The 72,089-nt window shown below is 32.3% G+C and overlaps 3 protein-coding genes across 3 annotated transcripts; 2 read left to right on the top strand and 1 right to left on the bottom strand.

The window, feature by feature from the left end:
* Positions 1-19,537: 19,537 nt before the first annotated feature.
* LOC127738878 (conserved oligomeric Golgi complex subunit 2-like) lies at positions 19,538-49,795 on the bottom strand. The gene is made up of 18 exons (XM_052250347.1): positions 49,640-49,795; positions 46,454-46,615; positions 45,287-45,352; positions 43,901-43,981; positions 43,281-43,369; positions 42,352-42,457; positions 41,790-41,969; positions 34,792-34,898; positions 30,228-30,351; positions 29,472-29,611; positions 28,574-28,635; positions 26,821-26,987; positions 26,109-26,273; positions 25,074-25,149; positions 22,863-23,008; positions 21,998-22,134; positions 20,534-20,705; positions 19,538-19,688 (listed from the first exon to the last, which is right to left on the bottom strand). The coding sequence occupies exons 1-18, from the start codon at positions 49,718-49,720 to the stop codon at positions 19,590-19,592; spliced, it is 2,160 nt and encodes a 719-aa protein (XP_052106307.1). The 5' UTR covers positions 49,721-49,795; the 3' UTR covers positions 19,538-19,589.
* LOC127738899 (complement C1q-like protein 3) lies at positions 36,338-38,343 on the top strand. The gene is made up of 3 exons (XM_052250383.1): positions 36,338-36,446; positions 36,570-36,623; positions 37,908-38,343. Exons 1-3 carry the CDS (start codon positions 36,365-36,367, stop codon positions 38,321-38,323), a joined length of 552 nt encoding a protein of 183 aa, XP_052106343.1. The 5' UTR covers positions 36,338-36,364; the 3' UTR covers positions 38,324-38,343.
* Positions 49,796-49,986: 191 nt separating the features above from the next.
* LOC127738882 (uncharacterized) lies at positions 49,987-69,015 on the top strand. The gene is made up of 10 exons (XM_052250350.1): positions 49,987-50,088; positions 55,399-55,560; positions 57,350-57,466; positions 59,135-59,302; positions 60,161-60,280; positions 61,378-61,512; positions 65,112-65,639; positions 66,165-66,223; positions 66,835-66,874; positions 68,263-69,015. The coding sequence occupies exons 2-10, from the start codon at positions 55,455-55,457 to the stop codon at positions 68,607-68,609; spliced, it is 1,620 nt and encodes a 539-aa protein (XP_052106310.1). The 5' UTR covers positions 49,987-50,088; positions 55,399-55,454; the 3' UTR covers positions 68,610-69,015.
* The last annotated feature ends 3,074 nt before the right edge of the window (positions 69,016-72,089 follow it).

Here is a 72,089-nt window from a genome sequence, read left to right as displayed (position 1 = left end):
TGGTTATTATCTTGACTATTATTGAAGATAAAGATAAACTGTAAACGGCAAAAATGTTCAGCAAAGTAAGATCGACAAAAAAGTTTACATGACCAAAATTGTCAATTGACCCCTTTGCCCTTAAAAGACAATTTTACACAATTTGTTCATCATATAGATATAAGAAGATGTGGTATGAGTGCCAATGAGACAACTCTCCATCCAAGTCAAAATTTATAAAAGTAAACCATTATAGGTCAATGTACGGTCTTCAACACGGAGTCTTGGCTCACACCGAACAGCAAGCTATAAAGGGCCCAAAAAATTACTAGTGTAAAACCATTCAAACGGGGAAACCAACGGTCTAACCTATATAAAAAACGAGAAACGAGAAACACTTATGAACCACATCAACAAACAACAACTACTGAACATCAGATTCCTGACTTAGGACAGGTGCAAACAATTGCAGCGAGTTTAAACGTTTTAATGGTACCAAACCTTCACCCTTATCTGAAACAATAGTGTAACATCACAACATAGAAAGACACACTATAAAATATCAATTGAAATGGCTTATATCAATCAAAAGACATATTAACACCAGTGAACATACACTGAACATATAAATTTGATCTATGATACAATGTAAATACAAAATAAATAAACTAAGGGAAGAATAATAAAAGTAGCATGTTATACCGCTGTGAAATGTTAAACGGTTTAAGAAAAACAATATGCTTGAACAAAAATATCAGCCATTTGCAATTACTTTAAACACAGGTAAATGAAAATAATTGTGTTGTTAGGTATACGTGTACAGTTCAAATGGAGAAAGGAAAATATTTTTACAAAATAAATAATTTTGATGTTCATAGTACGAAGAAGTGAATTTATAGTTATACCAAACACTTATCAAAGCAGGTATATAGACCAGATATAACCCTGAATAACATTAAATAACAAAAAAGTATTGCAATTAGTATCAACAGGTCAAATAAACAAGAAAGTACGATTTGAGAGTACTCGCAGTTACTGACAGCCAAAAACCATTAATAATAAAAAAAATCATGCATCAGAGACTAAAATCAACTAAAACACATCCCAGGGATTTAGTATTTTAACGTCATGGTCAGTCAAAGAAGACATGACTTGTGCAATGCCAAAAATTAATGTATCGACAGGCAGTAGGATAGTTAGGAGTCAACCTCTTTATAGATCAAAATGAACGTGGGTGTGTCTTTATACATCCCGTTTGAAAAGAATACAAATTTAGTTATGTTTTAATTTGCTGATGACAAAATCGATATTACTGACAATGTAAACTATATTCAAAGATCTAATTACAACATTGGTAAGATAACCTTTACTTATAAGTTTGTTTAAAGGTTCGATGAGTTTACACGGATCACATAGTGATTTCCGCGCTTTAAGTACAATATTACCGTAAAATTTAGGATGTGAAATACCGTTTTTAATCAGTTTTCTACAGGTGCAGCCAAATTTACTAATCAAATCTTTGTATCTATGAAAGAATTTAGTAAAAGTTTTACGTAATTTATGGTAACGAAATCCCTGACTTAATAATTTACCAGTGATGTATTGATGACGTTCGTTAAAATCTATGACATCACTACACACACGGGCATAACGAACGAGTTGGGATATATAAACAACGTAGGATGGAGCCAAAGGAACATCGCCGTCTAAAAAAGGAAAATTAACAATAGGGAATGAAAAGTCGTCTCTTTTGTCGTAAATTTTTGTATGGCGTTTTCCTTTAGAGATTGAAATGTCCAAATCGCGAAAAGGTTTATGTTAGATTTAGTAAAAGTTAGTTCTTTTGGGTAAATTTCGGTAGTATATTTAGAGAACTCTGGATTATTTAACTCTAGATAACGGAAGGTATTGTTGAATGTATCAACCAAATGTAACAATGACGTGTCTTTACTGAGTTTGGTCATAAACTGAGATTCATAGCAATACATGAATAAATCTGCTATTAAAGGGGCACAGTTAGTGCCCATAGGAATACCTACTACTTGTCGATACACTTTATCGCCGAAACGTACATATATGTTGTCCAGGAGAAAATTTAAAGCTTCAATCATATCTTCACATTTCCAGTAAGTGTATCTAGCATACTTTCCTTTTTTCGTTATAGAAAAAGGCTTTAAACGAGTTACAGCAAATAAATTAGTAATGAGATTTTTCAAAAGTCCACTTAATCAAATATTAAAACTTTTTTTTGATAAGATTGTGTGGAAGTGTAGTATAGAGAGTAGAAAAATCATAACTGTCAACAGAATTAAAAGGACCATCAAAAGCATGTATTTTATCTTAAACCTCTAAAGAATTTTTAACACTCCAAAAATAATTAATACCATTATTTTCATAAGCTTTATTACAAAAGTTAATAACAAGTTCTTTGATAGTAGCAAGGGAGGTAGTTAGAAGCACTGATAGATTGGTAGTAGAACACTTACCAGATGCGGAGATGAAACGGAATTTAAATGTTTTTTTTGTGCAATTTAGGTAACCAGTACATAGTAGGGACTTTCAAATGTTCGGAAGAGGCTTTAAGCTGGGTAGTGGCAGTGATATGCTTGTTTACAATTTGACTCTCTGTGGAGCGTACGGACCTGAATGTAGATGAATTTGTAATTTCGTTTTGGAGAACTTCCATGTAGTATCTGCGTCACACCACCACTACATTATTTGCTGCTTTGTCTGCCGGTACGAACACAAACCGCTTTGCGAGTACTTGGAGTTTATTTTTTATTCTAGAAATGGGAATATCATAGACCCTATTACTAATTTCAGAATTGTTTTCAAAATGAGATATACGAATATTAACAGTATTTATAATTTTATTCAAATACCGGTAACTGTCTAGAGATTTTTTATCAGATTTTTCACGTTTACACCAATGTTTACAGTAGACAGACAGAGCGTCTTTAATGACCTGACGACACTGTTTCCAATCTATTTTAGATGGAGGACGATATTTCGGTCCTCTCTTAAGAAAAGTTATGACCTCACGGTCTTCGACGATGTTGAGGTCTCCTGTAAGGACATGTTTGCTAACATTTAAAAATCTTCTCCTCTGAAACTACTAGGCCTAATACTTCTAAACTTTAACTGAATGTTCCTTAGGGTAACTGGTTTATAAATTGTATCCAAAGTTTTAATCCATTAACAAACATGGCCGCCATGGCTAAAAATAGAACATGGGGTCGAATGCAATTTTGGCTTTTATCTCAAAAACTATAGCACTTAGAGCAAAAGAGACAAGGAATTACATTTTCAGACCAATTGGACTACACATTGTAGGGTTACTGTCCGAAATAGTTTATTTTTCTGAAATTTTACTGTTTTTGGTTATTATCTTTAATATTATTATAGATAGAGAAAAAGTGTAAATGGCAAAAATGTTCAGCTAAGTAGGATCTACAAATAAGTCAAATGATCAAAATAGTTTATATTTCACATTTTTTCGTGCAATTCTATTACTTTTTCAAAAATCTTCTTCTCTGAAACTACTTGGCCAAATGCTTCCAAACTTTAACTGAATGTTCCTTAGGGTATCTAGTTTGTGAATTGTATCCGAAGTTTTGATCCATCAACAATATACAATGGCTATATCTAAAAAAAACTGCAGCAGTTAGAGCAAAAGTGAAAGGGAGTTAAAGTGATAAATGGGTCATGATCTATCTGTTTCAGACAAGTTTGACTACCCATTGTTGGGTTACTGTTGGAAATAGTTTATTTTTATTAAATTTTACTGTTTTTGGTTATTTTCTTTAATGTTATAATAGATAGAGAGAAAGTATAAATGACAATAAATGTTCAGCTAAGCAAGATCTACAAATAAGTCAACATGATCAAAATAGTCAATTAAGGAGTTATTGCCTTTAAAACGTTTTTTTTTAACACTTTTTGTGAAAGTCTAATTACATTTTAAAAAATCCTCTTCTCTGAAACTACTGGGCAAAATATTTAAAAACTTTAATTGAATGTTCCTCAGGGTATCTAGTATATAGATTGTATTCGGGGATTCGATCCATTCAAAATTATGGCGGCAGTTTCTAAAAATAGAACATAGGGGTCAAATGAAATTTTTGGCTTTCGTCTCAAAAACTAAAGCAGTAAGAGCAAAACTAACATAGGTGAAAGTGTTAAACAAGTTTAGATCTACCTGTCAAGTAATCTTCAAACCAGTAGGACAACTTATTGTTGGGTTACTGTCCAGAAATAGTTATATTTTGGGAAATTTTATAGTTTTGGGTTATGTATTATCTTAAATATTATTATAGAAAGAGAGAAAGTGTAAATGACAAAATTGTTCAGCAAAGTAAGATCTACAAATAAGTCAAATGCCTGAAACTGAAATTATAGGTGAGCGATATCAGGCTCTCATGAGCCTCTTGTTTACCTTATCGCAAAGTGATTCATGAGGAAACTTTTGTTTTTATGATTTAGTTGCCTTCTGGATAAATGAGAGGGGTGACATACTTTTGGGATGTGGGATATAGGGGGTAAAAAAAGTGGGATCTGGGAAAAAAGAAGGAAAAAAAAGAAGGAAGTGGGATGTGGGAAAAAAACCACAAAAAAGGGAAAAAAAGAGGCTATTTTTTAGTTACTTTTACTGTTGGACCAAATAAGTTAGGGGGAACTTTACACAGGGAAATCACTCTGAAACGTGATACACCAGTAATAGTCAGCAGCATGATGTTACACGAGGATATTCTGGTATACGTTGACATTGGTAGAAATGGAGGGATATCTAGCATCAACTTGCAGACTTTTGAAACCGATGTCATTGTTATCAAATCAGACACATGTAGTCCACATTCCATTTCACTTCGACAAGGCCGCATACATTTTATTGATACAAAGTCCAGGCAAGTAAAATGTATTGATGAAAAAAGGGAAATTTCTATGGTTGCAGGATCTGGTCAAACTGATCGGATATATGGACCCTGTTTGGCATCATCCTTTACCCAACCATCAGGTATTGCTGCAGAAGGTAAAACATTGTATATTTGTGGTTCTGGTGAATCATCAGTTTTATTTATGGTAAATAAAGGCAATAGTAGTATACCGCTGTTCAATAGTCATAAATCTATTTAACTGAAACAAATCCGGGTCACAAACCAAAACTGAGGGAAACACATCGACTATAAGAGGAAACAAAACGGAACAACAGAAACACTGAACTGCTACAAAAACAAACGCCAACATACATAAAAACGGACTATGTGATAACAATTGCCATATTCCTGACTTGGTACAGGACATTTCAAGAAAAAAATGGTGAGTTGAATGTGGTTTTATGGCTAGCCAAACCTCCCGCTTATATAGCAATGTTAAAAATACCGCTAAAATGACAACATTACGTGACAGGAATGAAGTACAAATAAATACTAGAACATTCAGGACAGAGAAATACATAAATAAATAACATGATAGTCCGTTTCAACATGTAAACCACAGAATAACAACGAACATGTAAAATTGATTTACAACAGAACACAAATACAGCTCAATAGAATTATGAACTGTGCGTCACACGAATGTACCAAATCCACCAACAAAGGGTATGGTTAAGTTTCTAACTGCAGTTGGTGATTTATATGACTGTTTTAAGGTGCATATAGAAGTGGGATGTACATTGACTGAAAGTTTGAATAAATTGAAGAATGTTGATGATTACTTTTCTAAAGCATCACAACACGTTAAGGCATCATATAAGCTTGTTTAGGGACCACAATGCTGTGTCTCGAGAGTGCTTCAGGATAACATTAAAATGCTTCTTGGTTGCTTACAGTTCTTAATTGAAGACTATCCCGTTATTGTTCCTGAAATTAAGCATGAAGTTATATCAACAAAGATGGTTGAACACTTTTTTTGCTTGATGCGAGACAGAGTCGTTACTCCACAGACACTTGAATTTGCTGTTTCGTTCTCTTCAGTGTGTAAAGAACTTATGGAAAAACCACATCTTTGCCATAACTATACTTCACTAATCCAGATTCTTACTAAGAACACCCTGAAGGATTGGTGCCTTTTAAGGCAGTTGTGAAAATGCCAAAAATCAAAGAAATTAAAATCACTCAAGCTGATAGAACACTCTTGGATGATTATAGGACGAAATATCTACAAAGCGTAAAAAAACTCTCTATTAGACAACAGAACACCAATTTCAATGCAGGAACACTTCCATTGTATGCATATCAGAAAGAGACACAAAGTGTTGATACAATTGACTTTCAAAAATTGTTGATTGATGAAAATAAACTGGTGAACAAGCCACACTTATAATGTTTGCAACTGGAAAATTGTTACTTCTGTCTGTTAACAATAAAAAAGAAAGAAGGATATGCGACTTAATCATATAAACACCTGTTGGATCGGACGATGTACGTGGGGATATGTTTGTAAATTCTCCAGGAAACCCCTTCATTTGTAAAACTATTGACGTTATGAAAATTAGCATAGACCATGCGGTGAAGGAACTATATCTGAATTCACAGATAAATGTTAAATCAAATCAAATAAGTATATCTGAACTTCTTTACGAGGAACTTATTGAAAACCCCCAAGACAAAAACAGCAGTGGGACGAACAGGATGAATACATCAACGCAGTTATGGGGATAACACAATCTTCCGGGACACGACAAAAACGGACACCAAGTTATTTAAAAGACTATTTTGCTTATAAAAATAATCAATGATCATCAAATAATGCTTTTTTAAATTTATTATTAGCAATTTCAGATCACTTTATATATTATCTTGTCCCGGAAGATTGTTATATCTCCATATCTGTGTTGTTGTCTTCATCGTGTTTGAATTTACTGCTTTTTTTTGTACAGGGGTTTTCCAATAACAGTCAATAAGTTCCTCGTAAAGAATTTTAGAAAAACTAACAGTGTTTCATTTGAATTCAAATTTAGCTTCGCATTCAGAGATAGTTCCTTCACCATATGGTCTATGCTAATTGTCATACAGTAATTATAGTGTTACAAACAGAGGGGTTTCCTGGAGAATTCACAAACTTCGTCCGATCTAAAAGGTGTTTGTTCCATGGTTTTGCATATATTTAGGTGGCATTTTCTATGTTTTTATTGTTGATTAAATTCCATACTTCAACAGACAGTAATATCAACGTACCAATTGGAATCATTTTTGGTCATGCTTGTACACCAGTAATTCTTGTTCATCAATTAACAATTGTTCATCAATTGTATCACACTTTGTGTCTGATATAAAGATTCCCTGCTTTGGGTTTTGTGTTCTGTTGGTTTTGTGTTCAGTTAAGTTTTGTGTTCTGTTAACTAAACGGGAGTTGCTTTAAGCGTTGAAGGCATTTATTTTCAGAGTCATCTAGGAGTGCTTTATCACCTTTGGTATTTTTTTTCCTATTATTTTGTTCACAAAAGCCTTAAATGACATTGTTCTTGAGGTTGTAGTAAGAATCTGGACCATTAAAGTATAGGTAAGGCAAATATGTGTTTATTCATAAGTTCTGTACATACTGAAGAACAAACAAGAAAAAAGACAGCTCTGGATGGCTCCAAATAGGGCATTACGGAAACCCAAAATCTGGGATTTGGGAGAATTGGAAAAAAGTGGGAAGTGGGAAGAATGGTCTATAAATTTGGGAAGTGGGAAAAATTTCCCCAAAAAAGAAGGATTTGGGAAATGAACACTCCTGTGTCACCCCCTCAAATGATAATCGAACATAAAAAGGTTGGCACTTAAAGCCTCTGTTTGAGATCATTTGGAATTAGTACCACGCCTATCATCGCTTTAGCTTTTTGGATTGTGATGCTCATTCTTTCTTTTCTATTTTGCCATGTTTTCTTCGATAAACAAGTCTAATCACGCAGCATTTTTGCGCCTGTCTCAAGTCAGGAACCTCTGGCTTTTGTTAGTCTTATGTGTTTTTTTTTAATTTTGGTTCATATGTTTCGGAGTTTAGTGTGACGTCCATTTTCTCTGAACTAGTATACATTTTGTTTAGGGGCCAGTTAAAGCCCACCTCCGGGTTCGGCATTTTCTCGCAGTGTTGAAGACCCTTTGGTGGCCTTGAGCTGTTGTCTGATCTTTGGTCGTGTTGCTGTCTCTTTGACATATCCCCCGTTTTAATTTTCAATTTTATTTCTTGTTATCATTTGATATCAACAGACAATTCGCGTCTGTCCGTAGAGATTAGAGCGAAGATAGATAGTTCAAATAACAACGATTAATGTTTAATTGAATGGGAGCCCAGAAAAAGCAAGAACACGATCAGGATCAGTCTAAATTAACCAGGATGCAGAAAGAAAAGCCTCGAATAATATTACTGTTTATTCTCTATGAATATCGTGTACGGAACTGTTTGAAGGGAAACCAATCTGGTATTATAGTATGGTCTTTAGAAAATAGCAAGAGACCGTTTTGGAAACAAAACCTTTCTCTTTTCTATAAATGACAAGAAGACAACGACATCCCATGACCGTTCAGAAATACTGTAAACCTAGCAACTCCTACACTTTAGGACTAAGATAATGGTCTTGCTTACAATACTACAAATCTGTAAAATTAATTATCTCACCATAAAAAGTCACGGAATATTTTTTCTTCAAATTCTGCATAAGCATTCCGGTGAAACTACAAAAATCTGCATTAAAGAATTTTATAAAACTTAGTCCTTTCATCAAACAGAGAGTTGGCATACATACCTTTACTTAATATTAGTTATTTTGACCAAATGTAAATCATACCCTTAAGTTTATGAAAACTCAATCAGATTCATAAACAAAGTCATTTATGTTTTTTCTAATGTACATTTCTTTCAATAGAAAGTTGATACTTATACTGGGTGATCTCCCGGTAGCAAAGATTGGTCGACTGTGAGTCTGAACTGGTCCGGGCAGGTTGACATTTTTTCAGGCGGACTGTTGCCTTGTGAACTACGTGTATATGAAAATAAGGAGATGTGCTATAATTGCAAATGAGACTATAAAAAAAAACAAAGGTCGAAGATCATCATACTATTGATCAATATAAAATGCGGCTCAACGTGTCGGTCTTGTAAAAAAACGGGGTTCATGCTGACATCACATTAACCTGTAATGAATTGCCTCTGGACGTTAAAAAGCAATCTATGATCATAATATGGGTACTAGTTCGTCAATATCTCAGTAAAGCAGCTATGTGGAGTATATAATAGATATATTTAACCTTTGCAAAATTTTCTGCTGGCGACCAAACCACTTTGCACAGCCTCCTTATTGAATTTATTATTTATTTGTCCTTGTTCTGAATATGCATGAACAATTTGCCACTGGACGTCACGTAACGCAAACAACAAACAATCATGGTGTGTGGTATTCGCGATAACTTGAGCAGTTCGATTACAGCCTGAATCGCTTCAGTATGTTTCATTTATTGATTATATTGATATTTTCGATCGAAGCTATGACAGTTCAGTATTTGTTTACAATAGCACTTGTCACTTAAATGCAGTGTAAGGATTTTCAGTCTTACCTTAGACCACAGGCGCTCAGCCGGGTATAGGATTTGAATTTTTTTTCACTGTTTGCACTGAATATTCAGTTTTCTATTTTTATACCACACTACTACTCTTGTCTTACCTTGTTTAAGGTAAATCTATCAACTCCGATACAATCTCTGAGGTGGTGGACAGTGGTCAGGAAATATGGGATTGAGGGGGGCGGGACCTGGGGGAAGAGGGGGATAAAAATAGGGATATTCTTGGAAAGAAAATTGACCGATTTTCGTCTTGGAGTAAGGTGGTTGGGAAATGGGAGTACGATAGGGTAAGTGGGAGTCGGGGTTAGGAAATGGGAAATTGTAACAAACCCCTGTGATTCACGCGCATGTGTCTGACACTACTATTACACTGTTTGTGTGTCATTACAATCTCAGGTTTTAATCATCTCGGAGTACAACTTTGGGCAATATGAACTCTCGTTTAATTCACTAACGGTCCGCGTTGATCTTGTAAATGTCAGTGAAGAATTAAGTGAAATAAACGTAAAAAAAGAAAAGGTATATACAAATATAGCGGGAACAGTCTTTTTTCATCGCCGGAAAGTACCTGATGGAGTTTGTTCGTAAACGAGTAATTTATCGATACTTACTTTTGTAATTTCATCAATTTGGTGGTTGTCATTAGAAGCTGCATATCATATTTGCTTTTCCGAATTTTATTCACGTTTTTGTGTGAACATATATTTGTTCCGCATAATAATTGTTCCCCCTGGAACAAAACTAAGGATAATAGAAGTTCTTGGGAAAAAACATTACATAATATTATTTCCACCTTCATAAAATTTTTTTTCTTAATTACTGCTCACCTCACCTTGTGGATGACATCTACCTGTATTTCAGATGAAAATGCCTATATTTTGTTATAGAAAATTTACTTCCATACATTTGTAGCTAGCAATAATTTTGGATATTGAAGTATATATTCCTTGAACTTTGATCATATGATAAATATTCCTAGAACTTTAATTATCTAATAACCATGATAACTATTCCTGGAACATTTATAATATAATCCTGGAACTTTTATAATTTAACAAATATTCCTGTATATAAACAATGTCAGTGGCGGATCCAGAACTTTTCATAAGGGGGGCCCGCTGACTGACCTAAGGGGGGGGGGGGGGGGGCGCTCCAGTCATGCTTCAGTGATTCCCTATATAATCAACCAAAATTTTCCTACGAAAGGGGGGGCCCGGGCCCCCCAGGCCCCCCCCCCCCCCCATTCTGGATCCGCCAATGAATGTTTAGTATATACAATGTATATGTTTAAAAATGCTTTCGCCTCATTTGTTGTTACTTATTTGCTACCATGATAGAAATCAGTATATTTGTTATAGGGAACTTTTGTTACATAACATAACCAAAGTTCCAATTCGAAGTTTCATACTGGTGAAAAATGTCAAAACATTGTCCATAATATTTATTTCAAAAAGTATAATAACGAAAATACCGAACTCCAAGGAAAATTCAAAATGGAATGACCCTTATCAAATGGCAAAATCAAAAGCTCAAACACATCAAACGAATGGAAAACAACTGTCATGATATTCCTGACTTGGTACAGGCATTTCCTTATGTAGAAAATGGTAGATTAAACCTGGTTTTATAGCTAGCTAAACCTCTCACTTGTATGACAGTCGCATAGAATTCCATTATATTGACAACAATGTGTGAAGAAAGAACTTTTAGCATATAACAAACTGAGGTTCCGTTGGGAACTTTCATTATGTGATATTTTATCCTGTGTGAAGGAAATTTTCTTATAGCATTGGATAAATTATTATATAAGGAAAGTTCCCAATGGAACTTTTGTTATATGATAAAAGTTCTTTGGAACAAATATTATGGGGGAACTTATATTCTGTCACTGGCATTTGTACATATATATATATATATATATCAGGCCGTTAGTTTTCTCGTTTGAATTGTGATACTATTGTCATTTCGGAGACTTTATAGCTTTTAATGCGGTATATGTTTTGCTCATTGTTGAAGGTCGTACGTTGACCTATAGCTGCAAACTCTATGCAAGGTAATCAGTGGCGGATCCAGAAATTTTCACAAGTGGGGGCCCACTGACTGCCTAAGAGGGGCCCCGCTCCAGTCGTGCTTCAGTGATTACCTATATAATCAAACAAATTTTTCCGACAAAAGGGGGGCCGGGCCCCCTGCCCCCCTAAATACGCCTCTGGTAATTTAAAAATTGCTCTCAGTTGTTGTGCGTTGTGTCAATTATTCAGTAGCTGGTGCATAAGATGAATCACGTCGATCCTACCCCGGAAAACACTCTAAAACTAATATCTCCTTTATTGTAAACATGGAAGAAAAATTGGCTCAATACAGAGCAGCGAAGCAAAAACAGTATTACAAGACTCAAACTTTGTCTGAGAGGCTTCTTAGATTTTGCAGTTGGATTCAACTTCCATATGTAATTATAGATATAGGTTAATTTGCCATGATTTACTCTTCTTTTCGCGATGACGTGGCGTGCAATAATTTCAAGTGAAAGTAGAATAATGTTTATAAAAACTTTTGCTTATTATTTTACAAAGCTACTTTCAATTCAATTTTAGGACAAAGCTTTTGGAATGTGTACTTTGTCAGGCACTGCCCCCTTCAAAATTGAAAAGTAGTTAAAATAAGTCAATTCTGTGGGGAGACATACTCACCATTTTTAAAAAATGGCTGTGTTTGTGAAAATTTTAAAGCTGACAGTGTCCACATCCCATAACCATAACCCCCCCCCCCCCTTGAAGTTAAATGGTTGCTCCCTAAATAATGTCCACGGATACATTTTCCTAGGTATTCATGTCCAAGTTTTATTTTCTGTGGTAAAAATGCCCATACAAGGTGAAATAACATTGCTTGTTGAGTTTTACAAAAAAGCTTTATTACCTTAACATCCTAAAGATTTGTTAATCCTGCTGCAGGTGGCCATACATATATCAGAAAATCTCTCTGGACACAGAATTCCCCAAAAAGGATTAAAGGCTTGCCCAAGTCAGTGATTGAAAATATATGAAAATATATTAATAACTAAAAATACTAACACTGGAATATTATGGTTGCATGAATTTATGAACCTATCTACTGTAAATTTTTAAGTGTATCTTAAACATGATTTACAATGTATTAAATTCAGTTTTAATAATTTTTTTATCATTCATTTTACTTTTTCTTAAAATCATGAAAAAATTTAACTTGATTTCTTTTATTGCAGTTCAAGAAAGAGGAGGAGAAAACAACAGTTGCCACTAATAATTATCCAACCCAATACATTCTGCAACCAAAACCCAAATCAGTAATTCAGAAGCTCTTGGACCACATTCCTATATACATACAGATATCAGTGTTATTATCTCTGTGGTTAGGACTTTGGTATTTTTTTATACGGATACAATTTGGTGCTGTTTATTTTGCCACATCTGTACTGATTATAATGTACTTCAGTATGAGGACAGAAAGAGATCCAAATCATTTAAGTGCCTATTCTGTGTTTAATCCAAACTGTGAGAGAATTGATGGAACATTTACAGCAGAACAACTAGAAAAAGAACTGAGATTTGGACCTGGATCTGTTCATTAATATACATGTGTAGATCCATTATTTTGTGATAATTCAATAATTTATTTATACATGTATAATTAATGCTGTAAAAAAAGAGAAATTGTGTCTCACAAATGAAAACAGTGTTGAATTTTGAATGTGATCTTTGATGAAATATACATGTATATTGCAGTGAAATAATTTTGTTTTCTATTTTTCCATTGAATCTTATCTTACAGCATGAACCATTCCTAAATTTAACAAAAATTTACTTGAAAGTATTAAGTTGAATTGAAATTTTATCAAGAAATTGGGAAAATTTTGCAAGCTATTAAAATCAGCTTTCCATGTGTTAGAAAGCTATATTTGTGTGACTTTACCTTAGTTCTACCTGTACAATTTTGGACTTTTATACCCCTAAAAATTTCAGTAGCTTTTAATAAAATGAGCTAAAAGAATATAAGTGAATGTAGATCATTGGTTATAGTTGAATGGCAAATGCTGTAACATTGTGAAAGAAAGAGGATCATATCTTATTATATTGTTTTATTCATATTAACACTTTATTTTTAAAAGATAATGATACAGATACAATCTGTTACCTTCAAAACAAGGACAAAAGCTCAAAAACTCGTCAATCAATCATTAAATGTTGGACTTTCTGAGAGTTTGAAGAGCAGACGATCTTGCTTTGGAGTCTGTAAATGCTGTATTTTAAGTTTTTATCAGTAAAGCTAAATGTAATAGAGACACAAATTCCAGCTAAAGTTGACTCCTTGCACAGCATCAAATTAGTCAACTATTGACCATGAAAGTGTTGGATTTAAGACTTGTGGTGATTTAGAAATTGACCTATATATTTTATAGCCATATGTAGAAGAAATGTATACTTTTAGATTTCCTTCATTTTTATTTTTGTGTTGTTAAGTTGCCATCTCCATTAACATATCACCCATATCCTTTTATTCAGGGGCGGATTCAGGTGGGGGCGTGGCGGGCGTGCAACCCAAATTTGCAAAGCATGTGTTGTCCTCACCTTAATAAAGAATATTTCGATAATTTTACCTCAACAAAATTTAAGTTTGCGCCCCCCCCCCCCCTCCACTAACCTAAAATCCTGGTTCTGCCCCTGTTATTTATATCAGAACTTATATTGTACTGTTCCATGATCCTGTGTATTTATTCTTTAAAATATTACTTTTTTGTGAGAATGTTTTACTGTGGATTCATTATTATCTTGGGATACCAATTTTCGTGAATTTCGTGGGTACAGGAGAACCAGGAATTCAAATGTTCAACGAAATACACAACAAATTTGCTATAGACTTGTATGCAGACTTTGGCAAAACCACGAAATCAAATATACATGAAAATACAGTTGTTCCTTAATCCATGAAAATTAACACCCATGAAAATAAATGAATCCACAATATATATTGTAGACAACTGAGACCACTATTACACATAGTTAAGGTTGTTTCAGTAGAAAAGTATTGACAGTATGAAATATCTGATGTCTATATACATGTACATTGTTTTTTCTCAATATGCTGAATATGTATTTTCAATTCTTAACGAAAATGATGAATAACTTATTCGAATAATCGTACACTGAATCTCTTAATACAAATTTACTTTAGTAGATCTAAATCGAATCAAATAAATAAGCAAACCTTTATTGTAACCCTGGTTTAGAAATGTGTGTGTGTGAATCTCATGATCTGTTTATTTCATAATGGATATTAATGACATCCCTGTAAATTGTTGAGAAGATATGTAGGTAGCCATTAGAAATTTCCATGATTTTCACATAAGAAAAATAAGCTTTCGGGGGCAGATGATCAGATCTAGTTATTTTTTTAAGAGAGAAGAGGTTAATAGCAACACAATGTGGTTTTCAAGTGCAATTTAAGGAACATGTTTTATTTTATTTTAAAGAAGGAAACTTACATGCTCTTTGTTCAACTAAAAATTAAAAAATAAATAGATATATGAACTAATCTTTTACCATTGGGAAGGGGACACCTTCTATACCTTGCCTATACATTTTTATCAAGTACTAGTAAAAGTAGATGTATTCCATAAACCATTCTCTTCTTTTGGTTATCTTAACAAATTTTCAGATCATGCTAAAATTGATATATAAACTTATTGTTGATACGCGTATGCATGAAATATTTGCCACTGGACATTAAGCCAACAATTGGTCAATCAATAGCCACAACCATAATAATTTTATCGTTGTATTCATTTTAGATGTAATGGGAGACAACTATAAATGTTTTGTAGAATAATAGATTGAAGCAAAGAGTTATCTCCCATTAAATATATTATTTTTATGTTTAGTTTGTTAAAGGATTCCTATTTTACTATACGAATCCTTAGTTTGATTGGAAAAAACTAATGAAATGTCTATTAATTTTATTATTGTTGTACAAACTGAACTAAATGTCCAATTTTTATGTATAATAATAGTATTTATATACATGTATTGTATTTTGTGTTTCTGGTTGAGCAATTCTCTTTTGTTGTTGGAATTATTATTATTATTGAAATAAAAATAACATATCAGATGTTGCTATCTCTGCTCCTTCTGGGCCTCACAAAAATAATCATGTTGCACTTCAAAATTATGGTTCAATTTTTGTGCATGTAAATTTTATTCAACTTGGGAATTGTTGTCCAATGGGCAGTGTGTCCTGCTGATAAAACGTATTTAAAAAAGATTGGTTAGGTATGGCAGTTGGCTTATCAAATGATTTATCTAAAACAACCCAACTCTCACATGGTAAATACCAACATGTAATGTTGGGGATAAAACATTCACTTGTCATTGCTTTTAATAGTTGGTGCGCTTATTGTTATCTCATTTGGGACTATTTTTTTTAATATTATCCCTTGAGTGCTGTATTTGTTTATTCCAATTCTCTGTAACTTCCTTGTCTGTTCTGCAGAGTGCTAATTTTATGATTAATGTTTGGAGAGTCACATATTCTCTGTGCTTACCATGGATTCATTATCCACTTATATTTGTGAATAAAGGTGAACCATGAATTCAGGTGTGCAATGAAATACAAATTTCCTATAGGTTTGTATACAGAATTTGTAAAAACCACAAATTAAATATCCACAAAAAAATGCAGTTTTTCCTCAATCCACAAAAATTAGTACCAACAAAAATAAAAGAATCCATAGGATGAAAGCCTTTGCAAGACCTCTGAGAATACAAATGGTGGTTGTTGTTGATACTATGGGATATTCAAATCATATCTTAAGCAAACTTCATTAACACAAGTTTTGATCATTGAACCAAGAAATGTAGGTCACACTATAATGTATTTGATAAAGTCGGATTTTCTCACTTGTCATCTTGGTAACTTTTCTATCTGTGATGCCAATGCTCTGTTTTCAGTTGTCTTACTTGTGTCAGAAATTTGACACAAAGATTGACCCATACATTCTGTAGGGATTCCCCTAAAATTCTGTCTTCAACTGTAAAGACATAATTTAAGAAGCAGCTGAATGACAAAATGTAAGAAACTGACAGCAAATTGTGTCACATTTTCCCTCTAAATTAAGCATATTTTCCATGTTGATTAAAAGCAATGGCAGAGGAACATGTCTAGTGATCTTTGTATCTAAAGCCAAACAGGATATATGTTTCCAAAGATATGTCTTCTGGTCATTGATTTTGGGTTGCAGTATCATTGAGGCATACCCCCACATCTCATTTTAATCAAAGTTAAAAGAATAATGACCTAGTTCAAAATCTATACACTGAATACTGCATAGATACTCTTCTGGTAATTGATGTAGGGCTGATGTCTCATTGAGGCATACCCCACATCTCATTTTATTTATAGGTAAAAGGACAACAGCCAAGCTTACAGTCTATACTGAATAATCACTGAATGAAAACATTATTACAAATTATACCAAAATTAGGCTGTGTTTCCTCTAAACAAGAAGTGCTGCAACATTTATAATCATGATTAAATCAAACACAATCCATGGGATACCAAAAGGTATTTCAACTCTATAAAGGAAAACTTTTTTTACATTCAGTGGCAAACTAAATGTATATTCAGGATGAGAACATGATAATTCGTTACCACAAATTACTTAAAACCTTTATTAAATTCTTCCATAGATACAAAGATTTGGTTTGCAAGTTTGGCTGTACCTGTAGAAAACTTTATTTCACATGGAATAGCACATCCTAAATTTTACGGTGATGTAGTTAACCAAGCCCGGAAATTTAGATACAATCTGGGTAAACTTATAAATCCTTTAAATAAACTTATATAAATGGTTACCTATTCAACACTAAATAAATCTTTGAATATTGTTTTTATTGGTATAAATATTGATTTTGTTATCAGTAAATTAAAACCATACTAAATATTACACATATGTACTTTAACAGTACTACAATCTGTTGATACCTATATTTTGGCATTGCACAAGGTCATGTTTTTCTCGGACTGTTACTGACGTCTTACACTAAATCCATTGGATGTTGGATGTGTACTGATTGATATTTTCTTAATTAGTTGTTGTTGGCTTTGAACTAGCTGTCAGTAACTGAGAGTACTCTCAGATCTATACTTAGTGTCTTTTTTGTTGTTAGGGATGAGGCCTGCCACATCCTGTATGTTTTTTTTTTTATGTTAAGCCTTTTTCAACTGATTTTTATAGTTTGTTTTTATGTTGTACTGTTACACCAGTGTCTCAGGTTAGGGGAGGATTGAGTGCTCACAAACATGTGCCTGTCCCAAGTCAAGAGCCTATAGTTCAGTGGTTGTTGTTGGTTGACGTCTGTCATATTTGTTTTTGGTAAATTGTTTTGTTAAAAATTCGTAAGGGTTCCGCGGAACCCAGTGTCTCGCCTACTTTTGCTGTTAATCGCAGGCTCAACAAAAATGAGGAAAAAAATTAATAAAAATATTCCTTTCTATACCATCGTTTGATTGTAAGTAGCTTCTGTCCAAGTTTGGTACAAATCCAGGATAGTTTATGAATCTAATAAATGTTTTAAAAACTTAAACTGCAGACTGTATGTAATGTTAACTGGAAGAAAAACTAAGTCCATTTATAAGTAAAATACGGAAAAAATTGAACAAAATTTTAACAAAATTTCCTTCTAGATACTAGCTTTTAATCATAAACAAGCTTCTGTCCAAGTTTGGTACAAATCCAGGATAGTTATGAAAGTTGCTAAAATTTTAAAAACTTTAACCACAGAGTGAATGTAATGTTAACTGGCAGAAAAACTAAGTCCATTTATAAGTAAAATACGGAAAAAATGGAATTTTTTTTTTACAAAATTTACTTCTGGATACTATCTTTTAATCATAAACAAGCTTCTTTCCAAGTTTGGTAGAAATCCAGGATAGTTTAAGAAAGTTATTAAAATTTCAAAAACTTTAACCACAGAGTGAATGTAATGTTTCTTGGCAGAAAAACTAAGTCCATTTATAAGTAAAATACAGAAAAAATGGATTTTTTTTTTTACAAAATTTACTTTTGAATATTATCTTATGATCATAAACAAGCTTCTGTCCAAGTTTGGTAGAAATTCAGGATAGTTTAAGAAAGTTATTAAAATTTCAAAAACTTTAACCACAGAGTGAATATTTGTGGACGCCGCCGACGACTACGACGACGACGACGACGACGACGACGCCGACGCCGACGGAATGTAGGATCGCTATGTCTCGCTTTTTCGACAAAAGTCGAAGGCTCGACAAAAATTAGGCCGTTAGTTTTCTCAATTGAATTGTTTTATATTATTCATGTCTGGGCCTTTTATTGCCGACTATACAGTATGGGTTTTTTCATTGTTGAAGGCCGTAGGGTTGCCTATAATTGCTTACACCTATTTTATGTGAACTTTGGTATAAAGTTTCTTTGGCAATCATACCACATCTCCTTATTTTTATATAAATATAAACCCTGCTTTGTACTAGACCAACAGGCTGAGCCAGATTTTTAACATGCAAGTTCACAAGGTAACACTAGTGGTGAACCTGCAACTAGAAGACCACTGAGGCAGTCATTTGGCAGGACGACATGTTACTATACCTCTACACATTATATGACTCGGAGCTGACAGTCTTTGCCCTAACTCCTAAATACTGCATGCTTCGAGGAGAAGCAGCAAATCCCAATGTTCAAGTCTTTTGTTTGATCAGGCAAACCCTCCTAACTAAGGTGAGTACCACAAGACCACCAGGGCATTTAAGTCTATCAAGGAAAAAGGACTAATATTGATATGCATTCATGTGGCATTAGAATCTACCATTGACAAATTTATAAATTTTTGTGCACAAAATGTATTTATCAGTCATTAATTTGGATTGAACATGGTTTCCTTATATCTTTACTAGGAATATATCACAGAGTGAAAACAAGACATCATATCAGAATGGAAAATAATATAACACAGATTCCATATTAATTTAATATATTATCCCTCTGTATAAAAATAATCACAGTTAGTTACTGGTAGTCATAGCTGATTTAGCTTCACTTGACAACTGAAGTAATTTCTGATAATGTTCTAGCACTGCTGGGTCTACACCATAATTTGTTATCTACAAAATATAAATATATATATATAGTATAAAAAGTTTCAACGGATTATCATACCTCATACTTTTGTGTGTACCTCACTTGTACTGCTTAAATATATACCTCATACTTTTGTGTGTACCTCACTTGTACTGCTTAAATTTATATCTCATACTTTTGTGTGTACCTCACTTGACTGCTTAAATGTATACCTCATACTTTTGTGTGTACCTCACTTGTACTGCTTAAATGTATATCTCATACTTTTGTGTGTACCTCACTTGTACTACTTAAATGTATACCTCATACTTTTGTGTGCGTCTCACTCCTACTGCTTAAATGTATACATCATACTTTTGTGTGTACCTCACTCCTACTGCTTCAATGTATACCTCATACTTTTGTGTGTACCTCACTCCTACTGCTTAAATGTATACCTCATACTTTTATGTGTACCTCACTTGTACTACTTTAATGTATACCTCATACTATAAAGTTGTATATGATAAAATCATAAATTAGTACAATTTAAATATATCCTGTCTCCTAGTACTATCATTTTATGTATTGTCACATTTTAAACCAAAAATAAAAAGGTCTACTGTTTAGTTTTTTTGTTTTTTTTAGGGATGTTAAATTTTTTAGTGTTCACGTTTTCTTTTGCAAATTCAATGATGTGAATATGTTTTTTGTTTCTAATATCGTTTTTCATTCTGCAAGGTCCTTGAATTATCATAAATCAAACAATTGGAAGTTTTGCTACTGATGACAATTTCAAATTAAGTAAACAGTAAAAAACCAAAGAATTTCTACAAAAAAAAACAATACAGGGAGCTTTTGAGAGTCTATGGTCAAATCATTCACATACCTGCTGCCCATAGTTTTCTATATCTATCACAACTTGCTGTCTTATCTTATCATCATCTGTCAACCCTTGTGATCCTGCACTCTTATCTGTCCCTCTGCCCTTCTTCAGTCTTTTTAAACTTTCTTCCATTTTCTTTACAGAAGTCAGAACATCAGAGGTTGAAGAATAATATCTAAATATTAACATTATAAGTTTTAATATGTGTCAGAATAAAAACTTGTTTTGTTTTTGACATTTGGTTCAAAGGCTGTAAGAGGAGAATTTGACCTTATTTCAGGATAAATATAAAAAATTTAGTTTAAAAAACAGTCGGGAACAATTACTGTAAACCGGGAAATTTTCGCGCTGTTTTTATTTCGCGATTTATTAACACAACCTAAATTTGCGCAGTTTTGAATTCGTAATTTTCCTGTGGCCTATAAAAATATTTTCATAAATGATTTAGAAAGGGAACAGTTTTACATGTATCGTAAATCAAGTGATAAAATCAATCAGAAAGCTTTTGTTTTCGGTTCATTAATGTTAAAGGAGATTAAAAGTTGTGTCATGTTTGCTTGTAAAAATACATACACAATAACAGAAAAGAAGACCTAATTAAGAGTGAATTCAAATAAAATGTTGTCAGGATTAATGCTAATTAATCGATCTTTTGATCTGATTGATCTGTGTCGCAGATTCAACGAGGTAATACTTTTAAAAATGATTGACAGGTGTCATTTACATATTTGTAACGAGTGTTGTTTACATAAGAATATTCGTAATGTCCACTTGCTTGAGATGTCTTCCATGTTAATACGATTAGCTTGAGTTAAAGTCATGATTTCTTACATTGCTTTTCATTTAGAAATACAGTTATAATTTGAGATATAGATCTTTCGTCAGACTCTGTAAAAACGCTGTTATACAGTGGTCCTCTACATCATATCCATATCATATACGTACATGTATGGTCTTCATCTTATGAATTGAGTTTCCATGAAATTTTCGCGTTTCAATTCTTACCGCGAAAAAAGTGAAAATAAAAATGCCGCAAAAATTGCCCTGTTTACAGTATAAAAAAAAAAAATTCAAAATCTAAAAATGTGAATATATACTAAAATTCAGTTTAAAAATATGATTCAGGAATTGTTGTCAACATGTTTATTAAAAGATTTCTTTCATGCAATGTATGCCAATTATTGGACACCAACAGTTTTATTATTTCACCAGAGTAATATGGATTTCATTACATCATAGAGTTTACAATACTTCTAGGTAAAAATTTAACTAAACCGACCGTTTAACTTCGCAATACTTTTAATAAATAGCTGTCGTACTGGAAATCATACATAATCCTTCTCTTAGTTATTTCATATGATTGCCATTTGCTTATTTTATCCACTACTGTTTCTTTTCAGTGGTTTTTATTTTGTTGTTTTTTTTATTGGACTATTTAACTAAAATTTCTCTTGAAAGAGTACATACTGTTCAGCAAGTGAAGAAAATATATCCTGTAAAAGACCATTCTTGACACTTTCACTTAGAACACTGCCACTGTCTTCCAGTAGATTTGTGAGTGGTTTACAAACATTCTGTATGTACTGAGAAGGCTTACTAGGTACCTGAAATTGTTCATCAAATTGATTTGAATGTATTTACATTAGTAAAACCAAATCAAACTTTTTCTTTAACTTCATTACCATTATACTGTACAGTTAAAATGCCGTTAATAATTAATGTAAAAATTCAGAGTTTAAGAATTTTTCATCTGAAGGTCCCCAGGTTTTTTCTTCTGTGAATTGTTATCAGTGAGGGAAATGCTGAACTAAATATGAAATTTGAAAATTAATTCATGGTATAAAATTCCTAAATGCCCTTGACAAAACTGTAAGCTTAGGAACAGTGCTTTTCTTTTCTGTTCTTTATCTCAAAGTAATAGCAAAGCAAAAGCTTAAACCTCACAAAAAGTTTGAGGTAATTCGCCGCAGGTGTTTGAGTTGCATATTTTGCTTAAATAGTCTTTGATTGCTTAAATAGTCTTTGTTTGTGTAGATTTTTTTCAATTCAGCAAGTTTTCCAGTTTGTGCAGGGTTTAGTTTTGACAGGTTTTACTGTATAGTGTATGTGTAAAGTTGTTACTCTTTGGTTAGTTTTAAAGATCTTTATGCCCTAAATCTAGGTAAAGAAAAAAAAAATTAAATTTAAGAAATCTTTTCTTGTGGTTTTTTTCTTACTTCACAATTTTTGTTTTGTTTTTTGATTGAAGTGTATTTCTTTAATTTTGATGAAATTTGGTGATTCTAATTTCTAAGTTCTGTGGATCTTACTCTGAAACTGTGGAATATCTTACCTCTCGATTGGTTCTCCTGTATAACCTTGGAACGTCATTGACTTGTTTTAGATGTACAGCACACTGACTACACACATCCTGTACAATATAACTCTGGAATTGTGGGAGTTCAGATTTAATCTGGTCACTACTCTCTCTGATATTATCTGTAATTCAATATTATTTTAACTTTTTTTTTTTATATATAACAAAAGTATTGAATTTTTAATGAAAATGAAGATAACTGTACAAAGAGAATAAATTCATTACTCCTATTGAAAAAAATACAATGTAAGCTAAAAAATTAGACAAACCTACATGAAACTGCTATACAATGAATCTATTTAACACTGACTCTAAATATACTTTAAATTCAGAATTTTTTGCAATGTTTTTATCATTGTGCAAACTGCACTGCAATGGACTAGGATTTGCCAAAAAATACAAGCTTTTAAAATTTTAATAGCATTACCATTTTCTGAAATCGCAATAATCAATGCATGTAAAATTTTCTTAATCTACAGTACTGAAAAAAGATGATTTTGGTTAGCGTGCCTTTACAAATGAAAATTACTGTTACACTTTGCATGATAACATATTTTTTTAAATAGCAACTTGAAAACAAAAAGAAATATTTAAAAGAGGAACAATGACAAAAAAAGATGACTGGTGAATTTATTATGCCTTCGTCCACCAAAATAAACCAGGGCTTCCAAAACGGTCATATATTCCGGACTTGACCGAAACTTTCATAAAAAGTCCGGCTGCTCTCAGCCTCAAACGGTCAAATAGAATTAGTTTGCCACTTTTTGTTATTCAAGGCATTTTCATAAAACGGTCATTTCAATTTTTACCAACTATCGATCGATAAAAATGTCCGTTTGGGGCTTTGGGCATGTCCGTTTGGGCATTTTAGTTTATAATTGTGGCAATCTATTTCACAAAGATATTTCGGTCATAATTGGGTTTAATAAAACAGATGCAGCATATTTCAGATACTTTGAAGTGTCTCAGTTAGTCTAATCCTCTGGGTACATAAATGTACGGCTTGGTCTTTAGCTTGTGTACATCAATACAAAGTAGAAAAAACACGTTTTCTTTTATTTAAATAACAACAAGCTGTCAAACAATTATCACTTCAATAGTAATATTGAAGCCATAAATCATTCACTGATTACAGGTTGTTACCTTTGATGAGGTGTCCTTAGCTTGTCTTAATCAATAGAATTAATGATGCATAACAATGGACATAAAGGTGATCAGGTAAATGATGTCAAACATGTAAGCGTGTATGGAATAACATCCTATTTAATTACGCTTTGTAGATATTATTTTAACTGAGCATTCAGTTTAAAAAAAAGTATCCTGAGATTTTAAAATAATACTTCAAATAAGAATATTTATAAATGAATTTGTATGATATTCATTATTTTATTTAAACACTGTACATCGTGTTAAATACTGGGGTAGGCTAAAGGGTATTCAAAGTTATTTTCTTACATTTCAGCAGTTTGCATCTAATTAATTTAGTCTGAAAGATTGAAATTATAAGAAATACGATAATAAATATGATTTGACGAAAAATTTAAAAAGGTTTTAAACGAATAATCGTCAGAACCACGTTGTTTGAACTAGTACACGTGTGCGCATGTGCGCTGGTGGGAAATTTAATTATGCATCCTAATTCTTCAAAAATGCTAAAATTATCATTGATACATTTATCTAACGTTCATTTTGAGTAATTTCTTGAAGAAATAACTTGGAAAGAGCTACTTAACTCAATCATGCTTTGTGAACGTACACGGATTTTACGTATCCGTCTCCGGTCCGTGATTTACCATTGTCAAGTCAATATCCGGATTAGGAAAATGTGCTTTTTAAAAACGAAAGTAAAGTTTTTGACAACGTTATTTTGCACAAATAAAGAGTCTAAGGCAGAATAAGAACGCTGATGTTGCACACTTCCAATGATTGCACTTTCAATTTAACAGTTTACGTCAGAACATCGAATTTATATCAAAGTAAAGTTAAATATCGTTTTAATGTCAATCATTGGTTATATGATGGCCAACTGATTACCATAATTGCCTTTTGTTACTAAGTCTAAAGGGATTAAAATCGGGATAAGATATAAAATGTCCGGCTGGCTCAAATATTTTTTGGAAGCCCTGAAATAAACCCATTTTTTTTACATTTTAAATCAAATGCAACTGTCTACCTTTGATAACTTACCTAATAAAGAATCTACATTATCAACTCCCAAGGCACACAATCTTGGTTTCAGTACATCCGCAAAAATTACCGATACCTAAAAATAGAAGTCGTTGCTATAAACAAAATTACACAGGTATTTATATGGGTTTTGATTGGTGTCTGAAAGTGAAACACAAAATTTCTAAAAAGTAATTTTAGCTAAAAAAAAGCAAGACTGTGCCATGAGTGAAAAATGACTAGATCTATAAGAAAATTTTTCCTTCATTTTTTAATCATATTATCTACAAAGACTTAGTAAACAAGCTTTCTGAGAGTATTGCATGGCAATACATAGTCCTCTGCCGGTGAAGAATTTATTGTACTGGAACAAAATGCTAACTTGATCTATAACTTGTCATGGTGTAAACTATATAACATATATAAAGTCAATATCTTCAAGCATGATGAAAAAAAAATTTGGAAAATTGATTATTTGAGTGAATTTACTAAGTCCAAGGACCATAACTCTGCACAAAATCATCAGACGGAACAAAATTCGAATTTGATCTGTAACTTGATAAGATAAAACTTTATACTAATTATTAAATCAATATCTTCAAGCATGGCGACAAAAAGTGTGAAAACCTGATTTTTTTTAGTGAATTTTCTAAGTCCAAGGACCATAACTCTGCACAAAATCATCAGACTTGAACAAAATTCGAACTTGGTCTGTAACTTGATAAGATAAAACTATATACCAATTATTAAATCAATATCTTCAAGCATGACCAAAAAAAGTGTAGAAAACTGATTATTTGAGTGAATTTTCTAAGTCCAAGGACCATAATTCTGAATAAAATCATCAGACCGGAACAAAATTCGAAATTGATCTGTAACTTGTCATGATAAAACTATATACCAAGTATCAAATCAATATCTTCAAGCCTGAAGAAAAAGAGTGTGGAAAACTGATTTGCCAGACAGACAGACCGACAGAGTACAAACCTAAAGTCCCCTTTGACTTCGTCGGTAGGAGACTTATAACCCTGAGACAGTAAACATAAATTTAAACACCTGCTGTGACAGACTTTCCACATCAGATATTAGACAAAGTATCTGTCCATTAGTTATTGGAGGCTGTACTGGTACTGTTGGTCCATCATTCTGTTGTTGGCCTTCTGGAGGATTGTCTTCATTTACTGGATTTGGTTTAACCTCTGTACTTTTCTTGTTTACAATCTGCAATTGTAAGCATAAATTTTGTTTCAGCATATTAAACAGATATATTGGGTAATAAAGACAGCTTCCCAACAGAGCATAGCAACAAAAAATGAAAATCTAGAATTCACTACTGTGGATTCATTATAGTTCTAGGGAGACCAATTTTAAAGAATTTTGTGTGTGTAGGTGAACCATTTAAATGTTCAATGTAGTACACATTTTCTATAGACTTGATTGCAGACTTTTGGCAAAACCCGGAAATCAAATATCCACGAAAATACAATTTTTTCTCAATCCAAGAAAATTAATGAATACACAGTATATGACCTTCAAGGATGAATAAGTGCCTTTCATCATAATTAAAATCTATAAATTTGTCCCTTGAAAAAAAATTGTGAAATGTTCATCCCAGTGATAAAGAGATAAATGCACATAAAACAGTTGCCACGGATACTACAATGATCAAATAAAAGTGATCCCTATGTGTTACTTCAGTTTGGTTTTCACAATAAAAGATATAAATATCCAACTCCCTCAAAAGGGTGGTTGTAGGATAAATATCTACCTCATCTTGATATAAATCATGAATCCATGTGGCATATCTACTGAACATCTGTAATGTGAGCCTCCAGAATTTCTGACATAGAGGCTGTAGGTATATATCTTCCTCCCAACATCTCCGCACACATTCCTCTAATGTTACCGTTGAATGAAGATGGAAATGTTTATTACCTGTAGAATGAAGAATAGTTTGAACAATGAATACAACAATTTCAAAGAAACTAAAATCTTAACAATATGGAGCACTTCAAAGCACCATAACTGTTGTATTGTGGAATTTTTTTCCGAATTAGTTATTCCATGGCCATTAAGGTTTTCATCGTTAGTTGAAGTTGTAAGGTTGCATACATCATTGTTTTCATTCTGTTTCTGATCTTTAGTAGATAATTGGCTCATGGCAATCGTATCACATTTTTTCTTTATACACCATAACAACCCTAGAATTTGAATGACTTGGTATCCAACAAGAAATCCTGTACATTAGTCTAGGCTATTGAGTGGCTGTAACTTTTTTTCTGAGAATCTGTAAATGTTTTTTCACCCTATGGACATTTTTTTTTACATTGGTAGAGCAACTTGCCTTTAGCAGTTTTTTAGGCTAAAAGTATAATCTGATAAATGAAGACTATATATACAGTAACCTAGGTATATATATAATGTTATCTCTATTTTGTGCATTTTTTCCTTTGATCTTTTATGTGATAATTTTTCATATCATGCTACTGGCTTGAGATGGAAAATTATCATCGGAAACTAAAAACACACGTGATGTTGTCAATGTAAACATCAATGACTTCACAGGCAAAATAGCGATAAACAGATTATATAATTTAAGTCAGGAATCTGATGTTCAGTAGTTGTCGTTTGTTGATGTGGTTCATAAGTGTTTCTGTGTTTTATATAGATTAGACCGTTTGGTTTTCCCGTTTGAATGGTTTTACACTAGTAATTTTTTGGGGCCCTTTATAGCTTACTGTTCGGTGTGAGCCAAGGCTCCGTGTTGAAGACCGTACTGTGACCTATAATGGTTTACTTTTATAAATTTTGACTTGGATGGAGAGTTGTCTCATTGGCACTCATACCACATCTTCTTATATCTATCAATGGTCTTTCAATATTGAGGATGTTTCTCAACCACATCTCTTCTCAGGGCTATTGCCCTTTGATGAGATAGTAGCTGAGAAACAGCCAACCGTTTAAAAAACCATCGACAATCTTTAATAATCATACTGGAAAAAATCATGCTATTGTTTGAAATTATGTCTGTGCAAAGTCAAGATCTTCATCAGTGGTTGTCTTGGCCTACAGTTTTTTAAAAACTTTTGATAGCAGATATTTGGTAACCTCTCAGTTGAATTTATTCAACAGGTCTAGACTCAGAAAGATGTTGTTGGGTTCTTGTCAAATCTATGATACATTTATAGAATACAGCCTCAAGAACAACTAAAACATATCTGTTTTATATACACAACACTATAAGTTGCTACCAATCACAATAATCTTTGTTTGTTTGTTTGTTTTTTCTGGAGTTTTTAAAAACACCTTTATATTTCACTCCAAATTTACCATTTCAGAATCTAATGCATTCTGGGTAATCAAAAGCATACATCAAAACATTGTGATTGTATAACAATGTCTCAAACAATGGAAGTTCCACCAATGAGGTGACATTACTTTCATTTGGGGCATGAATAATAAAATTACCCAGTCCTTTAGATAATGAAATGGCGAATTGTCCCTGAATGATTGATACTAACCTTTCACTGTATTTAAACCAGTACATAGAGCTGTCTCTAACTGTCCTGCTATATCTTGAAACCTAAAAAATTATTTTAAAAATTCAGTATACTGGCAATCTGTTCAAAGCTTTAAAACCACAAAAGTAAACTAAATTTATGATCAGTCTACAAGGAATCTGTTTGGAGCAGCAACAACAAATAACAGAAGTAAATGAATTTATGATAATTCTTTACATTGTAAAATTGAGAATGGAAATGGGGAATGTGTCAAAGAGACAACAACCCAAACAAAGAGCATGAAACAGCCCAAGGCCACCAATGGGTCTTCAACACAGCGAAGAAATCCCGCACTCAGAGGCAGGCTACAGCTGGCCCCTTAACAAAAAAGTGTACTAGTTCAGTGAAAATGGACGTCACACTAAAACTCTGAAACATATAAATGTACTAAAATTAAAAAAAACATACAAGACTAACAAAGGCCAGATTTTATATGCTATTTTTTTTTTCTTTATATGTCACATTAATTAAGAAAGTTTTCAGTCTATCTTATGCCAAATCAAGATACTAGCATGAGTAGTACAATGTTAGTAATCGGAAACAACATTTCAGAGTCAAATCACTAGACTTGGAGAAACTGTAGAAAGCGCCAAATAGAGACAAATGACATGATTTTACCTTTAAAGGTATTTTTGTGTAATATGTTAGCATATCATAGTTAAGGTTGATTCATGTAAGATATTCCTTTTTCAATGTGTTTTAAGCAAAGTGTTTTAAGCAACATACATTTTTATTGATTTTTCTTTCAGCAAGATCTCAAACTAAATATCAATCACTGTAGGAAGAAAATTTTACTGATCTTTTATTCATCCATGTACCTTCCATATTTTCATTTCGATTAAAGCAAAAATGTAATTACCTTATTTGGAAATATACTGGTAAACTCCATTTATTCATAAATGTATGGTAACTTGAATGTTCTCTTAATCTTTTAACGCTAGCTTTAGATCCACAAAGTTTCTCAAATTTACACAGAAAATCCATGCTGGTGTTGTATTTCTGCAAATAAATTGTATTAATCACTATTCATTCATTAGTTTTGGAATTCTCCAAAAAGTTGCTTCTTATTTCTTGCATTAGCAAATGAACTTTTTTTCTCTATCGGGAGGGTAGTTTATATACACATGTATATTCATAATAGGAAACTCCATTATATTTGTCATACATACGTAGAGTCATTATATGGATGAAATGAAACAAATCAATATTCCAGGAGTAAATAAAATACTTTAAAATAATTGGCCAAAATAAGAAATGGCTAGGTTGGGGGGGTGCAGAAAAATTGGTACTGTTTATGTTATTGCAATACAAATGGTTTATAATCTAATTGGCCATATATGGCCATATATACTATATAATAATGACATTATTATTTGATGTGTTTTAGGGACTATCTATGTGGAATAATTGTAAGAAATACTTGAGATAATGATGCCCTTATGTTTTTTTTTGTATTTGACTGGTACCCGGTATTCAGGTGCAGGTTGTTCAGGTGTAGGTTGTTAGTATGATCTGATCTTTTTGGTAATTCCTTTTATCTTTTCATATATCTTGCAATGAGTTTAAAGTTAAAAGATTTCCAGATTTGCTTGTACCGGTAGATAATAAAATTTACCTTATGAAAAACTGCTGGATTTCCAGGTGCGAATATTGATGAAGTTCCTGTTTCTATATCACTGACCACCTCAGGCCATACTGCATTTACTAAAAAGTCATAACCTCTTACTGTATCAGATGAGCTACAATAGAAGTATGTGCATACTATACAAATGCAATGATTTTGCCAGCGCTTGTCACATTTGCCTAAATGAAACAATTTTCAAAATGGTGAAAGTATTTCTAATATATTTTGTCACTTAAATTTAGAACCCATGCCATTGTTAATAGATGTTCACAACAGGTGTTTGAAATGTATGTATGTCTACATAAAAACAAATAAGATGAGATATGATTGCCATTAAATCAGACAAATATCTAACAGAGAACAATTAACATAGATGTAAGCAACTATAGGTCACTGTACATACAGAATATTTTCAGGTCTATTTCATTGAAATGAATGTGGGATGGTAAGAAAGGGAACTTTCATTTTTGAGGGCCCTTCCTACTATATGACATCCATTTAATTGGAATAGCCTTAAACAGAGATTTTTTTATTATATTTTATTGTTGGGTTGTCTCATTGACCCTACAAATCAACCAAAATGTCAGATTTCAGATATTGATATTGAAAAAAAAAAAATCTGCTGTTGTCTTTGAAAAGTGTTACAGGTACTTGCATTTTAGTTTAATACTTTAACAAGTTAACAAACTTTTGTTGAACATTCTACTGTAGAATAGCTCTATCAACCATTCATAAAGAAAATTTATATATTACTGTATCTACATACTGTCCAGAGGTCTACGGTATTGTAGGGTTAATTATTGCATAAGTTTTGGTGATAATTGTCCAGAGTAAATTTTTATATTGCACCAGCTTGTGAGTGCAATATATATTCTGAGAAATTATATTCATCAATATTGATGAAATGAGCCTTTTATTGTAAAGCCGAACTTGAAAACTGTTTCAACAATTTTTTGGCACTGATGACACCGATAATTTGAAGCTATATTTGCAATAGTGCAATATCACAGAATATTTCATGCTTACTTTCCATTTTGTTCTGTGGGAAATATTAAGTTGCTATACAATAAAATGCATTCTTTATGTGAAACATGCTTTATAATATATTCAATGAAAAGTGTAACTGTTTGTATAGCAATGTAGGCTAGTTCAGATCATCTTCTTATGCTTATCATCCACAAAATTTTATGTGAGAACTTGAATAATTATTCCATATTCCATAAACTTTATACACCATTATTTATATATAATACAAAAATACTACAAAAAGTCATATTATCACACCAAAAACCATTTATGTGTTACCCAATTTTCTTGCACATGGTCAATTAAATAATCAAAATTTTTGATTGAAAAAAAAACCTTTTAAAGGATTTCTAATAAACTTAAGGTAAATTCATCTGAAACGAAATGTTTTGAACAATCAAATACAAATTTCAAAACTTCAAAATGTTTGATACAAGAAAATTACTGAACACTTAAATGATTGTTGCAATGATTTATAAATAGTACCATAACCATATTACTACATACATAAGTCCCTCAGTTGAAATGGAAGAGTCCAATTTCTTTACATATACAGAATTTACATTTATCATGAATAGTCTAGAAAGGGAAAATAGCAGAATAGTAACCATAGATTTTGAGAATAATGATAAATTTCCACATTTCTCTCTTTAGACAATTTTTAAGATTACTTGAACTTTGAACTTCAAAGACAAAAATTTCAAAAAGCTCATGTTGGACTCGTACGTTAATAACAAATGAAAAGAATAGCATATATATCTTAAATTTTCCAAATACCAACCAAATTGTTCAATGTTCAATCAAATACAGTGAAAGCTGTGTGTCACCAGAAATAGTTATTAACTAAAAAAATTTGTATTCAAAGTCCAACAGTTGAAACATACAAAATAAAATATCTGTAAAATACACTTATCATGAGAGAATTACAGGTCAAGTTCAGATCAGTTTTACTCTTAAAAATCTGTAAAGCTGAAGGAGAAGTACAATGGAACATTGCTAATTTGTCATTGAACTTCAATCAAAATTAATTGGTTACTGTCATACTATATGTATAAGATGATTTCCCACAAATCATACCTTTCATCTCTAATCCAGTGAATTTTTAAAAATTTCAACAAAAACATATAAGTGATACATGTACAAATTCATAAGTGAAACATCTTAAATAGAACAGTTTTATTCTTTGAAAGTTTTTGTAAAATAAAAGTCCTCATAATAAGGAAACTCAATTATTAAAATTAATGCAGATTTCTAACTTCAAGTCCATTACATCATATTCATCTGCATGAAATGATTCTGAAATTTCACCATTTCATATATTGAATATTTTTTAACTTTTTGCAAATAAATAAAGTATCTGACAGCATTTCCTCAAACAGTAGTTAATAATATGGGGAAATAGTAATCTTTCAGGTATATCTCAGAGTGATTGAAGACAAAAATTAAGAATATCACGGAAAATAAATGGGGAATGGACACAGATGATGTCCCCCGCTTGGATATAACGTTATAAAGGGACATAACTCAAGAACGGTAAAAGTGACTCTACCCCAATTCGTACTTGATCTGAGTTTTGTGGTAATAAGCATTGTGTACAAGTTTCATAACATTTGGTTGAGGCAAACTTAAGTAAGAGAACAGAAAAAAAAAATTCAGCAATTTTTCAATTTGTAAAGGGACATACTCTAGAACACCAAAATTCAACCTTGATCTGTGTTTTGAGGTAATAAGCATTGTGTATAAGATTGATAACATTTGGTTGAGGCAAACCAAAATTAGAAAACGGAAACGAAAAATTCAGCAATTTTTATGTTTATAAAGGGACATAATTTATGAATGGTAAAAGAGACGCCACCCAATTTCCAACTTGATCTGTGTTTTGTGGTAATAAGCATTGTGTATAAGTTTTATTATATTTGGTTGAGGCAAACTAAAGTTAGAGAACAGAAACCAATTTTGGGGATGTACGCGACGGACGGACAGGACGTACAAGGGTAACACTTAATGCCCCCTTCGCCTAGTGGCGGGTGCATAAATTGTAATGGGTTCCTTGAAACCCTGTGTCTTGCCTGTGATTTCTGCTGTCAGTATGAAAGTGTAATGTTGCATGTAAAAAAATAAATGTGGATAGTGTCCACATGTGGACACAGATGATGCCCCCGCTTGCATGTCATATAGTTATAAAGGGACATAACTGAAGAACGGTAAAAGTGACGCTACCCAAATTTGAACTTGATCTGAGTTTTGTTGTAATAAGCATTGTGTGTAAGTCTCATAACATTTGGTTGAGGCTAACTTAAGAAGAGAACAGAAACTAAAAATTCAGCAATTTTTCTATTTGTAATCACGCACAACTCTAGAATGGCTGTGTATAAGTTTTATAACATTTGGTTGAGACAAACTAAAGTTAGAGAATGTAAACGAAAAATTCAGCAATTTTTATGTTTATAAAGGGACATAACTCAAGAATGGTAAAAGTGTTGCCACCAAATTTCTTACTTAATCTGTATTATGTAGTAATAAGCATTGTGTATAAGTTTCATAACATTTGGTTGAGGCAAACTAAAGTTAGAAAACGGAAACAAAAAATTTGTGATCTTAGTCTTGTGGTAATGAATATTGCGTATAGGTTTCATAATGTTTGATTGGGGCAAACTTAAGTTACAGAATGGAAACTAAAACTTTTGCAATCTTTCGATTTATAAAGGGGCATAACTCAATAATGGTTAAAGTGACACTACCCAAATTCAACTTGGTCTGTGTTTTATCAGTGGAAGTCAAAATTAAACATTGCATTGTATAAAGCATTGATTGTAGTTGATTCAACTATAATCATGGACAAAGGAAGATAACTCCAATTTTAAAAATAACTTGATATTTAGAAGAAAATAAAAATTTTGCAATTTTTCCATTTCTAAAGGTGCATAACTCTAGAACGGTTAAAGTGACGCCACCAAAATTCAAACTTCATCTGTGTTTTGTGGTAATAAGCATTTTGTATAAGTATCATAACATTTGGTTGAGGCAAACTAAAATTAAAGAACGGAAACGAAAAATTCAGCAATTTTTCCATTTGTAAACGGGCATAACTCTCGAACGGTTCAAGTGACACCACCAAAATTCAAACTTGATCTGTGTTTTGTGGTAATAAGTATTGTGTATAAGTTTCTTAACATTTGGTTGAGGCAAACTCAAGTAAGAGAACGGAAACCAATTTTGGGATGTACGTACAGACGGACAAGGGTAAAACTTAATGCCCCCTCCGCTACGGCGGGGGCATAAAAAAGGTCCATTTATCAGTAAAATATAGATTTTTCTTTTAAATCAAACTTTTTTCTTCACACACTTTTTTCTTATCTTGGAAGATTAGCTTAGGATCGCAATGTCTTGTTTCCATGACATAATGTTGCAGACTTGACAAAAATGAACATGTTTTAAGTGTGACCCTTTTCCTCATTCTGATCGTTTAATTGGCTTTACAAAGATTTAATTATATAAAGATTAACAATACTATGGATAAAAATATTACCCAGTTGTGACATCCCTGAGAATTTTACAATGTAGTGGCACAAATTCCAGGATTTTTGCATACATTCCTTGAAGGTTGTTAGCTTTCAAGAACTGTTCTGTGATTACCTATAAAATAAAACCATAATTGCTGAAGGTGAAAATTAATGTTAGTAGTTATGGTAATCAACCAAACTTAGAGGATCATTAATATTACATAACTAATTACATGACTGAATTTTATTGCGAATTTTTTCTTCTTCATAAAGTAAGCATCCTTTTTATTGGTGGTTAGAAATATCAACTACAATTCTGTAGCAATTAGCCCTTTATAAATGTTTTTTAATTTTTTTTTATCTTTTTATCCAATTTTCCATTTTCAGTAAAAGTCGTATTTTTTTATTTTACAATTATTTCATAGTGCATTTCTTTTAGACAATAAAGTCAAATTAAAAAAATTTTAAGTGTGGTGTACTACTATTGGGACAAATAATATCAAAATTATAGAAAAGTCTACCAGCTCTTACTCAAAATAATGACAATTCTATGTTAAGGGGGTCTAAAATTCAGTTTGACAGCTTCAGACATACTAGTTTTTGACCTTTTTTTACTGGACCAAACCACTTCTTAACATAAAGATTCAGCACCCAAATTTTTTTAACATGTAATTTCATCCCCTTACTTAATATTTCATGCATAAAATATAAAGAAATAAATTTGGAAAGTGTATGAATAAAATTTGCAAGTTATACACTGTCCACACAAGGGACTATATTTGTAGACAACGAAAATCTAAGGATGATAACTGTGTCCTCAGACCAAATAAAAAGAAACAATGGTAGATAATGGCATTCTGACATTTTGAGGTGACTTTTTTTCTCTATCAATCATATCTTTTAATATATAAACCAAACATGTACACTGACCCTATCTTTTCTATATCTATCAACAGCTGCCATATATGTTGATGGATCAAATTCTCAGATAAAATTTACAAACTAGATGCCCTAAGGAACATGCAGGTAAATTTTGGTAAGATTTGGCCTAGGAGTTTCAGAGCAGAAGAATTTTGAAAAAGTTAACTCAGAACTATGATAACGATGCAGGGCAAACAGACATAAAGTGTTGGCAAAAGCTCACATGGACCTTTTGGTCCATATGTGCTAATAAGCCAAGGATTCAGTCAAACTAAAGTTAATCTCAAACTATAAAGCAATATCATAAAATGTTCATTGTTTTTGGGCTGCTGTCACATTGACATATATCCCATATCGTTTTTAATCATCTGTAAATTAAGGAAAAAAACTATAAATATTTTTTTCTTTTTTCATATGAAATCTATATAGTCAAGGAAAAAACTATCAATAATTTCAAAGTAAGTTCTTTATTTTAACAACTTACCAGCAGAAAGTAATTTAATATAAACTATTTATATTCCTGTCATGTTATAGTGCATGATAAAAACTCATTATCCATATCTTTCTCATTTTAATTGATGGTTTGATTTCATCGAGTCAAGTGATTCCATCATTACTACCAGTGTATAAAAACATGAAAACACAGAAACAGTTAATTTGTCCAAAGTCACCATCGAAATGAAGTTGAGTTACTACACAGCCTTATTGACACTTTTGTTATTTGCAGAAATGGTTATTGGATCATGTGACACAAAATTAGGTAAATAAAATAATACTGTTTTTTAGCTGATAAATAAGATAACAAAAATATAGAATTATTATAAGGAACTACAAATGTAATATACTGGATGAAAACTACTGTTTCAAATATACTATTTTTCAGAGTGTTCGCTTCTTGGTGATCTCCTAGAAATGGCAATGAAAAATAAAAGTCCAGGTAAGTTTCATACTTATTTTCTTTTATATAATAAATGCAATATTTTTTGCAAAGGCATAAACTTTGGCTTTTTATAGTTAATGATTGTATAAAGCCTTGTTTGTGACGCTAATAATATTTATATTAATATTGAACTAGCGAACATATATAGGTTAGGAGAAATTTTTAAGTCTTCCACATCAAATTCATAATTGTTTATTTTTTGCCCAAAATTTTCATTTGTAGCAGATGCAGTATACAAAGAACAAACATACATATTTTTCAGAACATATATTTTATTTGAACTTGGCTTGATACAGGATAGAAATTATTGGCAAATCCTGACTTTCTATCTGCTTCTAATCCCAGGCCATATTCTTCCCAGCGAAATGAGGATATGAGTCGTCAAAAAATTTTGAAAATCGCTAAAACTCACCAACCAAAGGACATTAAAGCGAAGTCCAATCACTATCAAAATCAGTATAAGGGAGACAACTTGTGATTTACAAGTCTGACAAGTAAACAAAAATGGCGACTGACAAGGAAAATCCAGGTTTTCGAAACAATCATGGGCTAATACTGTCAACGATTAAATGAAATAAATACAGCGGCAACTTTAAACATCTTTGGATTTAAGATTCAAAACTATTTAAACAGAAAACCAAGCAACTGTTTGAGTTACCATTTTACGATGATTTTCTTCATGAGGATGTTGCAGAATCACTCAGCTGATTTGTTTAATTTTAATTTATAACAAGCCAACAAGCTGTGCTATCAAATCCTTGTATAAATAAATTTCATATTTCGAAACAATGTGCAGTTATTCTATACATATTATTCTTTTTTTACTTAACTAGTTTTAAAAAATCTGATAAAAACATTTCATCAATACAAACCATGAATAATTGTATAAATTTGATAATTATATATAGTTATGGATTAAAGGAGAGGTATGGGAAATTTCATGGAGACAGCAACCCAAATAACAGAAAAAAATGATGTTGTCTGTATTGAAAAAAAAAGAAAATATGATTGATGAAATTTCTCTCATTTTAAGGATGTCAAAATATCATGTGATTGCATACAATAAAATGTTGATTGTTTCATTACAGTTCTTTCATGCATATTTCCATTTTTACACTAGAAATCATTATTATATAAAATTACATCAAGAAAGGAGATTAAAGTGACAACAACATTAATCTTTTTAAAAAGATTTACAAATTAAGCAATTTTGATAGTTTCCAAGTTTCATACCTAACTGTCATTTTCTTATCTTATAGCTTATTCTTATATTCATTTTAGATAAAGACTGTCAGTGTCCAAGTAGAACCAAAATCCCAGCCTTTTCAGCAATGCTGACCAGTTCACAAACCCCTGGAACTGGTAAAGATATCAAGTTTGACAAAATTGTCACTAATATACTTAATGGCTATAATCCAACCACTGGTATTTTCACTGCACCTGTTGCTGGAGTTTATCATTTTTCTTATACAGTCATGACTCAGAATGGAAAATACCTAGTTGTCTACCTTACTCTTAATAATAACAAGCAACAAACTATATGGCTGAAAGGGTCTAGTCACGAATCAGGAACAACCAGTATTATATTAAATCTGAAGAAAGGGGACCAAGTTGCAGTTAAGTCAGCGAATGGTGCTTATACTATTAACAGTAATGGTAACATGTATTGCTCATTTTCTGGCTATCTCATAGCATAATAAAAGAAATTATTCTGTTAGTTTATCTAGTTTAAATTAAAATAAATGGAGAATGTGTCCATGGGACACAGATGATGCCCCTGCTTGCATATAATGTTATAAAGAGGCATAACTTGAGAACTGTAAAAGTGACACCACCCAAATTCGAACTTGATCTGTGTATTGTGGTAATAAGTATTGTGTATAAGTTTCATAACATTTGTTTGAGGCAAACTTAAGTTATAGAACGGAAATGAAAAATTCATCAATTTTTCCATATATAAAGGGGCATAAACTCCAGAAAGGTAGAAGTGACGCCACCCAAGTTCAAACTTGATCTGTGTTTTGTGGTAATAAGCAATATGTATAAGTTTCATTACATTTGATTGAGGCAAACTAAGGTTAGAGAACAGAATCCAATTTTGAGACAAAAGGGATGGAGGTACGGACAGACAAGGGTTAAACTTTAATAAAAAAAAATAAAGATTTAATGACAGTTGAAAGTGTGTGACTGTTAAAACTCTCTCCACTAGTGTTACATACTACAGTATTAGAGGTCAAAGCTATGCTTTATGTTTAATATTTTGAGAAGATTATTAATAATCATAAAACAAATCTGTTTGAATAAATAAGATAGGTATCTGCATTACACAGGTTACATGTTCTTTGTTTTCTTGTAGATCTAGTTTTTGTGTGGTCTCTATATCTATTCTAGTTTTTAAGATGATTGCCAAAAATGTCATAAACAAGTAAAAAAAATCATCATTTAAGGAAAATTTCTCCTATAATGAGTCAATCTGTAATTTCTGTTATGTTGATTTGTATATCTTTTCTAGCTGTACAAGCAGGATTTTTTTGGGGCCATCATAGAAATTTATCTGGATATGCCTGTAAGGGTCTAACTGACATTTACCTAACATTCCTTCATTAATTTTAGCATATTATTTGTTCCTTTGTCCTATGCTTATCCTTTTTAAAAGTAATTTGTAAAATGAACATCAGATAAAAATACTTAAATGAAACATGAGGAAACTGATGATTTGAGAGTTTATGAGGTTGCAACTAAAACAATATTATGAGTGGAGCAAGGTGAAAAAGATTTGATGTCTTTGTTTGTGTCATTTCACTAAATACATTCTCAAAAAGAAATAAAAATTATAATTTCCAGTAGGATTTCAATGTAAATTTTGACATCTGCTGGCAGTAATTTTGAATTTCTGATCAGCACACTTCAGCACTTTTTAAGGACTTTCAAAGGATTATATCTATCTAGTTTGGTTTCAATTCAGCTATTTTTGAGAAATTTTCCTAATTCAAAGCAAACAGAAATTTGAAAAGGTCATAGTAGCTATGTTTGATGAATCAGCACCAAAGTTACATCACTCAGATTAGTAAGAACCATGTAAGAACATCTATGTCAAGTGTTGTTTTATTCTGTTCATTGGTTCTAAAGGTCAAATTTTGAAAATTAACAGCCGGATGTGGACAGCAAGCAAAGTGAGTTAAAATGAATGAAAATCTCTCTTTCAGGGAAATTTTGGAATAACATTCACAATTTTAGTTGTGTTTAATTTATTTGTCTATCTTATTTTGCTGGTGGATGTTGCTATTCTTTGTTTCTCTCTCCCTGTTAAAAGTTTTCTAGAAACAATTTTAAAAAATGCACCAAAAAAAACTAAATAAAAGATGCTGAATGTTTTTGCTGGGTACAGTTTCTCTATGTCTAAAATTTATTGTAGTTTTCAAGATTATAGCCAAAACAGCATAACAAATCATTTAAAATTGTCATTAAGGGGCAACAACGTCTATGAAATGGACTGACAATAGTTTCAGAGAAAAGAATTTTGAAAAAATAAACATGAATTCTTGGTCTATGTGAGCTTACAAAAATATTATCATTGGTCCAAATAAACATGAATCAAAACCCTATGAGTACATTTGAATTGTGAAAAAAACTTTCATGTCTTTAGAATTTCCAAGATTTGCAGACTTTGGCTGCAAAATTATAAAAATCTGATTACATATTTGTGTGATCTATCAGGCCTCTACATTATCAATATTTCTAACATGTCCATTCGGACAAGTTGCAAGAAAATCAATTTGTCCGACCTCTGAACTCACTTGCCTGAATCCAAAGTAAAAAATCTTGCACATTGATAATGCGCACAGTCACACTTTGGGCTTTTAGCTTACCCGATGAAAGTAGTAATTTGTTGTGTTATATGAGTTTGTCTGTAACGAATTAAAGAATATTACATCAAAAATCGTTTTATTATTTTTTTAAAGTTTATTTGCCCTTCCAAAGTAAGTTCGCCAGCTTACTCAATGTCACTATCATGTGTAGAAATGATGAAAGCTTTGATTATCATCACTGCCCATGTCATCAGGTTCTTTGCTGAAACCTCATCCCCCCTTTCCCCCAATTTGCAGGAAAATTGAATTTCTGAACTTGTAATGTGGTCTAGATCTAATTTGTACTATTGTTTGTTTTGAATAAGAGAAAGATTTCATTTTGAACAGAAAATCGCTTTTCCTTTTTTTACCCCCTTAAAATATGAAGCCCCATTTTCCCTGATACTCCCCAAAAGAGACCCATTTAGACACTAAAATATTCAAGACTTACCCATTATTGTTTTTAATGTTTGTTTTTAACTATTGTCTTATAAATACTGAGCCTCAAATTTCCTCCAAAACTATTAAACTGTTAAACATTGTCTTTCGAGATTAGAATTGACTGAAATCTGTCCTTTATTCATAGATAGATAACCAATGAAAAAGCACTGGAAATAGGCTGGTTATATCATAAATCCCCATTGAAGAGGTATAATATATAGGTTGTTCCTCCGTTGAGGCAACCTGAATAATGTCAGTCATTATATTCTGCCGATCTCTGACTAATCTCCGATTGCTACAGACCGCTAGAGGGCACGGAGTTAATTGAGTAACGCAGAGGGGAAAATGCAGATAAATGGAAGTTATCCATTCTGTAGTCATATGGGTGAAGTTTTAACTTTCTTAAATCAATTTTTATTTTGATTCCTTCTTCCAGGTAAAACAACAACACGTGTGTAAAAACGCCTTGCACACATCCCAACTGTTTAAACATATTAAAGATCGTGATTCTAATGAACCGGATCTCTCTGGATTTATCTTCTCTGATAAGAAAGCTTCTGTCAGTGAGCATGTTTTATAATTGATTTTCCTCCCCTCACTTATGTTCCCCTGGTTCAATCAATGAATTTAGATTTGTATGATCAATAAAAAATAGTTCATGTTTTAGGCATTTGTTAGTCTTGGAAGGTTTATATGTTTTATATCATGGATGTTTCACTTGTCCCGTCGGACAACTCATATGGTGATTCTACTTGTCCGACTTGTCCCAAGTCTTTCTTTTGTAAGTCAAGCATGGCCTCTGAACTTTTTAGCTGATGTTTGAGATCCCTTAATTAATGCAAAATAAATATCAAAGTTTTAATTATTGTATTACCTTTTCCATATATGGTCGTACAACATTAATTCTGAACAAATTTTCAGCATCTTTAATCTTATCTATCAGGGCATATGTCCTGAGACATTGCTGCAAGATTTCCACATTCCCATTTTCTAGACCCTCAACAAAATGTCCTTCTAAACTGTATTGCAGTGTTGTTGTGATTGTTGTTATTCTCTGAAATAGAATTTAATATGACATTCTCAGAGTAGTATTACAGTGAATAACAGAATTTCTAAAGAAATATATGAGCAGAATGTATTTGTAAATGTTTGTGCCAAAATTACAACACAAAAAAATTGATACTGGAGCCAGAACTTTGGCATCATGGTTACCTATTTCCTGGGTAACAAGGGAGATAACCAAAATAATAATCCTAGTGGTAGATCTTGTATGCCTGCAATTTTAAATTGTTCTTATTATTGCATACAGTATAAACTGTACACTGCATTTTTTCACTGTACATAAACAAATATCTAGGTCTTCAGATGGTTACTTCGTAATACTGAGTTAAAAGTTTAAATTTATTTTGATTTTTTTCCAATGAAAGATAACTTACTGGTCTAATTTTGTCTACTAACGCATGTCCCTTGCTCTTTGTAACATTAAACTGTAACTTGTTGAATTCATTGGCTACTCTCTCAATCAGCTGTCCAGTTAGTGTTCTGTAATGAAGATGAACATCAAGTGGTTAATATTTCATGCTATACAACTGAGTTAGTTAGCAAAGTGGGTTAACAGAGATGAAGGTATGCCACTGGAAAACAGGATATTTTGTTTAGGGGTGAATTTTTGCTTTGCAGAAGGTCACTTACGGATCACTCCCAAGAGTTATTGCAAGCAGGGTAGTCTCAACACTGGGCAACAGATTTTAATGCCTTAACCTGACCAGACATTACTTTTTTTTTAATGTACAGGTACATGTATATTCATTGTCTTTAAATAGCTTAATCTCAAAGATATTGTAAAGGGAATCAATGGGGAATCAATGGAGGACACCCAATGCAATTAAAATTGCTTTGTCTACCTCCCAAAAACAAAAAACATAAAAATCAACTAAAAAAGAACAAAAAAGTGAAACCTAAACTAAAATCTTCAAGATTATAAAATAAGAAGATGATTGGCAATGAGACACCTCTCCACCAGAGACCAAATGACATAAATCTATAGTCATCATATGGCCTTCAACAATGAGAAAAACCCTTTTTATCATTAAATGTATTCCACTCACTGGTCATTGTTAAGTTATTTGTAAGAGATGAAGACAATATCAATCAGTGACTAAATGCTATTAGGAGACAAACTCTACCACATGTAACCTCTACAGGTCAAAAGTGAGCTTGACAAGAGAACCAGAAGCTCTGATGGCAATAACGGTTTATTTGCTTGGCTATTGGGTATACTTATGAAAGATGATGGAAGGATACTAAAAAGTTAAGCTTTAGTGAGACAAATGTTTTATGTCCAAAAAAATTCTAAACAACTCACCCGGTAGTGGACTCGTTGTCTGAAATACCCAGTAGTTTCTCAATTTTCTCAACTGAGCTTATGATATTCATCAGTCGCTGTAAGCATGCCTGAAACAGAAAGTATATAACTCTTACAAAACTTACTGCATGAGAAGAAGAAATTAGTTTTTTCCCTTTGTTTTTCATGATCTATTTCCACGTTCTAATAGTCTGGATAACCAGTTTGAATTGGCTTTCTAACAAAAGTTTAGGAGAATTTAACCTTTGTTAATTTCCCTAATTATAAAAATAAGAAGATGTGGTATGATTGCTAATGAGACAACTCTCCACAAGAGAACAAATGACACAGAAATTAACAACTATAGGTCACTGTACGGCCTTCAACAATGAGTAAAACCCATACTAAGAACATTTTCATTTTTTTTTACCCATATGCACAAAACATGTGCCAGGCAAATGGATATTGTATAATTTTATTAAAATTGATTAGATAACATGCCTTCATAGGAATATAAAATTATTGATGTTTACCCGACAAATTACTATATTTCAGTTCGAAACATGAGACAGACAGTGTTTTTGCGTAGACTAAAATTTGAGCTTTTAAAACAATCAAAATTTAAATGAACTTGTTTTAACCTTTTTCTCCCTAATTTGCTCCCTATGTTTTAGTTTTTCTTCAACAGCATGTACAGCTTCTTCCATTGCTACTTTCACAGTCTACAATGAAAAAAAATACAGTAAATCTATCAATGTTCATGACAAACTTAAATGGATGTTAAAATACTATTGCAGTTATTGACAAGGGTTTAACAAATTTTTGGGATATATTTCATCTAACATCATAAACAGTGTAAAAAGAAAAATCTTGTGGAACATCAATGGAAACTATCAATAATATAGAATTTTGAAGCCAGAAAAAAAAGAACATTTGAGCCTTGTTTCAACTGTAAAAGGCTTATTGTGGATTCATTATTATTCATAGAATATACCAATTTTCTTGGATTAAGTGGGTACAGGTGAACTACTATTCAAATGTTCAATGAAGTACAAATTTTCTATAGGTCTGTATGCAGACTTTTATAAAATCAAATATCCACTCAAACACAATTTTCCCATAATCCACGAAAATTGGTACCCACAAAAATAAATGAATCCACAGTATTTGAACAAGCCCATATTACTTTTAAGCTAATCAATACCTATAATATACACAAGACAATGCAGTTAACAAATGTCCTACTGGTTTTGTGGTGAAGCCGTATAATTGTTGATGATGGTGAGTAACAATACTCGGATTAGAAACTCTATCATATAAGTGTCATATCGATAGAATATAGAGGGAGATAATTCAGACTGAAATAATTCAAAATCATTACAGTTCACTTTGAAAAATCATCACAAGAAATTATTTTTTTTGATGATGACAATGGATGGCTGTTTAACATCCAAGCCAAATTAAATCTATATCTGGTGTAATATAAATAGGAACCTTGTTTTGTAAAAGACTGACATGCTGAGCTGAATTTTTTTAAAGGTGCTAGTTCACAAGGTAACAGTCCCAAGGAAGACAAGACACCCTACTCAGAAACATTATTCTAGATTTAGAGCCAACCAGTCTTTGCTTTTTTAAACTTTCAAATACTGTATATTTAGCTGAGAATAGGCAGATAGCAACTTTCTAGTCCTTTGACCTGACTGGGGATCTATCCAAAAAAACTCCTTTTTTGAGGTGAGCACAGTACCACAAGACCAGTTGATTATTAATGAATTATACTGCAAGTCTTAAACTATAGATCATGACCCTTTATATTGAACAAATTGCACTAGTTCTCTGTATTAAATAATTACTATTCTAATTCTAATTCTTTATTAACTTTGAGCCTTACGGCTCATCAGTGTATACATATGGCATATTACAAACAATATACTATGACAACCTTTAAACAAAATTTTCAAAAGTTTTATTTGTTCTCATCTCATCAACTTTGATTAACACCGAAGAAAGAAGTATAAAAGACTTACCATAACTTGGTCTTTCATTTCTCCCAATGGTACTGTTAGATTAGTGATAGCTTTGTCCATTCCAACCTGAAATTATGCTTGAGATTATATGTGATGCAAAAAGGAGTCAATGTTTGCTTTGAAGAGAATGTACATGTTAAATTCAATGTTTGCTTTGAAGAGAATGTACATGTTAAATTCAATGTTTGCTTTGAAGAGAATGTACATGTTAAATTCAATGTTTGCTTTGAAGAGAATGTACATATTTAATTCAATGTTTGCTTTGAAGAGAATGTACATGTTAAATTCAATAGATATAAGAAGATGTGGTATGAGTGCCAATGAGACAACTCTCCATCCAAGTCAAAATTTATAAAAGTAAACCATTATAGGTCACAGTACGGTCTTCAACACGAAGCCTTGGCTCACACCGAACAGTAAGCAATGTTTGCTTTGAAGAGAATGTACATATTTAATTCAATGTTTGCTTTGAAGAGAATGTACATATTTAATTCAATGTTTGCTTTGAAGAGAATGTACATATTTAATTCAATGTTTGCTTTGAAGAGAATGTACATATTTAATTCAAAGTTTGCTTTGAAGAGAATGTACATATTTAATTCAATGTTTGCTTTGAAGAGAATGTACATGTTAGTAACTTCAATATAAAAATAAGGAGATGTGGTATTATTGCCAATGAGACAACTATCCACCAAAGTTCAAATGAAGTGGATGTAAGCAATTATAGGCAACCGTAAGGCCTTCAACAATGAGAAAAACCCATACCAGAATGTACATATTAAATCATAAATGGCATATTACACACAAAAAAGAATTCCAACTTTTAAAAATTAGTTAAACTAATGTAATACTTGTGTCTAATCTATGCTGTCAAATATACTGTTTGACATTAAAGTTTGTTCAAAGTTTACTGTTTGCCAGCTTATTTTTCACTGACACTTTTTTTTGTGTATTTATCCCTTTCTAACTGACTTCATTTATTTTCTTGATTTTTCTAACTTCGTTGGTGTATTCATATAAGGGATGATATATTCCTTACAATTCAATCTGAAAAATTTAATTTTTCATTTTTTAGGCTTCATGTTTTCTTCAGAACCAACCATTACAATGTATATCAATTCATATTTGAAATGCCTAGTAATCAATTATATCTAGCAATACCCTTACCAAATTTGTAGATAAATTGACAAAATCAGCATAGTCTTTATTAATAAGTTCTATCATGGCACTGCGTAGAATTTTCAGGTAAGTGTTCAGGTCATCTCTTAGAGTCTCTAGTGGTACGCGTCTCCTGCATTCCATCACAAAATTATCTACATCAAATCCTTCCTGTAAATAAAAAGTGGCTCATTTTAGATGACTGCTGATAAAAAAATTTGCAACCCTTCTGTCATGTCTGTTAAAGCTTGAAAATGATTCTTTTAATATTTTTAAGGAATGTGTTGATGGGGGTTGTGAGGGTTGTTTACTTACTTTGATCAATTTTGGGAATAGGAAAGTTTTCAAGGGATTTAACAACTAATTTTATGCTGGTAGCAAGGTATGTCCCCCAGGTACAAAACTTATTGTTTTACTCAAAAGGTTACCAAGGCAATTCAGAGTATACATTGTTAAATGTTAAGTGGTATGGATCTGAACCTTTTTTTTTTAGATATTCAACGACTAATCATATGAGGGGCAAACCATTTTTTTAATGGAAAATGTCTGTCATGGCAAGCAAGAGTATGTTCAAATGTATGGTTTTAAGGTGGATATATAGATATGAATTATTTGACTTAGAAGGTCATACATAGTTCAAGATTAGAGGCCATCTTCCATTACACAACACAAATGTCTTTGAGATGTTGCGCCCATATACCGAATATAAAAAGCCTACCAGTATGTCAAAGGATGCTCCTGTCGCTAAATGTAACAAAAATCAAGTGTTTTGAGCTTGAAGTCAAGGTTACATGATGTTCATAATGATATACACACATCTTCTAAAGATAATACACCTTCACCCCAAATATCATAAGCCATTGTCAAAAAGATAAAAAAAAAGTTATGGGCCAGACAAGGTTGTATGTGAAAGAATCAGAATCACTACTAAAACATAGTGTCTTCCTTCATCACAGTAGAAAAATAATATTTACATATAGCACATCTTATGATATAAAACATTTTCAACAAAAATTACAAAAACTTTTGTTATCTGAATTAATGTGGTTATTGAGTAATGAAGTAAATATGAAAAAAGAAGAAAAATAAAATGCTCAGCTGGACGCAGCTTGATACAACCGCAGAGGTTAAACCCTGAACAGTTTGGGCAAGTATGGACACTACATTCAAGCTTGATACAGCCCTGAGTTAGGATTGTGAATAAATATTTGACACAGACAGAATGAATGTGGTCAAAGAACTGAAAAATTTGAAATCGGACTTTCACCTATTATGGTCCAATATCCAAAATCTCAATACATGGTTTGATTCAGAATATCAAAGTACACATAATATTGATTTTATTTATTTACTAATGGACAATATTAGCTAAGTATTTAAAGGGCCTGTGGTTCGCTTCATCCAAAAAAAAAAATGTCATTCTGAAAATGAATTTATACAGAATAACAAAGAAACCTACCATGAATTATTAGAAAATTTAGAAATGAAATGAAAAAAACAAATTCCAAAATATCATTCATAATTAATACAATGTCTTAAACAAACAGGGGTTCAAATTACGGAAAGAAAAAGGTTACACAGCTAGTATAACATAAAAATAAATTTGTAAATGATCCAAGTACCAGTAAATGAGGTCAAGGTAAGATGAACCTCATCAGACAGACATGTACACCTTAAAATCTTTACATATATCAAATAAAGTTAACCTGTTGCTTATAGTATCTGAGAAACAGTCTTTTTTCGCGGGGGATCTTTTTTCACACAAAAGTCACATAAAAACATCAGAAATCTATACATTTTGGGATCAAGACATCATTGTATGCATGAAAACATCAGCTTAAAGGTTCGTTTTTATCAGGATGAGGGTGTAAAAATAGAAAAGTGTGGTAGGAGTTTAAATCTATTTAAATCATTCCATTTGACATTTCCTTAATTTGCATGTGTGAAGATGTATGCAGATAGATAGAAAAAAATCATTAATGATAAAGACTTTTTTCAACATCCACATCGAACAGATCTCATATTAGGAATCAGATACAAGAAGTTTATTAATAAGTCAACTTTGTATCTTTGTTGTTTTATGAAAAAAACGTTATCTGAAGATAGTGTTTCTTTGCTTACATTGAAAATGAAGTCAGAAATAAAATTCCTAATGACAAGACCAATTACAGATATGTTTTCATATTTCAGTTACTTTTTCAACAGAAATTATGCAGGGAATTCTGATTTGTTTTTTCAATGAGGCAAAGAGGTATTCATTATTTAGCCCTCAGTCTAGAAAGGCAATAGATTATCTCAAAAATAACTGATTTTTGCATTTTTCATGTCATAATTTGTAAAATGTGAAAAATAATTGATGACTTTAGTACATTCTACTGTAGTTTTATTCTTAACAAAAAAAATCAGTATTTAATTAATCACTTATACAGACTTCAACCTCTTTCATAGACATGACATGTATTAAACATCTGTCTCATATTACAGTATTATGCTCCTGAAAGCAGAAATTATGGTAGAAAGGTCGATTTTGGTCTACAACAGGTGCTACTATCATGCTTCAACAACATGGCAGAAAAGTTATTTCTAGTTTTCTTTTTTCAAGAATTTCTGTAAAACATCTTAAAAAAGCATACATTTTACTGCAAATTTGTATCTGACAACATTCAATAGGAGCATAGTATTTCCTGCAAATTTGTATGTTGTATTACTGAAATGTGTGATGACAAGTACAACATGCACCCGTTACCTTAAGGTACTCATAAATGTATTTACACATTTGGTATTAAGCTGAATTTTGTCTCTAAATGACCCTTGATTTGTCTTCAAATTACCTTCTGACGTAATGCAACACTCACTTTTATATTATGACATCAAATGTTTAAAATTTATGATGCAATAATTTGCGGGAACTTTAATGGTTTTAAAATAATGGCAAACAAATTTGCATACAAGTGTAAATACGTCGTCTATCAGGCTGGCTCATTTACTTTTAGTATTTAGTAGGGAAAAAAAGGACCCCGTGAGACATTCGAACTCTAGTTACCTACCATAGAGGGCATTTCAAACCTTAGTTTTGTCCTATGCTGTTTCAACCTTTACTGGGTAAGGTCTGCCACCAATATTAGAGATTTTAAAATGATTCGCATGTTAAGAGCTTATAGAGTTTTATTTCAGGAACACAGGAAGCATTATTACCTTCATGAAGACATCTTTATCAAAGCAAAGAGATGCAGGACCACTAGGAAGTGGGACTGCTTTATTTGGGTCTCCTGTCATAGTCCCAACTTGTCTGCACTGCTGGCAGGACGGGGAATAACTCTTGGCATAACCGGATGTAAATTTGTTGCTCAGACTAAAAACCAAAAACTCAATTAATCAATGGGTGTTGAGAAATGACCTATTTTTGCTTTTAAAAAAATATATTCAGAGAAACATGGTCTTTAAAAGTAGAAAAATCCTTGTTTCTTATTAATACAAAACGATAAATAATTATTACTATATTCGTTGGGTAAAATGCAAGTCTACTCGGAATTCATCGGTAACCTAACGAAAGTGAAAGTAGGGAATTCCCAATAAAATATACCACTGGTCTCGTGAGTCATAGCCAATAAAAACAAGTGTCCAACTTGAGCCCAAGTAAACAAGTAAGATATATCAAGTTATTTTCATTTTTGAAGATTATTCAAATGTGTGCTTTGCATTTAACCTCGCTGTCATACTCATAGACAGAAAAAAAAAGCGACTTCTTTTCCCAGTCCCATGTGACATGATTTGCTTTTTTTCGGGATGGGCATGGGTCATAATAATCCATTATAGCCCAAATGGAATATAAATTTTTAGTGCATAAAAATCTATTTTCTTATATTTAGCAAAACAAAATAAAAAGTGCATTTGTTTAGGTCAATCCGGCGACAAGAAGAATTTTAGTGACAAGAAGCGACAAGGAGCGACAAGAAGAATAATAGTATTTAGCGACAAGAAAACATTTTTTTTTTATTAAAATTATTTATTCCAAATAAATATTAAAAGAATATGCAAAAGAAAACAATTTTAGCGACAAGAAAGTTAATATTCCATCAATAAATAGATAGAAAAAGTCATTTTTGTCGAGCCTTCGACTTTTGTCGAAAAAGCGAGACATAGCGATCCTACATTCCGTCGGCGTCGTCGTCGTCGTCGGCGGCGTCCACAAATATTCACTCTGTGGTTAAAGTTTTTGAAATTTTAATAACTTTCTTAAACTATCCTGGATTTCTACCAAACTTGGACAGAAGCTTGTTTATGATCATAAGATAATATTCAAAAGTAAATTTTGTAAAAAAAAAATTCCACTTTTTCCATATTTTACTTATAAATGGACTTAGTTTTTCTGCCAGGAAACATTACATTCACTCTGTGGTTAAAGTTTTTGAAATTTTAATAACTTTCTTAAACTATCCTGGATTTGTACCAAACTTGGACAGAAGCTTGTTTGTGATCATAAGATAGTATCCAGAAGTAAATTTTGTAAAAAAAAATTCCATTTTTTCCGTATTTTACTTATAAATGGACTTAGTTTTTCTGCCAGGAAACATTACATTCACTCTGTGGTTAAAGTTTTTGAAATTTTAATAACTTTCTTAAACTATCCTGGATTTGTACCAAACTTGGAAAGAAGCTTGTTTGTGATCATAAGATAGTATCCAGAAGTAAATTTTGTAAAAAAAAAATTCCCATTTTTTTCGTATTTTACTTATAAATGGACTTAGTTTTTCTGCCAGTTAACATTACATTCACTCTGTGGTTAAAGTTTTTAAAATTTTAACAACTTTCTTAAACTATCCTGGATTTGTACCAAACTTGGACAGAAGCTTGTTTATGATTAAAAGCTAGTATCTAAAAGGAAATTTTGTTAAAATATTTTTCCATATTTTCCGTATTTTACTTATAAATGGACTTAGTTTTTCTTCCAGTTAACATTACATAACAGTTTAAGTTTTTATTTAAAACATTTATTAGATTCATAAACTATCCTGGATTTTTACCAAACTTGGACAGAAGCTACTTACAATCAAAAGATAGTATAGAGAGGAATATTTTTATTAATTTTTTTCCTCATTTTTGTTGAGCCTGTGATAAACAGCAGAAGTAGGCGAGACACTAGGTTCCGCGGAACCCTTACGAATTTTTATAGTAATAAAGCATCACAAGTTTTTGAAACATAGATCTAATTGCTACATTTATTTGTGATATTTTATTATTTATTATGTATTACAGCAAGTATTACGTTTACCCTGTCGTATTATGATATTAATTTTACTTGTGTTTTAGAACAATAATATATTTATCTTATAATTTGTTTTTAAAACTCTCTTTGTACAAATTATATAATAAACTTGCAAAATGCATTATTTGTACATCATTGTCCAGAAAATACTCTGACACAAATTGTGAAATACAAAGAACTGAAATCAAACAAAAGGAAAACATAATTAAAATGTGAATATTTTTCATCATTTTATTTTGTGTATTTCCTAATTTAATGATATTTATCATGTTAATGCATAGTTTAATGTTGATTGAAGATTAAGGAAAGTAATGACAATTTTGAGTTTTCAACAGATGTTCACTATTTACAATGATTGTATATTCTGGCGCGTGTAATTGTATAGTCTGACGCGTGTACAAAGTTGAAGGTGTTAATTGGATGTTATTGTAGCAATAAAACAAGGGACACGCGCCTCGTTAATCTCAGATGTTTCACATTGTGTGTACTGTTATTATCTTAGGGTGAAGCCACATCTAATGTTGTTCCTATCAAGAACAATGAATTGTACTGTTAGAATGGAAATAATATTTCATGTTTTTGTTTCAATAAATTCTTCAAAGGAAAGTTGAAAAATCTTTGTTTTTATTTCCATTTTATAGCGTGTGCATTTCCTTTGCTCTATAAACAAGCTGACTGAAGCCATTCAACTTTTATGTTTTGTATAAAGTAAATTGTCAGCATTTCAGTCTTATTCTTGCAAAAGTATGTGCTCTGTGCAATTGCTAGAATCCGAAACGCATCTGGTTTACCTTTGATTAATAAATCAGTATATTTTGTACATGTTTGGTACTCATGATCATTATGCCAACTCTATATTTATCTCCATTCGTTTATTCATACAAATGTTTAATTTCTTCATCTATCAATATAATAATAAAAATTATCAATTTATTTCTGCCCATAGATTAAAAAAAAAATGCATATTTTTTAATATTTATTTGGAATAAGTAATCTTAATAAAAAAAAAAGTTTTTTTGTCGCTTCTTGAAGCTTCTTGTCGCTAATTAGTGAGACCCGGTCAATCAGACTGGGTCAATATAGCAACTTGCTTTCGAGGCGTTTCGGCCACAGTACCAGTTTGGCCACAGTCGTTTCGGCCATAGTCAATTCGGCCACAGTACCAGTTTTGGCCATAGTCGATTCAGCCACACTATTTCATATTGTTCTAATAACATATATTATATATATATATGCATTAATTGTTTTGAGAAAGAATGTTACTTAACATAAAAGTCATTTTGTCATAATATGTATGTTCACCTGCTGTGAAACAAGAAGATGTCATGCATGATAAAGGCATTAACAAAGTTTCCCTTTAACTTTGGTGCTTCATTAATATATTGCTTTACAACAGAGAATTTGTCCATAACAAACATAAGTATGAGAAACATGGACAACAATGACTGCATCTAATATTTATACATCTGCTGTGTTGATTTCATGTTAAAAAAATTTACGTTTGATATTGTTCAGTCTATTAAGATTGAACTCGTATTAAGGTTCATGTGGACCCTTTGGCTAAAATGGCTGCGTTTTCACCTCAAAAATTAGTCTGAGTACAGTCTAACCTGTGCATCTGGAAAAGATTTAAGGCAATATCATGCCCTAGATGAATAAAATTGAAATGCGTTTTATGTTTTAGAAAATTAAAAAACTTTAATAGCTGGATTTTGCAGTGCACTTTTTTTCGCCTCCGCAGAAGATGATAAAATTAACGAACAGTCGAGGCTCACTTGATATGGTCCACTCAGGTACACAGTTTAAATCACCAATTATTGTCAGATATCTATTGTCCCTCTATTGCCCATGTCAATCATTACAGTTCACTTCAATTATTAAATTATTACCTGTGGGGAAGTTCTCAAACCTCTTTCCCAACTTTGTTTATTTGGCACCTTCTGGAGGAATGAAAAAGAGTGCAAAGCAAAATCGAGTTACGTTTTTAATTTTCTAAAACATAATATGTATTTGAATTTTATTTATCTAGAGCATGCTATGTCTTAAACATTTTCCAGATACTCAAGTTTGTCTGTACTCAGAGTAAATTTTGAGGTGAAAATGCAGCCATTTTAGCCAAAGGATCCACATCAACTTTAAGTTGTTTCTGACATCAGCAATCATACCAAATATCACCATTTTCATAACATTCATCAATTGATACACATTTTTATCAAGGAAAATAAATGTATGATAAAAAAGTATTTTTCCATTTCTTTCTTAAAATCTGCTTCTAGAAACAAATATATTTTCCTTTATTTATAACAATGAAAACCATGGCCGAAACAACTTTACAAAGTATGGATGAACTGCTGGCAGTATGGCTGAAATGACTGTGGCCGAACTGGCAGTTTTACAGAAATGCCTTGCATCAGCAACTTTTGCTTAGCAACTTTTTCCAGAAAATGTATTAGTTGCGAAAAAAAAAAAAATTGATCCCTCTGAAAATCAGTAGCATCCAAGAGATCAAACTTATAAACAATTCGGTATTCAAAAAATTTGCTGACCAAAAATTTTTGCATTTATGTAATTTCCACTTAGCAGTCACTTCCCTGTGCAGTAGTTTCACAATAAACCATGCACAGCATGCATCTGACCTCTTTTAGGACCTCTAACTTGTTTTGTTATTAGATCACCTTTCATGTTAACTATGCTAGCATGGCTTCTAGTTGTTAATATAAATGAAACAAAAGTTCCTTCATAATATAAGTTCCAAATGGAAGAGATATTTTGTAATATCATTTCCTCTGTAATATTTGTTCCTGATGGAATAAAGACTCTAAAATATTTGTTCCAACAGGAATAGATATTTTGGCATTGTTTATAACAAAGTTTCCAGTGGAACTTCTGTTAGGCGAAACAAATATATGTTTACACCCCAACCAACTGGTGAACTTTTCAGCTATTGCTTAAAATAGAAAAATGGTGGTAATATTGGACAAGTTGCAGTCTGTCATTAGCTTTATTTAAGAAAGAGCATCACTTGAAGACAATTGTACCCAACTTACTCAGATTTGATCAGGATTGATTTTATCAGATAGATTTTTTTCTATTTTCAGCAATGGCAGTCATGTTGGTTAGCCAGCAGGGGTATTGGCACTTTTTCTGAAAGTCATTATTTTAGGTTTATTTCACAAGTAATTTTTCCTATCAATTATAGAACATAAGATTAATCGCCAATAATATGCATTTGACCAATATTTTCCATTTATCATAACAGCAGCCATGCTAACAGGTTGACACCGATATAAATAAGTAAAAAAATTAACTACTGACCCTTTGGGTGGTTGTGGCTAATGTTTGTGTAAATTAGTTCATGACTTCTGGGTAGAAGATTTGTTAGAATGATTAATACCACAACAACAATGCTGGCAATATATAGTTCACATGATCTATTAACAAAACAACTAAGAGGTCCCAAAAGTGGTGAGCTCCATGTTGTGCATGGTTCTTTGTGCAACTGCTGGACATTGATACTGCTGCACATGGATGTCTGAATCAGACTACATTAATTAGGTTACTCAATAGTACCTAATTTTGACCAGAGACATGTTATACTCTAGTTAATGCCAATATGGCCTTCAAATTTGATGTTATTTTACCCTAGAATTGTTTATTGACTTAACTATGAATGTTTGTCTACTTGCAGCGAAGAAATTTAGAAAAGGCTTGTAAAAAAGGTATGAAAACACTGCATGACTAAAGATGGAGTTAATTTGTTCCTCTCATGAAGCTACCAGTAGTAGAGTAAACCAGGTACAAGAGATTTGTAGAAGAAATGAGATATCTGTTAACGTCAGGCAGTGTAAGGGTATGTACATTGTACTGTTTTAAGTTATTAGGAGGAAAAACAGTTAAATTTTAAGTGTATCATTTTTTCCCCTGTTGCATACTTTCTTTCTGTTCAATTTTTATACGACCGCAAAAATTTTGCGGTCGTATATTGGTATGACGTTGGTGTCGTCGTCGTCCGAAGACACATTGGGTTTCGCACTCTAACTTTAGTTTAAGTGAATGGATCTCTATCAAATTTTACCATAAGGTTCAATACCACAAAAGGAAGGTTGGGGGTTATGGTACCAACAGTTAAGGAATAAGGGGCCAAAAAGGGGCCAAAAATAAGCATTTTTGTAACTTCCAGACATAACTTGTGTGTTAATGTATGGATCTCTCTGACATTGTACCACAAGGTTTCATATCACAAAGGGAATGCTGGGATTGATTTTGGGGGTAATTGCCTAAAAATTTTAGGAATTAGGGGCCAAAAAGAGGCCAAAAATAAGCATTTTTCTAGTTTCAGACAATAACTTGTGTTCAAGTGTATGGATCTTTATGAAATTGTACTACAAGGTTCCATATCACAAAGGGAAAGCTGGGTTTGAGTTCGGGGGTAATTGCCTTAAACATTTAGGAATTTGGGGCCTAAAAGGGGCCTAAAAACAAGCATTTTTCTAGTTTCCAGACAATAACTTGTGTTCAAGTGTATGGATCTCTCTGAAATTGTACTGCAAGGTACCATACCACAAAGGGAAGGCTGGGATTGATATTGGGGGTAATTACCTGAAAATTTTAGGAATTAGGGGCCAAAAAGGGGCAAAAAACAAGCATTTTTCTAGTTTCAGGACAATAACTGGTGTTTAAGTGTATGGATCTTTATGAAATTGTATTAAAAGATTCCATATCACAAAGGGAAAGCTGGGTTTGAGTTTGGGGGTAATTGCCTTAAATGTTTAGGAATTTGGGGCCTAAAAGGGGCCTAAAAACAAGCATTTTTCTAGTTTCCAGACAATAACTTGTGTTCAAGTGTATGGATCTCTCTGAAATTGTACTGCAAGGTATCATACCACAAAGGGAAGGCTGGGATTGAGTTTTGGGGTGGTGAATCATAAGGGGGTTAAAAAAATTTGGGGGAGGGATTTTTTTTTCATTTTTTTCCTTTTTTTTTCTTTAAAATTTTCCATTTTGAATTGGTTATTTCTGATTTATATATAAAAGCAAATAATAATGATATGGTTTGAATAGGTAAATTACAAATTTTTAAGTTCTTAGACCACATTCATTCTGTGTCAGAAACCTATGCTGTGTCAAATATTTAATCACAATCCAAATTCAGTGCTGTATCAAGCTTGGATGTTGTGTCCATACTTGCCCCAACTGTTCAGGGTTCGACCTCTGCGGTTGTATCAAGCTGCGCCCAGCGGAGCATTTTATTCTTAATCTGTAACAATAGAATGCAAGGAAAAATTCTTATTTTGTGCATCTCTTTAAATATTATTTGACAGTAATTGAAAAATAGTTTTGTGGGTCATAATTTTGCTTACCTGCCATATGTTCTATCACAGTATTTTGTTTGCTCACTTGTCAATGACTGATTTACTTTTTGAAAATACCCTGGTCTAATTTAAATCCAATTTAGTACAAAAAATCCTTGCAATAGCCATATTGAGAAGAACATTTTTTATGCCAGAAAGTAGCCACTTTTGGAATTAATGAATTATTTGTTTTCACAAAAGATTTACTTTATTGTATTTTGTATTTATAGGAATGATTTTTAGTGTTTTCACCAATAGCAAAAAAGAATAAAGTTCTTTATTTTTCAGGAATTGAAGATGTGAAAAAATTGGAGGTAGATGTAAATAAATGTTGTGTGCTAATACTAGATGATGAACTGGTTGATTTACTAGAATGTTGTGGAAAACTTGTGGCCAAAATACTAAGTATGAATGTTGGATTTTAGACTTGTAACAGAAATAAATGTAAAGGGAGGATTATGGGAAAAGGCATTTTCAATTCATCCTTCAACTTATTTAATATTCTTTGGTTAACCACTTTTTTTAAATCATATCTAAGAAACAACCACCAACTATCAAATTTTATTTACAGTGCTTTTCTAACTACCTTTGCAATTAAATCTTGAAAAAATTCTTGAACATTTATTTTCTTTTTTATGTGTTTACATCATTTCAAAACAGAGTTTATAAAAAAATAATTAGAAAAGCCACTAAACACTTCAAAGGACTTCATATATGAATATGAAAGAAGATATGGGCTATACATCAATAGGACGGCAGCATAACAACACAAGAAAAATTAAAAAAAAGACATCTAGATTCCAGCCTTCCAAGTTAACAAAATCTATGGGATTTCAACCACATTTAGGCCCAGGAAACAAAGAGACAGAGAGTGCAGGGTACAACAAGCTAAATATTCAAATCTGATATGTAATTTGTAGAAAGTCTTATAACAACAACACTGGAGGGACTGCTGCAGAAAATTTATTGATCGACATGTTTCGGTGCCTAGGGCACCGTCATCAGGATACAAATAATACATTGAACATACTTAAGTGTACAATCGGGTTGTCTTGTGACAACGTCATAGTATAGTAGTTGTTATGAAAGGGAAGTAATAGTGAAAGTATAAATAGAAAATGTATATAAATAGATTGTCAACATGAAAATGAAAGTAAATTAAAATTGTTTGTATATCAACTCTGTGTTATTATTGTCTCAGCTAAAAATGTTATAAATAGAATGTACAAACACATGTCTGTCCCATAGTTCTTCCGGTAGCTCATCTAAACATATGGTTTCATCACTGCTGCTTGTTGTCAGGTCTATGTAGTCTTCCTGAGTAAGGTCCATGACATAACCGTAATCGTTTGTTATGTATTGCGGAGTGTTATTTAAAGAAGAGTCGGAATCCGACAGGTACAGGTCTTGTTCCAAATCACTTGTTGAGGGTTTTTTCGGTTTTGAGGTGGATGATTGGTGATACTCATACGGTGATTTAGCTGGTATTGTCCTGAATGTAGGTGTTTTCCCGTTCCATTCTTTTTTCTGTACGGCTTCAAATGGTGGTCTCCATTTTTCTATTGCTTTGGCCATTTCACGAGGATTTTGTTGGAAGCTATTATAATCTTCTCTGGCTTTATCTGGGTGTTTTGATTTAAGGTGTGTTACGGCATTTGATTTTCTAGTGAAGGTAGCAACACAATGTTTGCATTCAAACATTGTTGCGACTGGTTCGTGGCGTTCCTTATGGTGTCTTCGTAAAGTAGAAATACTGCAGAAAGTTTTCGGGCATATGTAATTTGTTATAACAAATATAACGTTAAAATATCTTTTCTGTCAACACATTTGCTTTTATGTTTCCAGTCCTGAAAACTAATTTATATTAACCTGCTTTCATTTAATTTAGTGGAAATTTGAAATTGTAGCAAATTGTGACGTTGAGGCAGCTGGTATATAAATTTTCAATAATAGACATATTTTCTTTCTAGGCAATGTTTTAACTATGATGCCATTAAATACTAATTTGAAATTTCAGCTAGAAATAGGGGACCATATTGGGGCCTATTCTAACCTTCTCCTTTTACTTTTCAGGGATTACATCCAAGCCTAACAAGTTTATATATTTCAAACTTGTTACTGATGAGAAGATGGAAATGTTTGCAGCAGATGAATGTGATTGGAGAAATTGCGTTGATTCTGAGGAGGAACTGATCCAAGTTTATATAAGGAAAATATGTAAATCTCCTACAGAGTTTGATGGTAGGTACATACATATTTTTAATGATAAAAAGCGTTCAGTTCTTTCAAAAGAAAAATGATTTAATGTTAGTGTATGAAGAAATTTATAACCTGTATACCAGCACATGAGAAAAATTTAAATGGAAAATGTGTTCAAGATTGCTATTTAACTAAATCCAATGTTTGGAGCATTTTATTCATCAATGCAGCTGCAGCATCATCTTTGTCTAGTCTTTGTCATTGGGTTGCTGTCTAACTGACATATACCCTACATAGAGATAAGAAGATGTGGTATGAGTGCCTATGAGACAACTCTCCATCCAAGTCACAATTTGTAAAAGTAAACCATTATAGGTCAACAAGGAGCCTTGGCTCACACCAAACAGCAAGCTATAAAGGGCCCCAAAAATGACTAGTGTAAAACCATTCAAACATGAAAACCAACGATCTAATTTATATAAAAAACGAGAAACACTTATGAACCACATCAACAAACGACAACCACTGAACATCAGGTTCCTGACTCTCCATTTATTCATATTACAGATATGTTTCGTGTTTCAACCTCTTTTACCACCTTTTAAGGGGAATAACCTCCTTTGGACGTTGAAAATATGTTAAAAAATTGTACTTTTCCACAATTTTTTTTGTTCCTGTGACACCTCATCTTTTATATGAATTTCCAGAAATGAACATTTAACAATTACTGAAGGCTGTAATATAAATTTGTGTTTTACTCAAATTTTGTCTGTCATTCATACATAGATTTAATTAAGAATAGAGTTGGGGGTAATGATATTGTAGTTTTTGTTAAAAAAAAACAACCTAACAATATATATTTTTACAGAAGGAAACATTATTTTCTTTCCAAAATTTCAGAAACAACAAACACATGTCAAGCAATGCAGTCACTGAGATTTGACAGTGCTGATCACTTGTCCAATTCTTCTTTCTTGAATGAAACAGTTGTTAACCAGCCAACGAAAATCACTCATGCAAGTATGTATTTGCTAAGTTTGTCAATATAATATTATATCTAATATCAGACATGTGATTTGTCAAGTTTTTGTAAAATTCTCTTATCAGTTTCCGTTAACCAGCTATAATGATCAGTAAACGAAAAATGCAAACTTTTGTAGATTGTGGAAATGAATAATTTTCAACTTATTGAAACCTTGATAAATAGGGGTAACTTTCAGCCACTCTCACCTTTAGGGTCGCCATATTATTATTATAATTAATATGTGCTGTAGTATTAATTACTGTACTTATAAGGATGACATGAATTTTGAATGTAATAAATGTGAAAACAAGTAAAAAATTGTATTCCAAATACTGTTAATTCAGAAATCATTGAAAAGGTTTAATTAATGTGAAAAATATGACAGAATATATATTGCGTTGATAAAAATTTGCATTTTTAGTTCACCTAGCTCAGAGGGCTAAATGAGCCATTGTCATCTTTTAGGGTCAATGTTCTGTCTGTTAGTCCCTCTATTGTGTGAAACACCATGTATGCTTTTTGGATTAATTGTCATTGATTTTACTTTACACATTGATTCACACAGCATGTTTCACTCCTTGGCAGTCTTCAAAGGCAGACTGTGTATGACAAAGTGTATCAATTCCAATTGCAGTCAATGACAGTCTATGTGAAAGTTGATTGTTTGCTGATGTTTAATGCTACTTTTGGCACCCTTGGCTAGTTTTTAATGGTGGAAGAAGCAGAGTGACCTGAGAGAACCATCTAACTTTGGCACGAAAACTTGCAATCCTAGTCATTTAAGATCAGGGTCTAACACACCTTGCCAGGAGAAGCATTCAAACTCTCATCTTCAGTGTTGACATGCTAGTGATTTATAATGTAGATGAACTACTTAGATTCAGACAATAAGGTCCCTGGTGAATGTTGAAAAATACTATCACTTATAGTTGTTAACAGGTCCAGTAAACGGAAATTACTACCTTGTTTGGTTTATAGTGTGTGTTATTTGTCTGATTCTCTCCCTTGACTTCCTGGGAACTTTGTATTGATTTGTGTAAAAAATGGATCTATTTGGTTTTCATGTGAAATTGCATTTTTTGTTATTTTTTAGGACCAGAAGCTGTAGAAAGTATACATACATTCTCTAGTGTTGATGACAATCTTGATGAGAAACAATGCCAGAATGACTTAAAAAGACCATCTGTGGAAAAGGGTGTTCACAAGGCAAGGAGTGAACAAAATCTGGGTAAATATGTCATAAATTTTATCAATTGATTGATTGATATTTGGTGTTGAAAACACCACTTTCAGCACTGTCAGCTATTTAGTGGTGGTCAGTTTTAATTGGTGGAGGAAGCTGGAGTGCCCGAAGAGAACCATCAACCTTCTGCAGTGAATTAAGATTTGAGTCAACACCCCTGCCTTGTGTGGGATTAAAACTCACAACCTCAGTGTTGACAGGCTAGTGATACAGGAGTTGAACAGCTCAGACCACTCTGCCATGGAGGCCCCCATAAATTTGATTACTTATACCATTAAACATGTTTATATCAACATCTGTGTAAATTGGGAACCTGTTTAATTGCACTTTTTGTAATTATACCCTCCCAAATATCTGGTGGTATACTGCATTCACTTTGTCTGTCCATCCATCCCCTTAACTTTCTTTATAAATTACTCAGCTTTTGTTTCAGGGGATTGCTTTGATATTTGGTGAGGAACTTATTAAGTCTCCCAAACGAAGTTTGGGAAGACTTATTGTTTTTGCTCAGTTCTTATTATTATTATTATTCTTCTTCTTCTTCTTCTTCTTCTTCTTCTTCTTCTTCTTCTTCTTCTTCCGCCGCTTTTAAATTTGAACTTGTCCGCACCCGTTCTCCACAACCGCTTGTCAGATTAACTTAGGGTTTCACAATATGTTAGACTAACATGTCTAGTGGTGCAATCAGGGTTTTGTTTGTGCAATGGGGTTTATAAAGGGGTACTTTGAGGGGCAAAAAGAAAAGAGGGTTTTACTATAGAACCCTATGGGATTTTATTTTTTTAAATTTTCAAATGATTATAAATTGAAAACCGTTTGTGATAAACACAATCTTTTTAATTGAAAATGTTCTAAATGATAAAGCCCATTAAATGAAATACAGGGTTAGTCCCCAGGGGTCACCCCCACCCCCTGCCATTTAAGAAAGATCTAATACCTTGTAAGTGGTCAAGATCCCCACCCCTAAACCATATATATTCTGGTTTGTCATACTAAGATGGTTTGAATGATATACAGGGTTAGTCCCCAGGGGTCATCCCGACCCCCTGCCATTTGAGAAAGTTCTAATATCTTGTAAATGGTCGAGATCCCCACCCCTAAACCATATATATTCTGGTTTGTCATGCCAAGATGGTTTGAATGATATATGGGGTTAGTCCCCAGGGGGTCATCCCGACCCCCTGCCATTTGAGAAAGTTCTAATATCTTGTAAATGGTCGAGATCCCCACCCCTAAACCATATATATTCTGGTTTGTCATGATAAAGCACATCAAATGAAATACAGGGTTAGTCCCCAGGGGTCACCCCCACCCCCTGCCATTTAAAAAAGTTCTAATATCTTGTAAGTGGTCAAGATCCCGACCCCTAAACCATATATATTCTGGTTTGTCATGCTAAGATGGTTTGAATGATATACAGGGTTAGTCCCCAGGGGTCAGCCCGACCCCCTGCCATTTGAGAAAGTTCTAATATCTTGTAAATGGTTGAGATCCCCACCCCTAAACCATATATATTCTGGTTTGTCATGATAAAGCACATCAAATGAAATATAGGGTTAGTCCCCAGGGGTCACCCCCACCCCCTGCCATTTAAGAAAGTTCTAATATCTTGTAAGTGGTCAAGATCCCCACCCCTTAACCATATATATTCTGGTTTGTCATGCTAAGATGGTTTGAATGATATACAGGGTTAGTCCCTAGGGGTCATCCCGACCCCCTGCCATTTGAGAAAGTTCTAATATCTTGTAAATGGTTGAGATCCCCACCCCTAAACCATATATATTCCTATTTGTTATGTCTCAAACATTTGAATGATGTATACGGTCAGTCCCCAGGGGTTCCCCCCATCCCCAATGTTCTTATATCTTGTAAATGGTTGAGATCCCCACCCCTAAACCATATATATTCCTGTTCGTCATGTAACGAACATTTGAATGACGTATAGGGTCAGTCCCCAGGGGTTACCCCCACCCCCAATGTTCTAGTATCTTGTAAATGGTCGAAATCCCCACCCCTAAACCATATATATTCTGGTTTGTCATGCCAAGATGGTTTGAAAGATATACAAGGTTAGTCCCCAGGGGTCATCTCGACCCCCTGCCATTTGAGAAAGTTCTAATATCTTGTAAATGGTTGAGATCCCCACCCCTAAACCATATATATTCTGGTTTTTCATGATAATGCACATCAAATGAAATACAGGGTTAGTCCCCAGGGGTCACCCCACCCCCTGCCATTTAAGAAAGTTCTAATATCTTGTAAGTGGTCAAGATCCCCACCCCTAAACCATATATATTCTGGTTTGTCATGCTAAGATGGTTTGAATGATATACAGGGTTAGTCCCCAGGGGTCATCCCGACCCCCTGCCATTTGAGAAAGTTCTAATATCTTGTAAATGGTTGAGATCCCCACCCCTAAACCATATATATTCCTATTTGTCATGTCTCGAACATTTGAATGACGTATACGGTCAGTCCCCAGGGGTTCCCCCCACCCCCAATGTTCTAATATCTTTTAAATGGTTGAGATCCCCACCCCTAAACCATATATATTCCTGTTCCTCATGTAACGAACATTTGAATGACGTATAGGGTCAGTCCCCAGGGGTTCCCCCCACCCCCAATGTTCTAGTATCTTGTAAATGGTCGAGATCCCCACCCCTTAACCATATATATTCTGGTTTGTCATGCCAAGATGATTTAAATGATATACAGGGTTAGTCCCCAGGCATCACTAATGCATATAACTTTACTTGACCAAACCAATTTTCACTTGTTGTTGCCCAATGTCAGGCGACCCTGAGAATTACGAATTATGGGAGCTTCGTTTGGGAGACTTCGTAACAGCATCCTGTTACAATCATTTCTTGTTAATGTTAATTTTTTACTGAGTGAGTGATTCCAGATCTGCTGGACAGTCAACTCCAGTTTGCTATACTTTGAATTTTTATCATACTCACTGAGCATGGCATATTTGGTAACATATTACTCAACTTCCCTGTTAGTAATCAGATGATATTTTGGTCTATATCTTTATAACTTTGAGGTGTGCAGCAGTGCAAGCAATTTTCAGATCTGCTTGGCAGTCATTTCCTATTTGATGATATTTGAATTTCTATTATACCCACTGATCATGGAAGTTTTCATCAATGTGTTACAATAGGTATACCTTGCACTACATCATGTGCAACTTCTTGTTAAACATCACACCTGTCTAGTCCAAATTTGTTGAAATTATGTCAAGCTGAAAAGGGTTGCAGAATAGCAGTAAGTGTGACCTGGACAATAGGGATAATGTAAGACAATATTAGTGATCTCTCTTTGTTCCCAAAGCTTTTCTGTTAGGAGACACAATAATTGATATTTATTTTATATTTTGTGATTGTTTAAGTGTGAATCTTGGGAATAGGATTTGGTGTAAGCTCCAGATGCCTCATTTTTAGTCTTATTTTCAATTCTATCCAGAAAAAAATAGTGCCTAGCCTTATATACTGAAAAATATGGTAAAATGTACATAATTTTTTATTTCAGTAGCAAGGTTTAGTAAACACATAATGAACATGTGTTTGTTTTTTTTTTGACAGGTTTCTCAGTTAGTTTACCAGAAAACAAACGGAATAATATTGAACACAAAGGAGAAAGGAAAAGTTTACCAGATAATTTACAGAGTGTTACTACAAACAACTTATATCCACAGTTGAGTGGAATTACATCATATGTGGAAGCTGGAATGTCATATAGCAATGAACAGCCACGTGGAACTTTGCAGTCCCATTGTCATTTACAGTCACACAGTCACCTTCAGTCCCCAAACCTTAATAGACCCTTACATCCTTGGTCTCTGAATGGACATAGCTTTGATTCATCTGGTCCTTATGCTTTGCCTTGTCAGAGTGGCAGAGGGTACAGTTGTCGGTGCGGTTCATGCCAAACGCTGCATCAACAATCATCAAGTTTTCCTCAGTTTCATACCTTACAGCCAAAATCTATAGCAGGCAGTTCCACTGGCAGACCTGATACAACAAATAACATGAACTTTAGACCAGAGATACTTGCAATCAACAGGAATTATACTCCAACATATGATCCTAATATACAGACAGATGGATCAGGTAAGTTTATTTGCAAATTAGCATTTCAAAAACAATTGCATTCTGGGTAATCCTATCAAATATGGTTAATGAAATTAAAATTGTGATTGGTTGATAACAGTAGGTACAGTGACATTTTACCCAATGACATGGCATTATTTGAATTAGTGACATATACTACCAGAGCTTGGCAACTCAATTAGAAGGCTTGATTATTGTATTGAAATATCATATGGCTCTTTCATTATTTTTGCACACTACTTCTTTCACATACTGATATATTTCTTATGTTTTAAGTTTTTCTAATGTATTTTCAAAAAGGTTTAAATAATTTTAAAATTGTGTCATTTAGAATAAAAGGTATCCCACAAATAATAATGAATCAAAAGTAATTTGTACAAATTCACTGTGTTTTTGCCTAAGTTTTTTTTTGAAGAATTGTAAAGGGAGGACAGAGGAAGTAATAAAGTAACTAGCTCTGTAAATTCTCATAGAATAGCACCTTTCTTTTATTTTTAAAAATTGAATTTATATATCTTATTTCAGATAACAGGACCTTTTCTTGTGGCCATTGTGGACATTCTGTTATTCCAAAACATGAAATGGTAAATATTAGTAGTCATTTATTACAATTTTTCTATTCAATCATACAAGTCTTTATGAGTTGTACTATAAGATAAGCTACAAAAAATAGAAAATAACAGAAATTCTGAGATGTAAAATATTTTTTATTTGACCAGAAGAAATCATATTTACTGTGGCTTTTGCATGTAGACTAAGTTTCTCCTTCGAATTTGAAAGACTCCATCATGAACATTTTGCACTTGTCTGGCTTCTTTAACATTTAGATTTAACATTTAATAAAATTTAATATTCAGGCCTTAAAAATTTTGGTTAGTAACAGTTTTTTAAGACAAGACACCCATGTAATCTGGACAAATCATATACTAAGTCTTTCATATTTTCTGCAATTTTATGGCTTTATGGCTGTCAATTACATTATAACCTCACGTCTTTTTGTGTGTTTTATTTACACAGAAAATTATATTGTATCTAGGATATGATTAATTGAGGAGAATTTAAGGTCTTTTATTTTTGTTTTCAATAATCTATACATCTCAAACAATAGTCATATATACATAAAATTCAAGTAAGTTTCCAAATCATTGCTATTGTATATGTACTCTTTAAAATGTTTCAAATTTTTCATTTTCAGAGTGATGTTGGACCTTCATCTGAGACTTATCATTCAGCTGGTATGTTTTGTCATTAGTTTTTTGTCGAGCCTTCGACTTTCTTAAACTATCCTGGATTTGTACCAAACTTGGACAGAAGCTTGTTTATGATTAAAAGCTAATATCTAGAAGGAAATTTTGTTAAAATTTTGTTCCATTTTTTCCTTTTTTTACTTATAAATGGACTTAGTTTTTCTTCCAGTTAACATTACATACAGTCTGCAGTTTAAGTTTTTAAAACATTTATTAGATTCATAAACTATCCTGGATTTTTACCAAACTTGGACAGAAGCTACTTACAATCAAAAGATAGTATAGAGAGGAATATTTTTATTAATTTTTTTCCTCATTTTTGTTAAGCCTGCGATTAACAGCAAAAGTAGGTGAGACACTGGGTTTTGCAGAACCCTTTACGAATTTTTTTTATTTCTAAAATTGGTTGTTCTATTTAAACATAGATTGTACCAAGGGAAGGAGCACTTGCAAAAGGGGTAACCACCTATAGAGGCTTTAGAATTTCACTTACATTTTCTCTGTACTATATACAAACCAATAGTTGAAATTTTAAAGTGCCTTCCCTAGGTCCAGTGTATGTTTTACTGAAAAGCCCTTATCCATAAAAAGGGATAACTAGGATCGCTGGAAAGTACTGCAAAATGCAACTTATTACATCAACCACCAGCACCTGACTCACAGACAATTTGAAGACATTATGACAAACAAAAACAATGAACAACAAATAACACAACCATTTATAAGCTAAGAAGAAACTTAGCAAATTGTGACTTCAATTTTGGAACCCAGGAATTAATAAAAACATTGTATTCATCTTTTACATCGCTTATGCTACTTGTTATTCACCTTGCATGCAGACTGTTATCGAAATTGCAGGTCTTTGAAATAAAAGTAATAATACCATGCTTTCCAGATTAATGTTGGTTTGATTAAATTTCAATTATCTTTTTACAATCAGAAACCATTATTGTAAGTTTAATTATTTTTATGAAAAAACATTTAAGATATGGCATATGACATGTGTCCTTGACCTCACCTTAATGATAAAAATTCTGCACTGCATTAAATCAAGGATTTATATAGTAAGATTAACTACTAAAGTTGTAGTTTCAGAATAGTCTTTATAATGAGTAGTTGGTCAACTGCATCTGTTTTATGAAAGCCTTGCAAGGGGTATCATTTCCTGACGACCTACTAAACGGATATCAGGAAAGCTACCCATCAAAAACATGAAACTTGTATCCAAGGAATAATAAAGAATCTATTCAACCTTCAGATTTAGCTCACATGATTTCCACATTAAAAATTAAATGAGCTTATTTAAATGAGCTTATATGTGATTTAATATGAATTTCACCTGAAAAGTCGTAAGTATCTAATATTTATCTATTAAGGTGGTGCTTCTGGTATGACGGAGAAAGAATACATGAATCCTGACAAAGTCAGTGTAATGGAATTAAAGGAAACAGTCATGGTAATGATTAGAGACACCCTGGATTGCTCTAATTATTACAACTGGAAGAAACTTGCCGACCTCCATAAATGGTCATTTGGTAGAATATACCAGCTAGAACAGAAGTGGAAAAGTCGTAAAATCGACAGTCCGTTCATGCATCTGATTGAAGAATTCCAGCATTACACATTACTAGATCTGAAGGAAGATCTGAAACAAATCCCTAGAAAAGATCTGCTGCACAAAATAGAGGAACTTCAGTGTAGAGGAATGTTGTTCCATAATTAGATCACTTACACAAAAGCAAGGGAGATAAGTACAATTGTTAAACTTTCCTTGTCAACTATGCAAAGAGGTTTCAGATTTTAAATTTAAAGTTTCAGTATCTTGATTTAGTACTGTAATGATGAAGAAAGTAATTATTATATTTAGATGACAGGTAGGTGTTTTCAAGACTACATCCCATGGTACATCCTGTTACTTCTAATAAACAAATAAAGTACAAAATGTACTATGAATTCATTTATATTTGGTTGGTTGAATAAAATTTGAATTTTCGTTAATATTCCAAAGTCTGCATACAAGCCTGTACAAAATTTGTACTGAATTGAACATTTAAATTCGTGTTTCACCTTTCCGAAGGAAATTCATGAAAATTGGAATTCATGAATATTAATGAATCCACAGTATATATTGAGAAAGCCTTTATAAGGTTCATCATAATCCAATAATAGCAAATATTGGTCATGTTTTACACCACAACATTTGTTCTGAAAATAGACAAAAAAAATTTAACTACATTTAACTTCTATATATCAAGGTCCTGAAGGCCTTAAATCATATTCATTTGCACAGGTTTGTTGGAAATCAGAAGAAATCTTGTGGTGTAAACACGGTCATTTTGCAAATGGGTTTATGATGAACCTTAAAGTGGTTTATTGTTATTTTTATTGAAATTTACAATATGTGTATACCTTCATATATATATATACATTGTATATTGCATTCTACTTTATGTATGAAAAAGTATGAAAATGATGTTTTTACAGTCATACTTTGAAAAAAAATAGGACTGTTATTGTTATTTTACTTATAGTCAAAATACATAAATTTCACAAATGCCAACCCATGATAGATACTGTGGTCAAGTCAACTATTCCCTTGAAATTCTTCCTGCATGTTTTTGTCTTCTGTGTTAATGAACACTGTTACCTTTTTGTTTAGATAAGGGACTTTGATAATTTTTATCATTGACTTAAAGATTGGAAGTAAAATTATGGTTGGTGAGTGAAAGTGTTTTGATTTTGGTAATTACTAATAGGGCACATTTATAAAGTATTAAAACATAATATCATATATTTTTCCTATATGTGCCTCAATATTTTTTCAAAGATATTTGATGGAAAGTTTTATATTGATATAAATTTTTGATATCAAAGATATTAAGTATGATTTTGTTTTAAATTGAAATCAATATTTTTTTATACAAAATTTTACAGTAATGTAAATTTTATTGAAATTGAAATATTATTTTTTATCAAAGATTTTTAATGTAAATTTTTATTGAAGTTAAAATCAATTTTTTTATATAAGATATTTAGTGTAAATATTATCAAAATTGAAGTTTTTTTTATCAAAAACAACTAGTGCACATTTAATTGAAATTGAAATCAATTTTATACATGTATTAATCATTCTCATAAAGGCCTGCAATAAAGGTTTACTTGGAAGTGTACATTTGTTTGTTAAAATTCTGAGGTTTATAATGGGAAAATGAATAATAGCATGTTTTTTTACTGTTTCTACCTCTATGATCCAATATTCATTCTCGCTGGCACTAGCATTAACTTGGCAAGCCTTGAATATTAGATTTTAAAATATCTTATTTTCTTTAATGTGTAAATATCATATAATGTCTTTAATGTGTATATATCATATATATCTTTATTATGTAAATATCTTGTACATATTTAAAGTGTAAATATCACATTGCCAGATCCAGGGGGTGTAAAGGGGTTCCCCTCCTATTTTGTTGTTGATTTTTTTTTTAAATATTATGTGAAAGGTTTCATGGTGTTCCCGGGGTTGGAATCCCCCTTTTTCAAAATGGCTGGATCCGTGCCTGTATCATATATAAATGGATCTCTGGTTTGTGATGTTTGCAAAGAAGATGTATACAGTACAAAGCTTTATATAAAATGTTTATTGTAAACAATTTATATCATTATTTTCATTGTAAATATGATCAATCATCACAGTATTGTCAAAGTCAACATCATCATTTAGGTGGCTAGATTTTCAGAGTTTTAAGCTTATTTTCTTAGTAATTCTAGCTTATCTTGTGATCATTGTTTGATTGATAAATTTTGAGCACATTTCTCTTCCATGTTTATTTTAAAATTGTCAATTTTGCAATCTTCTTTGTAAAAAGAACAGTAGTATCAATGTAAGGGAAGAAAACTCATATATAATTTAAGAGTCAAACTCTTGCTTTTGGAAAGACACGGCTATATAATTAGCATTTAAAACACTTTTTTGTATTTTCACACCAGTGCTAATCTCCAAGAGTATTTCGCTATCAAACAATTCTTTGAGAATATTTTAGTAAAGTAGAAAAGTTGTTAGTGCTTTAATGGATGCTGAGCATTTACATATATTTTTTATTTGTTGCCTGTGTTTGTTTTTCATAGAATTTAATTCTTTTTTATTATTTTTATAGCATTGTCTATCAGTAAAATGTTATGTACATCTATTTCCAAGATCAATTCCTATGATTCTGATAATGTTAAATTTTTTTTACAACTAAACAGTCCAAATCATTTCTGTGGATTCAGTTATTTTTGTGGGTATCAATGTATGTGGATTGGGGAAAATTTTTATTTTTTGAAAGATAATTCATTCATGGTTTTGCCAAAGTCTGCATGCCAGTTAATAGGAAATTTGTACTTTGTTGAAAGCTAAATTTCATAGTTCACATATATCCACGAAATCCACGAAAATTGGTACCCCACGAATAACAAAGAATCAACGGTATATTCAGAAGTCCTTTACCGTAACTGTTATATCTCTTCTCAAGATTCATATTTTATTAGTCCCCTTACGACGAAGTCGAAGGGGACTTTAGGTTTGCACTCCGTCCGTCTGTCTGTCTGTCTGTCCATTTGTCAGTACGGCAAATCAGTTTTCTAGACTTTTTTTCTTCATGCTTGAAGATATTGATTTGATATTTGGTTTATTGTTTTATCATGACAAGTTACAGGTCAAGTTCAAATTTCATGATTTTAGCTTTTCTCTTTGTTCAGTTAAAGCCCTTTCCCTAGAATTAAATTTTTGTGAAATACTTATTAATTAGTAGATTTCTGTTCAAAGGGAAATAACTCATTTTTTAAAAGATTTTTAAAAGACAAAATGAAATTTTGTTTTATTTTCCTTTTCTTTGGTAAATTGTTTGAAGAATTTAGTGGTAGGTTTGTTGGTCATTCTTGAAGATATTGATTTGATAATAAGTATATAGTTTTATCATGACAAGTTACAGATCTGACAAATTGGAATTTTGTTCCGGTCTGATGATTTTGTGCAGAGTTATGGTCTTTGGACATATTCACTTAAATAATCAGTTTTCAACAGTTTTTTCGTCATGCTTGAGGATTTTGACTTGATATTTTTATGTAGTTTACACCATGACAAGTTATAGATCAAGTTAGAATTTCGTTCCATTACAATGAATTTTTAACCGGTAGGGGACTATGTATTGCCATGCAATACTCA

Source organism: Mytilus californianus, unplaced genomic scaffold (genome assembly GCF_021869535.1).
Source record: "Mytilus californianus isolate M0D057914Y unplaced genomic scaffold, xbMytCali1.0.p SCAF_4, whole genome shotgun sequence".
NCBI lineage: Eukaryota > Metazoa > Mollusca > Bivalvia > Mytilida > Mytilidae > Mytilus > Mytilus californianus.
This window is presented reverse-complemented; position numbering and strand designations above follow the sequence as displayed.

What these genes read in the sequence shown, in the direction of transcription:
- LOC127738899 (XM_052250383.1), top strand. Translation starts at nt 36,365, where the DNA reads ATGAAGTTGAGTTACTACACAGCCTTATTGACACTTTTGTTATTTGCA. An exon ending in ATCATGTGACACAAAATTAG is followed by an intron (nt 36,447 to 36,569) that starts GTAAATAAAATA and finishes ACTATTTTTCAG; the next exon opens with AGTGTTCGCTTCTTGGTGAT. An exon ending in AATGAAAAATAAAAGTCCAG is followed by an intron (nt 36,624 to 37,907) that starts GTAAGTTTCATA and finishes TATTCATTTTAG; the next exon opens with ATAAAGACTGTCAGTGTCCA.
- LOC127738878 (XM_052250347.1), bottom strand. Translation starts at nt 49,720, where the DNA reads ATGACAGGAGACCCAAATAAAGCAGTCCCACTTCCTAGTGGTCCTGCA. An exon ending in AAATGAAAGACCAAGTTATG is followed by an intron (nt 43,982 to 45,286) that starts GTAAGTCTTTTA and finishes TTTTCATTGTAG; the next exon opens with ACTGTGAAAGTAGCAATGGA. An exon ending in ATGATTTATATCAAGATGAG is followed by an intron (nt 26,274 to 26,820) that starts GTAGATATTTAT and finishes TTACAATTGCAG; the next exon opens with ATTGTAAACAAGAAAAGTAC.
- LOC127738882 (XM_052250350.1), top strand. Translation starts at nt 55,455, where the DNA reads ATGGAGTTAATTTGTTCCTCTCATGAAGCTACCAGTAGTAGAGTAAAC. An exon ending in ACTTGTGGCCAAAATACTAA is followed by an intron (nt 57,467 to 59,134) that starts GTATGAATGTTG and finishes TTTACTTTTCAG; the next exon opens with GGATTACATCCAAGCCTAAC. An exon ending in TGAGACTTATCATTCAGCTG is followed by an intron (nt 66,875 to 68,262) that starts GTATGTTTTGTC and finishes TTATCTATTAAG; the next exon opens with GTGGTGCTTCTGGTATGACG.